Source organism: Hemitrygon akajei, chromosome 28 (assembly GCF_048418815.1).
Source record: "Hemitrygon akajei chromosome 28, sHemAka1.3, whole genome shotgun sequence".
Lineage (NCBI taxonomy): Eukaryota > Metazoa > Chordata > Chondrichthyes > Myliobatiformes > Dasyatidae > Hemitrygon > Hemitrygon akajei.
The window spans coordinates 9,333,154-9,405,242 of NC_133151.1; positions in this window are offsets into that span (position 1 = coordinate 9,333,154).

Consider the following 72,089-nt stretch of genomic DNA (forward strand, 5'->3'; position numbering starts at 1 on the left):
AGCCCCACCTGAACAACCTCTCTATAACACCTCTTACCTGAACACCCCCACTCTATAACAAGCCCCACCTGAACAACTTCACTCTATAACACTCTCCCAAATTGAACACCCCCACGCTATAACACCTCTTACCTGAACACCCCCACTCTATAACACCCTCCCCCTGAACACCCCCACTCTATAACAAGCCCCAACTGAACACCCCCACTCTATAAGAAGCCCCACCTGAACACCCCCACTCTATAACACCCTCCCCACCTGAACACCCCCACTCTATAACACCTCCCCTGAACACCCCCACTCTATAACACCTCCGCTGAACACCCCCACTCTGTAACACCTCCCCTGAACACCCCCACTCTATAACACCTCCGCTGAACACCCCCACTCTATAACACCCTGCCACCTGAACACCCCCACTCTATATCACCCTCCCCACCTGAACACCCCCACTCTATAACACACTCCCCTGAACTCCACCACTCTATAACACCCTCCCCTGAACACCACCACTCTATAACAAGCCCCACCTGAACACCCCCTCTCTATAAGAAGCCCCACCTGAACACCCCAACTCTATAACACCTCTTACCTGAACACACCCCTCTATAACACCCTCCCCCTGAACACCCCAACTCTATAACACCCTCCCCCTGAACACCCCCACTCTATAACAAGCCCCACCTGAACACCCCCACTCTATAACACCTCTTACCTGAACACCCCCACTGCATAACACCCTCCCCACCTGAACACCCCCACTCTATAACAAGCCCCACCTGAGCACCCCCACTCCATAACAAGCCCCACCTGAACACCCCCAATCTATAACACCCTCCCCTGAACACCCCCACTCTATAACAAGCCCCACCTGAACACCCCCACTCTATAACAAGCCCCACCTGAACACCCCCAATCTATAACAAGCCCCACCTGAACAACCTCTCTATAACACCCTCCCCAGAACACCCCCACTCTATAACAAGCCCCACCTGAACACCCTCACTCTATAACACCCTCTCCACCTGAACACGCCCACTCTATAACAAGCCCCACCTGAACACCCCCACTCTATAACAAGCCCCACCTGAACACAACCACTCTATAACAAGACCCACCTGAACACCCTCACTCTATAACACCCTCTCCACCTGAACAGGCCCACTCTATAACAAGCCCAACCTGAACACCCCCACTCTATAACAAGCCCCACCTGAACAACCCCACTCTATAAAGCTCTCTCCAGCTGAACACCCCCACTCTATAACAAGCCCCACCTGAACACCCCCACTCTATAAAGCTCTCTCCACCTGAACACCCTCACTCTATAACACCCTCTCCAACTGAACACCCCCACTCTATAACACCTCACCCTCAACTCCCCCACTCTAAAACGCCATCCCCACCTGAACACCCCAACTCTATTACACCCTCCCCTGAACACCCCAACTCTATAACACCCTCCCCCTGAACACCCCCACTCTATAACACCCTCCCCACCTGAACACCCACACTCTATATCACCCTCCCCACCTGAACACCCCCCACTCTATAACATACTCCCCTGAACACCACCACTCTATAACACCCTCCCCTGAACACCACCACTCTATAACACTCTCCTCTGAACACCCCCACTCTATAACAAGCCCCACCTGAACACCCCACTCTATAACACCTCCCCTGAACACCCCCACTCTATAACACCCTCCCCTGAACACCCCCACTCTATAACAAGCCCCACCTGAACACCCCCAATCTATAACAAGCCCCACCTGAACACCCCCAATCTATAACAAGCCCCACCTGAACACCCTCACTCTATAACACCCTCTCCACCTGAACACGCCCACTCTATAACAAGCCCCACCTGAACACCCCCACTCTATAAAGCTCTCTCCAGCTGAACACCCCCACTCTATAACACCTCACCCTGAACTCCCCCACTCTATAACAAGCTCCACCTGAACAACCTCTCTATAACACCCTCCCCACCTGAACACCCCCACTCTATATCTCCTCCCCACCTGAACACCCCCACTGTATAACACCTCTTACCTGAACACCCCCACTCCATAACAAGCCCCACCTGAACAACTTCACTCTATAACACTCTCCCCAATTGAACATCCCCACTCTATAACACCTCTTACCTGAACACCCCCACTCTATAACACCATTCCCACCTGAACACCCCCCACTCTATAACACCTTCCCCACCTGAACACCCCCACTCTATAACACCCTCCCCTGAACACCCCCACTCTATAACACCCTCCCCTGAACACCCCCACTCTATAACACCTCCCCTGAACACCCCCACTCTATAACACCTCACCTGAACACCCCCACTCTATAACACCTCCCCCTGTACACCCCCACACCATATCACCCTCCCCTGAACACCCCCACTCTGTAACACCTCCCCCTGTACACCCCCACTCTATAACACCCTCCCCTGCACACCCCCAATCTATAACAAGCCCCACCTGAACACCCCCACTCTATAACAAGCCCCACCTGAACACCCCCACTCTATAACACCTCTTACCTGAACACCCCCACTCAATAACACCCTCCCCTGAACACCCCCACTCTATAACACCTCCCCCTGTACACCCCCACTCTATAACACCCTCCCCTGAACACCCCCACTCTGAAACACCTCCCCCTGTACACCCCCACTCTATAACACCCTCCCCTGAACACCCCCACTCTGTAACACCTCCCCCTGTACACCCCCACTCTATAACACCCTCCCCTGAACACCCCCACTCTATAACAAGCCCCACCTGAACACCCCCACTCTATAACAAGCCCCACCTGAACACCCTCTCCACCTGAACACGCCCACCCTATAACAAGCCCCACCTGAACACCCCCACTCTATAACCCCACCTGAACACCCCCAATCTATAACAAGCCCCACCTGAACACCCCCACTCTATAACACCTCACCCTGAACACCCCCACTCTAAAACACCTCACCCTGAACACCCCCACTCTATAACAAGCCCCACCTGAACAACATCTCTATAACACCCTTCCCACCTGAACACCCCCACTCTATAACACCGTCCCCTGAACACCCCCACTCTATAACAAGCCCCACCTGAATACCCTCACTCTATAACACCCTCTCCACCTGAACTCCCCCACTCTATAACAAGCCCCACCTGAACAACCTCTCTATAACACCCTCCCCACCTGAACACCCCCACTCCATAACAAGCCCCACCTGAACACCCCCACTCTATAACACCTTCCCCACCTGAACACCCCCACTCTATAACACCCTCCCCTGAACACCCCCACTCTATAACACCCTCCCCTGAACACCCGCACTCTATAACACCATCCCCACCTGAACACCCCCACTCTATATCACCCTCCCCCTGAACACCCCCACTCTATAACACCCTCCCCTGAACACCCCCACTCTATAACACCTCTTACCTGAATACCCCCACTCTATAACACCTCTTACTTGAGCACGCCCACTCTATAACAAGCCCCACATGAACACCCCCACTCTATAACAAGCCCCACCTGAACACCCTCACTCTATAACACCCTCTCCACCTGAACACCCTCACTCTATAACACCCTCTCCACCTGAACACCCCCACTCTATAACAAGCCCCACCTGAACACCCTCACTCTATAACACCCTCTCCACCTGAAAACCCCCACTCTATTACACCTCACCCTGAACGCCCCCACTCTATAACACCTCACCCTGAACGCCCCCACTCTATAACAAGCCCCACCTGAACAACCTCTCTATAACACCCTCCCCACCTGAACACCCCCACTCTATAACACCTCTTACCTGAACACCCCCACTCCATAACAAGCCCCACCTGAACAACTGCACTCTATAACACTCTCCCCAATTGAACACCCCCACTCTATAACACCACTTACCTGAACACCCCCACTCTATAACACCCTCCCCCTGAACACCCACACTCTATAACAAGCCCCACCTGAACACCCCCACTCTATAACACCCTCCCCACCTGAACACACCCACTCTATATCACCTCTTACCTGAACACCCCCACTCCATAACAAGCCCCACATGAACAACTGCACTCTATAACACTCTCCCCAATTGAACACCCCCACTCTATAACACCTCTTACCTGAACACCCCCACTCTATAACAAGCCCCACCTGAACACCCCCCACTCTATAACTCCTCCCCACCTGAACACCCCCACTCTATAACACCTCTTACCTGAATACCCCCACTCTATAACACCCTCCCCACCTGAACACCCCACTCTATAACACCTCTTACTTGAGCACGCCCACTCTATAACAAGCCCCACCTGAACACCCTCACTCTATAACACCCTCTCCAACTGAACACCCCCACTCTATAACAAGTCCCACCTGAACACCCCCACTCTATAACAAGCCCCACCTGAACAACCTCTCTATAACACCCTCCCCACCTGAACACCCCCACTCTATAACACCCTCCCCACCTGAACACCCTCACTCTATAACACCCTCTCCACCTGAACACCCCCACTCTATAACAAGCCCCACCTGAACACCCCCACTCTATAACAAGCCCCACCTGAACAACCTCTCTATAACACCCTCCCCACCTGAACACCCCCACTCTATAACTCCTCCCCACCTGAACACTCCCACTCTATAACACCCTCCCCACCTGAACACCCCCACTCTATAACACCTCCCCTGAACACCCCCACTCTATAACACCGTCCCCACCTGAACACCCCCACTCTAACTCCTCCCCACCTGAACACTCCCACTATTTAACACCCTCCCCACCTGAACACCCCCACTCTATAACACCTCTTACCTGAATACCCCCACTCTATAACACCCTCCCCACCTGAACACCCCACTCTATAACACCTCTTACCTGAACACGCCCACTCTATAACAGGCCCCACCTGAACACCCTCACTCTATAACACCTCTTACCTGAACACCCCCACTCTATAACACCCTCCCCTGAACACCCCCACTCTATAACAAGCCCCACCTGAACACCCTCACTCTATAACACCCTCTCCACCTGAACACCCTCACTCTATAACACCCTCTCCACCTGAACACCCCCACTCTATAACAAGCCCCACCTGAACACCCTCACTCTATAACACCCTCTCCACCTGAAAACCCCCACTCTATTACACCTCACCCTGAACACCCCCACTCTATAACACCTCACCATGAACTCCACCATTCTATAACAAGCCCCACCTGAACAACCTCTCTATAACACCCTCCCCACCTGAACACCCCCACTCTATAACACCTCTTACCTGAACACCCCCACTCCATAACAAGCCCCACCTGAACAACTGCACTCTATAACACTCTCCCCAATTGAACACCCCCACTCTATAACACCTCTTACCTGAACACCCCCACTCTATAACACCCTCCCCCTGAACACCCCCACTCTATAACAAGCCCCACCTGAACACCCCCACTCTATAACACCCTCCCCACCTGAACACACCCACTCTATATCACCCTCCCCACCTGAACACCCCCACTCTATAACAAGCCCCACCTGAACACCCTCACTCTATAACACCCTCTCCACCTGAAAACCCCCACTCTATTACACCTCACCCTGAACACCCCCACTCTATAACACCTCACCCTGAACGCCCCCACCCTATAACAAGCCCCACCTGAACACCCCCACTCTATAACCCCACCTGAACACCCCCAATCTATAACAAGCCCCACCTGAACACCCCCACTCTATAACACCTCACCCTGAACACCCCCACTCTAAAACACCTCACCCTGAACACCCCCACTCTATAACAAGCCCCACCTGAACAACATCTCTATAACACCCTTCCCACCTGAACACCCCCACTCTATAACACCGTCCCCTGAACACCCCCACTCTATAACAAGCCCCACCTGAATACCCTCACTCTATAACACCCTCTCCACCTGAACTCCCCCACTCTATAACAAGCCCCACCTGAACAACCTCTCTATAACACCCTCCCCACCTGAACACCCCCACTCCATAACAAGCCCCACCTGAACACCCCCACTCTATAACACCTTCCCCACCTGAACACCCCCACTCTATAACACCCTCCCCTGAACACCCCCACTCTATAACACCCTCCCCTGAACACCCGCACTCTATAACACCATCCCCACCTGAACACCCCCACTCTATATCACCCTCCCCCTGAACACCCCCACTCTATAACACCCTCCCCTGAACACCCCCACTCTATAACACCTCTTACCTGAATACCCCCACTCTATAACACCTCTTACTTGAGCACGCCCACTCTATAACAAGCCCCACATGAACACCCCCACTCTATAACAAGCCCCACCTGAACACCCTCACTCTATAACACCCTCTCCACCTGAACACCCTCACTCTATAACACCCTCTCCACCTGAACACCCTCACTCTATAACACCCTCTCCACCTGAACACCCCCACTCTATAACAAGCCCCACCTGAACACCCTCACTCTATAACACCCTCTCCACCTGAAAACCCCCACTCTATTACACCTCACCCTGAACACCCCCACTCTATAACACCTCACCCTGAACGCCCCCACTCTATAACAAGCCCCACCTGAACAACCTCTCTATAACACCCTCCCCACCTGAACACCCCCACTCTATAACACCTCTTACCTGAACACCCCCACTCCATAACAAGCCCCACCTGAACAACTGCACTCTATAACACTCTCCCCAATTGAACACCCCCACTCTATAACACCACTTACCTGAACACCCCCACTCTATAACACCCTCCCCCTGAACACCCACACTCTATAACAAGCCCCACCTGAACACCCCCACTCTATAACACCCTCCCCACCTGAACACACCCACTCTATATCACCTCTTACCTGAACACCCCCACTCCATAACAAGCCCCACATGAACAACTGCACTCTATAACACTCTCCCCAATTGAACACCCCCACTCTATAACACCTCTTACCTGAACACCCCCACTCTATAACAAGCCCCACCTGAACACCCCCACTCTATAACTCCTCCCCACCTGAACACCCCCACTCTATAACACCTCTTACCTGAATACCCCCACTCTATAACACCCTCCCCACCTGAACACCCCACTCTATAACACCTCTTACTTGAGCACGCCCACTCTATAACAAGCCCCACCTGAACACCCTCACTCTATAACACCCTCTCCAACTGAACACCCCCACTCTATAACAAGTCCCACCTGAACACCCCCACTCTATAACAAGCCCCACCTGAACAACCTCTCTATAACACCCTCCCCACCTGAACACCCCCACTCTATAACACCCTCCCCACCTGAACACCCTCACTCTATAACACCCTCTCCACCTGAACACCCCCACTCTATAACAAGCCCCACCTGAACACCCCCACTCTATAACAAGCCCCACCTGAACAACCTCTCTATAACACCCTCCCCACCTGAACACCCCCACTCTATAACTCCTCCCCACCTGAACACTCCCACTCTATAACACCCTCCCCACCTGAACACCCCCACTCTATAACACCTCCCCTGAACACCCCCACTCTATAACACCGTCCCCACCTGAACACCCCCACTCTAACTCCTCCCCACCTGAACACTCCCACTATATAACACCCTCCCCACCTGAACACCCCCACTCTATAACACCTCTTACCTGAATACCCCCACTCTATAACACCCTCCCCACCTGAACACCCCACTCTATAACACCTCTTACCTGAACACGCCCACTCTATAACAGGCCCCACCTGAACACCCTCACTCTATAACACCTCTTACCTGAACACCCCCACTCTATAACACCCTCCCCTGAACACCCCCACTCTATAACAAGCCCCACCTGAACACCCTCACTCTATAACACCCTCTCCACCTGAACACCCTCACTCTATAACACCCTCTCCACCTGAACACCCCCACTCTATAACAAGCCCCACCTGAACACCCTCACTCTATAACACCCTCTCCACCTGAAAACCCCCACTCTATTACACCTCACCCTGAACACCCCCACTCTATAACACCTCACCATGAACTCCACCACTCTATAACAAGCCCCACCTGAACAACCTCTCTATAACACCCTCCCCACCTGAACACCCCCACTCTATAACACCTCTTACCTGAACACCCCCACTCCATAACAAGCCCCACCTGAACAACTGCACTCTATAACACTCTCCCCAATTGAACACCCCCACTCTATAACACCTCTTACCTGAACACCCCCACTCTATAACACCCTCCCCCTGAACACCCCCACTCTATAACAAGCCCCACCTGAACACCCCCACTCTATAACACCCTCCCCACCTGAACACACCCACTCTATATCACCCTCCCCACCTGAACACCCCCACTCTATAACAAGCCCCACCTGAACACCCCCACTCTATAACGCCCCACCTGAACACCCCCACTCTAAAACACCTCTTACCTGAACACCCCCACTCTATAACACCCTCCCCCTGAACAACCCACTCTATAACACCCTCTCCACCTGAACACCCCCAATCTATAACTCCTCCCCACCTGAACACTCCCACTCTATAACAAGCCCCACCTGAACACCCCCACTCTATAACACCTCCCCTGAACACCCCCACTGTATAACACCCTCCCCACCTGAACACCCCCAATCTATAACTCCTCCCCACCTGAACACTCCCACTCTATAACAAGCCCCACCTGAACACCCCCACTCTATAACAAGACCCACCTGAACACCCCCACTCTATAACACCCTCCCCACCTGAACACCCCCACTCTATAACACCTCCCCTGAACACCCCCACTCTATAACACCCTGCCACCTGAACACCCCCACTCTATATCACCCTCCCCACCTGAACACCCCCACTCTATAACACACTCCCCTGAACACCACCACTGTATAACACTCTCCTCTGAACACCCCCACTCTATAACAAGCCCCACCTGAACACCCCCTCTCCATAACACCCTCCCCTGAACACCCTCACTCTATAACACCCTCTCCACCTGAACACCCCCACTCTATAACACCCTCACCTGAACTCCCCCACTCTATAACAAGCCCCACCTGAACACCCCCACTCTATAACAAGCCCCACCTGAACACCCCCACTCCATAACAAGCCCCACCTGAACACCCCCACTCCATAACACCCTCCCCTGAACACCCCACTCTATAACAAGCCCCACCTGAACACCCCCACTCTATAACAAGCCCGACCTGAACACCCCCAATCTATAACAAGCCCCACCTGAACAACCTCTCTATAACACCCTCCCCTGAACACCCCCACTCGATAACAAGTCCCACCTGAACACCCCCACTCTATAACACCTCTTACCTGAACACCCCCACTCCATAACAAGCCCCACCTGAACAACTTCACTCTATAACACTCTCCCCAATTGAACACACCCACTCTATAACACCTCTTACCTGAACACCCCCACTCTATAACAAGCCCCACCTGAACACCCCCACTCTATAAGAAGCCCCACCTGAACACCCCCACTCTATAACACCCTCCCCACCTGAACACCCCCACTCTATAACACCTCCCCTGAACACCCCCACTCTATAACACCATCCCCACCTGAACACGCCCACTCTATAACACCATCCCCACCTGAACACCCCCACTCTATAACACCTTCCCCACCTGAACACCCCCACTCTATAACACCTCCCCTGAACACCCCCACTCTATAACACCATCCCCACCTGAACACCCCCACTCTATAACACACTCCCCTGAACACCACCACTCTATAACACCCTCCCCTGAACACCCTCACTCTATAACACACTCCCCTGAACACCACCACTCTATAACACCATCCCCACCTGAACACCCCCACTCTATAACACACTCCCCTGAACACCCCCACTCTATAACACACTCCCCTGAACACCACCACTCTATAACACCCTCCCCTGAACACCACCACTCTATAACACCATCCCCACCTGAACACCCCCACTCTATAACACTCTCCTCTGAACACCCCCACTCTATAACACTCTCCTCTGAACACCCCCACTCTATAACAAGCCCCACCTGAACACCCCCACTCTATAACAAGCCCCACCTGAACACCCCCACTCTATAACACCTCCCCTGAACACCCCCACTCTATAACACCATCCCCACCTGAACACCCCCACTCTATAACACACTCCCCTGAACACCACCACTCTATAACACCTCCCCTGAACACCACCACTCTATAACAAGCCCCACCTGAACACCCCCACTCTATAACACACTCCCCTGAACACCACCACTCTATAACACCTCCCCTGAACACCACCACTCTATAACACCTCCCCTGAACACCACCACTCTATAACACCTCCCCTGAACACCCCCACTCTATAACAAGCCCCGCCTGAACACCCCCACTCTATAACACCTCCCCTGAACACCCCCACTCTATAACAAGCCCCACCTGAACACCCCCACTCTATAACACCTCCCCTGAACACCCCCACTCTATAACACCATCCCCACCTGAACACCCCCACTCTATAACACACTCCCCTGAACACCACCACTCTATAACACCTCCCCTGAACACCACCACTCTATAACACCTCCCCTGAACACCCCCACTCTATAACACCATTCCCACCTGAACACCCCCACTCTATAACACCTTCCCCACCTGAACACCCCCAATCTATAACAAGCCCCACCTGAACACCCCCACTCTATAACAAGACCCACCTGAACAGCCCCACTCTATAACAACTCTTACCTGAACACCCCCACTCTATAACACCCTCCCCTGAACACCCCCACTCTATAACAAGCCCCACCTGAACACCCTCACTCTATAACACCCTCTCCACCTGAACACCCCCACTCTATAACAAGCCCCACATGAACACCCCCACTCTATAACAAGCCCCACCTGAACACCCCCAATCTATAACAAGCCCCACCTGAACAACATCTCTATAACACCCTCCCCACCTGAACACCCCCACTCTATAACACCCTCCCCTGAACACCCCCACTCTATAACAAGACCCACCTGAACACCCCCACTCTATAACACCTCACCCTGAACACCCCCACTCTAAAACACCTCACCCTGAACACCCCCACTCTATAACAAGCCCCACCTGAACAACATCTCTATAACACCCTTCCCACCTGAAAACCCCCACTCTATAACACCGTCCCCTGAACACCCCCACTCTATAACAAGCCCCACCTGAATACCCTCACTCTATAACACCCTCTCCACCTGAACTCCCCCACTCTATAACAAGCCCCACCTGAACAACCTCTCTATAACACCCTCCCCACCTGAACACCCCCACTCCATAACAAGCCCCACCTGAACACCCCCACTCTATAACACCTTCCCCACCTGAACACCCCCACTCTATAACACCCTCCCCTGAACACCCCCACTCTATAACACCCTCCCCTGAACACCCGCACTCTATAACACCATCCCCACCTGAACACCCCCACTCTATATCACCCTCCCCCTGAACACCCCCACTCTATAACACCCTCCCCTGAACACCCCCACTCTATAACACCTCTTACCTGAATACCCCCACTCTATAACACCTCTTACTTGAGCACGCCCACTCTATAACAAGCCCCACATGAACACCCCCACTCTATAACAAGCCCCACCTGAACACCCTCACTCTATAACACCCTCTCCACCTGAACACCCTCACTCTATAACACCCTCTCCACCTGAACACCCTCACTCTATAACACCCTCTCCACCTGAACACCCCCACTCTATAACAAGCCCCACCTGAACACCCTCACTCTATAACACCCTCTCCACCTGAAAACCCCCACTCTATTACACCTCACCCTGAACACCCCCACTCTATAACACCTCACCCTGAACGCCCCCACTCTATAACAAGCCCCACCTGAACAACCTCTCTATAACACCCTCCCCACCTGAACACCCCCACTCTATAACACCTCTTACCTGAACACCCCCACTCCATAACAAGCCCCACCTGAACAACTGCACTCTATAACACTCTCCCCAATTGAACACCCCCACTCTATAACACCACTTACCTGAACACCCCCACTCTATAACACCCTCCCCCTGAACACCCACACTCTATAACAAGCCCCACCTGAACACCCCCACTCTATAACACCCTCCCCACCTGAACACACCCACTCTATATCACATCTTACCTGAACACCCCCACTCCATAACAAGCCCCACATGAACAACTGCACTCTATAACACTCTCCCCAATTGAACACCCCCACTCTATAACACCTCTTACCTGAACACCCCCACTCTATAACAAGCCCCACCTGAACACCCCCACTCTATAACTCCTCCCCACCTGAACACCCCCACTCTATAACACCTCTTACCTGAATACCCCCACTCTATAACACCCTCCCCACCTGAACACCCCACTCTATAACACCTCTTACTTGAGCACGCCCACTCTATAACAAGCCCCACCTGAACACCCTCACTCTATAACACCCTCTCCAACTGAACACCCCCACTCTATAACAAGTCCCACCTGAACACCCCCACTCTATAACAAGCCCCACCTGAACAACCTCTCTATAACACCCTCCCCACCTGAACACCCCCACTCTATAACACCCTCCCCACCTGAACACCCTCACTCTATAACACCCTCTCCACCTGAACACCCCCACTCTATAACAAGCCCCACCTGAACACCCCCACTCTATAACAAGCCCCACCTGAACAACCTCTCTATAACACCCTCCCCACCTGAACACCCCCACTCTATAACTCCTCCCCACCTGAACACTCCCACTCTATAACACCCTCCCCACCTGAACACCCCCACTCTATAACACCTCCCCTGAACACCCCCACTCTATAACACCGTCCCCACCTGAACACCCCCACTCTAACTCCTCCCCACCTGAACACTCCCACTATATAACACCCTCCCCACCTGAACACCCCCACTCTATAACACCTCTTACCTGAATACCCCCACTCTATAACACCCTCCCCACCTGAACACCCCACTCTATAACACCTCTTACCTGAACACGCCCACTCTATAACAGGCCCCACCTGAACACCCTCACTCTATAACACCTCTTACCTGAACACCCCCACTCTATAACACCCTCCCCTGAACACCCCCACTCTATAACAAGCCCCACCTGAACACCCTCACTCTATAACACCCTCTCCACCTGAACACCCTCACTCTATAACACCCTCTCCACCTGAACACCCCCACTCTATAACAAGCCCCACCTGAACACCCTCACTCTATAACACCCTCTCCACCTGAAAACCCCCACTCTATTACACCTCACCCTGAACACCCCCACTCTATAACACCTCACCATGAACTCCACCACTCTATAACAAGCCCCACCTGAACAACCTCTCTATAACACCCTCCCCACCTGAACACCCCCACTCTATAACACCTCTTACCTGAACACCCCCACTCCATAACAAGCCCCACCTGAACAACTGCACTCTATAACACTCTCCCCAATTGAACACCCCCACTCTATAACACCTCTTACCTGAACACCCCCACTCTATAACACCTCCCCTGAACACCCCCACTCTATAACAAGCCCCACCTGAACACCCCCACTCTATAACACCTCCCCTGAACACCCCCACTCTATAACACCATCCCCACCTGAACACCCCCACTCTATAACACACTCCCCTGAACACCACCACTCTATAACACCTCCCCTGAACACCACCACTCTATAACACCTCCCCTGAACACCCCCACTCTATAACACCATTCCCACCTGAACACCCCCACTCTATAACACCTTCCCCACCTGAACACCCCCACTCTATAACACCCTCCCCTGAACACCCCCACTCTATAACACCCTCCCCTGAACACCCCCACTCTATAACACCTCACCTGAACACCCCCACTCTGTAACACCTCCCCCTGTACACCCCCACTCTATAACACCGTCCCCTGAACACCCCCAATCTATAACAAGCCCCACCTGAACACCCCCACTCTATAACAAGACCCACCTGAACAGCCCCACTCTATAACACCTCTTACCTGAACACCCCCACTCTATAACACCCTCCCCTGAACACCCCCACTCTATAACAAGCCCCACCTGAACACCCTCACTCTATAACACCCTCTCCACCTGAACACCCCCACTCTATAACAAGCCCCACATGAACACCCCCACTCTATAACAAGCCCCACCTGAACACCCCCAATCTATAACAAGCCCCACCTGAACAACATCTCTATAACACCCTCCCCACCTGAACACCCCCACTCTATAACACCCTCCCCTGAACACCCCCACTCTATAACAAGACCCACCTGAATACCCCCACTCTATAACACCTCACCCTGAACACCCCCACTCTAAAACACCTCACCCTGAACACCCCCACTCTATAACAAGCCCCACCTGAACAACATCTCTATAACACCCTTCCCACCTGAACACCCCCACTCTATAACACCGTCCCCTGAACACCCCTACTCTATAACAAGCCCCACCTGAATACCCTCACTCTATAACACCCTCTCCACCTGAACTCCCCCACTCTATAACAAGCCCCACCTGAACAACCTCTCTATAACACCCTCCCCACCTGAACACCCCCACTCCATAACAAGCCCCACCTGAACACCCCCACTCTATAACACCTTCCCCACCTGAACACCCCCACTCTATAACACCCTCCCCTGAACACCCCCACTCTATAACACCCTCCCCTGAACACCCGCACTCTATAACACCATCCCCACCTGAACACCCCCACTCTATATCACCCTCCCCCTGAACACCCCCACTCTATAACACCCTCCCCTGAACACCCCCACTCTATAACACCTCTTACCTGAATACCCCCACTCTATAACACCTCTTACTTGAGCACGCCCACTCTATAACAAGCCCCACATGAACACCCCCACTCTATAACAAGCCCCACCTGAACACCCTCACTCTATAACACCCTCTCCACCTGAACACCCTCACTCTATAACACCCTCTCCACCTGAACACCCTCACTCTATAACACCCTCTCCACCTGAACACCCCCACTCTATAACAAGCCCCACCTGAACACCCTCACTCTATAACACCCTCTCCACCTGAAAACCCCCACTCTATTACACCTCACCCTGAACACCCCCACTCTATAACACCTCACCCTGAACGCCCCCACTCTATAACAAGCCCCACCTGAACAACCTCTCTATAACACCCTCCCCACCTGAACACCCCCACTCTATAACACCTCTTACCTGAACACCCCCACTCCATAACAAGCCCCACCTGAACAACTGCACTCTATAACACTCTCCCCAATTGAACACCCCCACTCTATAACACCACTTACCTGAACACCCCCACTCTATAACACCCTCCCCCTGAACACCCACACTCTATAACAAGCCCCACCTGAACACCCCCACTCTATAACACCCTCCCCACCTGAACACACCCACTCTATATCACCTCTTACCTGAACACCCCCACTCCATAACAAGCCCCACATGAACAACTGCACTCTATAACACTCTCCCCAATTGAACACCCCCACTCTATAACACCTCTTACCTGAACACCCCCACTCTATAACAAGCCCCACCTGAACACCCCCACTCTATAACTCCTCCCCACCTGAACACCCCCACTCTATAACACCTCTTACCTGAATACCCCCACTCTATAACACCCTCCCCACCTGAACACCCCACTCTATAACACCTCTTACTTGAGCACGCCCACTCTATAACAAGCCCCACCTGAACACCCTCACTCTATAACACCCTCTCCAACTGAACACCCCCACTCTATAACAAGTCCCACCTGAACACCCCCACTCTATAACAAGCCCCACCTGAACAACCTCTCTATAACACCCTCCCCACCTGAACACCCCCACTCTATAACACCCTCCCCACCTGAACACCCTCACTCTATAACACCCTCTCCACCTGAACACCCCCACTCTATAACAAGCCCCACCTGAACACCCCCACTCTATAACAAGCCCCACCTGAACAACCTCTCTATAACACCCTCCCCACCTGAACACCCCCACTCTATAACTCCTCCCCACCTGAACACTCCCACTCTATAACACCCTCCCCACCTGAACACCCCCACTCTATAACACCTCCCCTGAACACCCCCACTCTATAACACCGTCCCCACCTGAACACCCCCACTCTAACTCCTCCCCACCTGAACACTCCCACTATATAACACCCTCCCCACCTGAACACCCCCACTCTATAACACCTCTTACCTGAATACCCCCACTCTATAACACCCTCCCCACCTGAACACCCCACTCTATAACACCTCTTACCTGAACACGCCCACTCTATAACAGGCCCCACCTGAACACCCTCACTCTATAACACCTCTTACCTGAACACCCCCACTCTATAACACCCTCCCCTGAACACCCCCACTCTATGACAAGCCCCACCTGAACACCCTCACTCTATAACACCCTCTCCACCTGAACACCCTCACTCTATAACACCCTCTCCACCTGAACACCCCCACTCTATAACAAGCCCCACCTGAACACCCTCACTCTATAACACCCTCTCCACCTGAAAACCCCCACTCTATTACACCTCACCCTGAACACCCCCACTCTATAACACCTCACCATGAACTCCACCACTCTATAACAAGCCCCACCTGAACAACCTCTCTATAACACCCTCCCCACCTGAACACCCCCACTCTATAACACCTCTTACCTTAACACCCCCACTCCATAACAAGCCCCACCTGAACAACTGCACTCTATAACACTCTCCCCAATTGAACACCCCCACTCTATAACACCTCTTACCTGAACACCCCCACTCTATAACACCCTCCCCCTGAACACCCCCACTCTATAACAAGCCCCACCTGAACACCCCCACTCTATAACACCCTCCCCACCTGAACACACCCACTCTATATCACCCTCCCCACCTGAACACCCCCACTCTATAACAAGCCCCACCTGAACACCCCCACTCTATAACGCCCCACCTGAACACCCCCACTCTAAAACACCTCTTACCTGAACACCCCCACTCTATAACACCCTCCCCCTGAACAACCCACTCTATAACACCCTCTCCACCTGAACACCCCCAATCTATAACTCCTCCCCACCTGAACACTCCCACTCTATAACAAGCCCCACCTGAACACCCCCACTCTATAACACCTCCCCTGAACACCCCCACTGTATAACACCCTCCCCACCTGAACACCCCCAATCTATAACTCCTCCCCACCTGAACACTCCCACTCTATAACAAGCCCCACCTGAACACCCCCACTCTATAACAAGACCCACCTGAACACCCCCACTCTATAACACCCTCCCCACCTGAACACCCCCACTCTATAACACCTCCCCTGAACACCCCCACTCTATAACACCCTGCCACCTGAACACCCCCACTCTATATCACCCTCCCCACCTGAACACCCCCACTCTATAACACACTCCCCTGAACACCACCACTGTATAACACTCTCCTCTGAACACCCCCACTCTATAACAAGCCCCACCTGAACACCCCCTCTCCATAACACCCTCCCCTGAACACCCTCACTCTATAACACCCTCTCCACCTGAACACCCCCACTCTATAACACCCTCACCTGAACTCCCCCACTCTATAACAAGCCCCACCTGAACACCCCCACTCTATAACAAGCCCCACCTGAACACCCCCACTCCATAACAAGCCCCACCTGAACACCCCCAATCTATAACACCCTCCCCTGAACACCCCACTCTATAACAAGCCCCACCTGAACACCCCCACTCTATAACAAGCCCGACCTGAACACCCCCAATCTATAACAAGCCCCACCTGAACAACCTCTCTATAACACCCTCCCCTGAACACCCCCACTCGATAACAAGTCCCACCTGAACACCCCCACTCTATAACACCTCTTACCTGAACACCCCCACTCCATAACAAGCCCCACCTGAACAACTTCACTCTATAACACTCTCCCCAATTGAACACACCCACTCTATAACACCTCTTACCTGAACACCCCCACTCTATAACAAGCCCCACCTGAACACCCCCACTCTATAAGAAGCCCCACCTGAACACCCCCACTCTATAACACCCTCCCCACCTGAACACCCCCACTCTATAACACCTCCCCTGAACACCCCCACTCTATAACACCATCCCCACCTGAACACCCCCACTCTATAACACACTCCCCTGAACACCACCACTCTATAACACCCTCCCCTGAACACCCTCACTCTATAACACACTCCCCTGAACACCACCACTCTATAACACCATCCCCACCTGAACACCCCCACTCTATAACACACTCCCCTGAACACCCCCACTCTATAACACACTCCCCTGAACACCACCACTCTATAACACCCTCCCCTGAACACCACCACTCTATAACACCATCCCCACCTGAACACCCCCACTCTATAACACTCTCCTCTGAACACCCCCACTCTATAACACTCTCCTCTGAACACCCCCACTCTATAACAAGCCCCACCTGAACACCCCCACTCTATAACAAGCCCCACCTGAACACCCCCACTCTATAACACCTCCCCTGAACACCCCCACTCTATAACACCATCCCCACCTGAACACCCCCACTCTATAACACACTCCCCTGAACACCACCACTCTATAACACCTCCCCTGAACACCACCACTCTATAACAAGCCCCACCTGAACACCCCCACTCTATAACACACTCCCCTGAACACCACCACTCTATAACACCTCCCCTGAACACCACCACTCTATAACACCTCCCCTGAACACCACCACTCTATAACACCTCCCCTGAACACCCCCACTCTATAACAAGCCCCGCCTGAACACCCCCACTCTATAACACCTCCCCTGAACACCCCCACTCTATAACAAGCCCCACCTGAACACCCCCACTCTATAACACCTCCCCTGAACACCCCCACTCTATAACACCATCCCCACCTGAACACCCCCACTCTATAACACACTCCCCTGAACACCACCACTCTATAACACCTCCCCTGAACACCACCACTCTATAACACCTCCCCTGAACACCCCCACTCTATAACACCATTCCCACCTGAACACCCCCACTCTATAACACCTTCCCCACCTGAACACCCCCACTCTATAACACCCTCCCCTGAACACCCCCACTCTATAACACCCTCCCCTGAACACCCCCACTCTATAACACCTCACCTGAACACCCCCACTCTGTAACACCTCCCCCTGTACAACCCCACTCTATAACACCGTCCCCTGAACACCCCCAATCTATAACAAGCCCCACCTGAACACCCCCACTCTATAACAAGACCCACCTGAACAGCCCCACTCTATAACACCTCTTACCTGAACACCCCCACTCTATAACACCCTCCCCTGAACACCCCCACTCTATAACAAGCCCCACCTGAACACCCTCACTCTATAACACCCTCTCCACCTGAACACCCCCACTCTATAACAAGCCCCACATGAACACCCCCACTCTATAACAAGCCCCACCTGAACACCCCCAATCTATAACAAGCCCCACCTGAACAACATCTCTATAACACCCTCCCCACCTGAACACCCCCACTCTATAACACCCTCCCCTGAACACCCCCACTCTATAACAAGACCCACCTGAACACCCTCTCTATAACACCCTCCCCACCTGAACACCCCCACTCTAAAACACCTCTTACCTGAACACCCCCACTCCATAACAAGCCCCACCTGAACAACTGCACTCTATAACACTCTCCCCACCTGAACACCCCCACTCTATAACACCCTCCCCTGAACACCCCCACTCTATAACAAGCCCCACCTGAACACCCTCTCTATAACACCCTCCCCACCTGAACACCCCCACTCTATAACACCTCTTACCTGAACACCCCCACTCCATAACAAGCCCCACCTGAACAACTGCACTCTATAACACTCTCCCCAATTGAACACCCCCACTCTATAACACCTCTTACCTGAACACCCCCACTCTATAACACCCTCCCCCTGAACACCCCCACTCTATAACAAGCCCCACCTGAACACCCCCACTCTATAACACCCTCCCCACCTGAACACACCCACTCTATATCACCTCTTACCTGAACACCCCCACTCCATAACAAGCCCCACATGAACAACTGCACTCTATAACACTCTCCCCAATTGAACACCCCCACTCTATAACAACTCTTACCTGAACACCCCCACTCTATAACTCCTCCCCACCTGAACACCCCCACTCTATAACACCTCTTACCTGAATACCCCCACTCTATAACACCCTCCCCACCTGAACACCCCACTCTATAACACCTCTTACTTGAGCACGCCCACTCTATAACAAGCCCCACCTGAACACCCTCACTCTATAACACCCTCTCCACCTGAACACCCCCACTCTATAACAAGTTCCACCTGAACACCCCCACTCTATAACAAGCCCCACCTGAACAACCTCTCTATAACACCCTCCCCACCTGAACACCCCCACTCTATAACACCCTCCCCACCTGAACACCCTCACTCTATAACACCCTCTCCACCTGAACACCCCCACTCTATAACAAGCCCCACCTGAACAACCTCTCTATAACACCCTCCCCACCTGAACACCCCCACTCTATAACTCCTCCCCACCTGAACACTCCCACTCTATAACACCCTCCCCACCTGAACACCCCCACTCTATAACACCTCCCCTGAACACCCCCACTGTATAACACCGTCCCCACCTGAACACCCCCACTCTAACTCCTCCCCACCTGAACACTCCCACTATATAACACCCTCCCCACCTGAACACCCCCACTCTATAACACCTCTTACCTGAATACCCCCACTGTATAACACCCTCCCCACCTGAACACCCCACTCTATAACACCTCTTACCTGAACACGCCCACTCTATAACAAGCCCCACCTGAACACCCTCACTCTATAACACCACTTACCTGAACACCCCCACTCTATAACACCCTCCCCTGAACACCCCCACTCTATAACAAGCCCCACCTGAACACCCTCACTCTATAACACCCTCTCCACCTGAACACCCTCACTCTATAACACCCTCTCCACCTGAACACCCCCACTCTATAACAAGCCCCACCTGAACACCCTCACTCTATAACACCCTCTCCACCTGAAAACCCCCACTCTATTACACCTCACCCTGAACACCCCCACTCTATAACACCTCACCATGAACTCCACCACTCTATAACAAGCCCCACCTGAACAACCTCTCTATAACACCCTCCCCACCTGAACACCCCCACTCTATAACACCTCTTACCTGAACACCCCCACTCCATAACAAGCCCCACCTGAACAACTGCACTCTATAACACTCTCCCCAATTGAACACCCCCACTCTATAACACCTCTTACCTGAACACCCCCACTCTATAACACCCTCCCCCTGAACACCCCCACTCTATAACAAGCCCCACCTGAACACCCCCACTCTATAACACCCTCCCCACCTGAACACACCCACTCTATATCACCCTCCCCACCTGAACACCCCCACTCTATAACAAGCCCCACCTGAACACCCCCACTCTATAACGCCCCACCTGAACACCCCCACTCTATAACACCTCCCCTGAACACCCCCACTGTATAACACCCTCCCCACCTGAACACCCCCAATCTATAACTCCTCCCCACCTGAACACTCCCACTCTATAACAAGCCCCACCTGAACACCCCCACTCTATAACAAGCCCCACCTGAACACCCCCACTCTATAACACCCTCCCCACCTGAACACCCCCACTCTATAACACCTCCCCTGAACACCCCCACTCTATAACACCCTGCCACCTGAACACCCCCACTCGATATCACCCTCCCCACCTGAACACCCCCACCCGATATCACCCTCCCCTGAACACCACCACTGTATAACACTCTCCTCTGAACACCCCCACTCTATAACAAGCCCCACCTGAACACCCCCTCTCCATAACACCCTCCCCTGAACACCACCACTCTATAACACTCTCCTCTGAACACCCCCACTCTATAACAAGCCCCACCTGAACACCCCCACTCTATAACAAGCCCCACCTGAACGCCCCCACTCTATAACAAGCCCCACCTGAACAACCTCTCTATAACACCCTCCCCACCTGAACACCCCCACTCTATAACACCTCTTACCTGAACACCCCCACTCCATAACAAGCCCCACCTGAACAACTGCACTCTATAACACTCTCCCCAATTGAACACCCCCACTCTATAACACCACTTACCTGAACACCCCCACTCTATAACACCCTCCCCCTGAACACCCACACTCTATAACAAGCCCCACCTGAACACCCCCACTCTATAACACCCTCCCCACCTGAACACACCCACTCTATATCACCTCTTACCTGAACACCCCCACTCCATAACAAGCCCCACATGAACACCCCCACTCTATAACTCCTCCCCACCTGAACACCCCCACTCTATAACACCTCTTACCTGAATACCCCCACTCTATAACACCCTCCCCACCTGAACACCCCACTCTATAACACCTCTTACTTGAGCACGCCCACTCTATAACAAGCCCCACCTGAACACCCTCACTCTATAACACCCTCTCCAACTGAACACCCCCACTCTATAACAAGTCCCACCTGAACACCCCCACTCTATAACAAGCCCCACCTGAACAACCTCTCTATAACACCCTCCCCACCTGAACACCCCCACTCTATAACACCCTCCCCACCTGAACACCCTCACTCTATAACACCCTCTCCACCTGAACACCCCCACTCTATAACAAGCCCCACCTGAACACCCCCACTCTATAACAAGCCCCACCTGAACAACCTCTCTATAACACCCTCCCCACCTGAACACCCCCACTCTATAACTCCTCCCCACCTGAACACTCCCACTCTATAACACCCTCCCCACCTGAACACCCCCACTCTATAACACCTCCCCTGAACACCCCCACTCTATAACACCGTCCCCACCTGAACACCCCCACTCTAACTCCTCCCCACCTGAACACTCCCACTATATAACACCCTCCCCACCTGAACACCCCCACTCTATAACACCTCTTACCTGAATACCCCCACTCTATAACACCCTCCCCACCTGAACACCCCACTCTATAACACCTCTTACCTGAACACGCCCACTCTATAACAGGCCCCACCTGAACACCCTCACTCTATAACACCTCTTACCTGAACACCCCCACTCTATAACACCCTCCCCTGAACACCCCCACTCTATAACAAGCCCCACCTGAACACCCTCACTCTATAACACCCTCTCCACCTGAACACCCTCACTCTATAACACCCTCTCCACCTGAACACCCCCACTCTATAACAAGCCCCACCTGAACACCCTCACTCTATAACACCCTCTCCACCTGAAAACCCCCACTCTATTACACCTCACCCTGAACACCCCCACTCTATAACACCTCACCATGAACTCCACCACTCTATAACAAGCCCCACCTGAACAACCTCTCTATAACACCCTCCCCACCTGAACACCCCCACTCTATAACACCTCTTACCTGAACACCCCCACTCCATAACAAGCCCCACCTGAACACCCCCACTCTATAACAAGCCCCACCTGAACACCCCCACTCTATAACACCCTCCCCACCTGAACACACCCACTCTATATCACCCTCCCCACCTGAACACCCCCACTCTATAACAAGCCCCACCTGAACACCCCCACTCTATAACGCCCCACCTGAACACCCCCACTCTAAAACACCTCTTACCTGAACACCCCCACTCTATAACACCCTCCCCCTGAACAACCCACTCTATAACACCCTCTCCACCTGAACACCCCCAATCTATAACTCCTCCCCACCTGAACACTCCCACTCTATAACAAGCCCCACCTGAACACCCCCACTCTATAACACCTCCCCTGAACACCCCCACTGTATAACACCCTCCCCACCTGAACACCCCCAATCTATAACTCCTCCCCACCTGAACACTCCCACTCTATAACAAGCCCCACCTGAACACCCCCACTCTATAACAAGACCCACCTGAACACCCCCACTCTATAACACCCTCCCCACCTGAACACCCCCACTCTATAACACCTCCCCTGAACACCCCCACTCTATAACACCCTGCCACCTGAACACCCCCACTCTATATCACCCTCCCCACCTGAACACCCCCACTCTATAACACACTCCCCTGAACACCACCACTGTATAACACTCTCCTCTGAACACCCCCACTCTATAACAAGCCCCACCTGAACACCCCCTCTCCATAACACCCTCCCCTGAACACCCTCACTCTATAACACCCTCTCCACCTGAACACCCCCACTCTATAACACCCTCACCTGAACTCCCCCACTCTATAACAAGCCCCACCTGAACACCCCCACTCTATAACAAGCCCCACCTGAACACCCCAACTCTATAACAGCTCTTACCTGAACACCCCCCTCTATAACACCCTCCCCCTGAACACCCTCACTCTATAACAAGCCCCACCTGAACAGCCCCACTCTATAACACCTCTTACCTGAACACCCCCACTCTATAACACCTCCCCTGAACACCCCCACTGTATAACACCCTCCACACCTGAACACCCCATCTCTATAACAAGCCCCACCTGAACACCCCCACTCCATAACAAGCCCCACCTGAACACCCCCAATCTATAACACCCTCCCCAGAACACCCCACTCTATAACAAGCCCCACCTGAACACCCCCACTCTATAACAAGCCCGACCTGAACACCCCCAATCTATAACAAGCCCCACCTGAACAACCTCTCTATAACACCCTCCCCTGAACACCCCCACTCGATAACAAGTCCCACCTGAACACCCCCACTCTATAACACCTCTTACCTGAACACCCCCACTCCATAACAAGCCCCACCTGAACAACTTCACTCTATAACACTCTCCCCAATTGAACACACCCACTCTATAACACCTCTTACCTGAACACCCCCACTCTATAACAAGCCCCACCTGAACACCCCCACTCTATAAGAAGCCCCACCTGAACACCCCCACTCTATAACACCCTCCCCACCTGAACACCCCCACTCTATAACACCTCCCCTGAACACCCCCACTCTATAACACCATCCCCACCTGAACACGCCCACTCTATAACACCATCCCCACCTGAACACCCCCACTCTATAACACCTTCCCCACCTGAACACCCCCACTCTATAACACCTCCCCTGAACACCCCCACTCTATAACACCATCCCCACCTGAACACCCCCACTCTATAACACACTCCCCTGAACACCACCACTCTATAACACCCTCCCCTGAACACCCTCACTCTATAACACACTCCCCTGAACACCACCACTCTATAACACCATCCCCACCTGAACACCCCCACTCTATAACACACTCCCCTGAACACCCCCACTCTATAACACACTCCCCTGAACACCACCACTCTATAACACCCTCCCCTGAACACCACCACTCTATAACACCATCCCCACCTGAACACCCCCACTCTATAACACTCTCCTCTGAACACCCCCACTCTATAACACTCTCCTCTGAACACCCCCACTCTATAACAAGCCCCACCTGAACACCCCCACTCTATAACAAGCCCCACCTGAACACCCCCACTCTATAACACCTCCCCTGAACACCCCCACTCTATAACACCATCCCCACCTGAACACCCCCACTCTATAACACACTCCCCTGAACACCACCACTCTATAACACCTCCCCTGAACACCACCACTCTATAACAAGCCCCACCTGAACACCCCCACTCTATAACACACTCCCCTGAACACCACCACTCTATAACACCTCCCCTGAACACCACCACTCTATAACACCTCCCCTGAACACCACCACTCTATAACACCTCCCCTGAACACCCCCACTCTATAACAAGCCCCGCCTGAACACCCCCACTCTATAACACCTCCCCTGAACACCCCCACTCTATAACAAGCCCCACCTGAACACCCCCACTCTATAACACCTCCCCTGAACACCCCCACTCTATAACACCATCCCCACCTGAACACCCCCACTCTATAACACACTCCCCTGAACACCACCACTCTATAACACCTCCCCTGAACACCACCACTCTATAACACCTCCCCTGAACACCCCCACTCTATAACACCATTCCCACCTGAACACCCCGACTCTATAACACCTTCCCCACCTGAACACCCCCACTCTATAACACCCTCCCCTGAACACCCCCACTCTATAACACCCTCCCCTGAACACCCCCACTCTATAACACCTCACCTGAACACCCCCACTCTGTAACACCTCCCCCTGTACACCCCCACTCTATAACACCGTCCCCTGAACACCCCCAATCTATAACAAGCCCCACCTGAACACCCCCACTCTATAACAAGACCCACCTGAACAGCCCCACTCTATAACACCTCTTACCTGAACACCCCCACTCTATAACACCCTCCCCTGAACACCCCCACTCTATAACAAGCCCCACCTGAACACCCTCACTCTATAACACCCTCTCCACCTGAACACCCCCACTCTATAACAAGCCCCACATGAACACCCCCACTCTATAACAAGCCCCACCTGAACACCCCCAATCTATAACAAGCCCCACCTGAACAACATCTCTATAACACCCTCCCCACCTGAACACCCCCACTCTATAACACCCTCCCCTGAACACCCCCACTCTATAACAAGACCCACCTGAACACCCTCTCTATAACACCCTCCCCACCTGAACACCCCCACTCTAAAACACCTCTTACCTGAACACCCCCACTCCATAACAAGCCCCACCTGAACAACTGCACTCTATAACACTCTCCCCACCTGAACACCCCCACTCTATAACACCCTCCCCTGAACACCCCCACTCTATAACAAGCCCCACCTGAACAACTGCACTCTATAACACTCTCCCCAATTGAACACCCCCACTCTATAACACCTCTTACCTGAACACCCCCACTCTATAACACCCTCCCCCTGAACACCCCCACTCTATAACAAGCCCCACCTGAACACCCCCACTCTATAACACCCTCCCCACCTGAACACACCCACTCTATATCACCTCTTACCTGAACACCCCCACTCCATAACAAGCCCCACATGAACAACTGCACTCTATAACACTCTCCCCAATTGAACACCCCCACTCTATAACACCTCTTACCTGAACACCCCCACTCTATAACACCCTCCCCCTGAACACCCCCACTCTATAACAAGCCCCACCTGAACACCCCCACTCTATAACTCCTCCCCACCTGAACACCCCCACTCTATAACACCTCTTACCTGAATACCCCCACTCTATAACACCCTCCCCACCTGAACACCCCACTCTATAACACCTCTTACTTGAGCACGCCCACTCTATAACAAGCCCCACCTGAACACCCTCACTCTATAACACCCTCTCCACCTGAACACCCCCACTCTATAACAAGTTCCACCTGAACACCCCCACTCTATAACAAGCCCCACCTGAACAACCTCTCTATAACACCCTCCCCACCTGAACACCCCCACTCTATAACACCCTCCCCACCTGAACACCCTCACTCTATAACACCCTCTCCACCTGAACACCCCCACTCTATAACAAGCCCCACCTGAACAACCTCTCTATAACACCCTCCCCACCTGAACACCCCCACTCTATAACTCCTCCCCACCTGAACACTCCCACTCTATAACACCCTCCCCACCTGAACACCCCCACTCTATAACACCTCCCCTGAACACCCCCACTGTATAACACCGTCCCCACCTGAACACCCCCACTCTAACTCCTCCCCACCTGAACACTCCCACTATATAACACCCTCCCCACCTGAACACCCCCACTCTATAACACCTCTTACCTGAATACCCCCACTGTATAACACCCTCCCCACCTGAACACCCCACTCTATAACACCTCTTACCTGAACACGCCCACTCTATAACAAGCCCCACCTGAACACCCTCACTCTATAACACCACTTACCTGAACACCCCCACTCTATAACACCCTCCCCTGAACACCCCCACTCTATAACAAGCCCCACCTGAACACCCTCACTCTATAACACCCTCTCCACCTGAACACCCTCACTCTATAACACCCTCTCCACCTGAACACCCCCACTCTATAACAAGTCCCACCTGAACACCCTCACTCTATAACACCCTCTCCACCTGAAAACCCCCACTCTATTACACCTCACCCTGAACACCCCCACTCTATAACACCTCACCATGAACTCCACCACTCTATAACAAGCCCCACCTGAACAACCTCTCTATAACACCCTCCCCACCTGAACACCCCCACTCTATAACACCTCTTACCTGAACAACCCCACTCCATAACAAGCCCCACCTGAACAACTGCACTCTATAACACTCTCCCCAATTGAACACCCCCACTCTATAACACCTCTTACCTGAACACCCCCACTCTATAACACCCTCCCCCTGAACACCCCCACTCTATAACAAGCCCCACCTGAACACCCCCACTCTATAACACCCTCCCCACCTGAACACACCCACTCTATATCACCCTCCCCACCTGAACACCCCCACTCTATAACAAGCCCCACCTGAACACCCCCACTCTATAACGCCCCACCTGAACACCCCCACTCTATAACACCTCCCCTGAACACCCCCACTGTATAACACCCTCCCCACCTGAACACCCCCAATCTATAACTCCTCCCCACCTGAACACTCCCACTCTATAACAAGCCCCACCTGAACACCCCCACTCTATAACACCCTCCCCACCTGAACACCCCCACTCTATAACACCTCCCCTGAACACCCCCACTCTATAACACCCTGCCACCTGAACACCCCCACTCGATATCACCCTCCCCACCTGAACACCCCCACCCGATATCACCCTCCCCTGAACACCACCACTGTATAACACTCTCCTCTGAACACCCCCACTCTATAACAAGCCCCACCTGAACACCCCCTCTCCATAACACCCTCCCCTGAACACCACCACTCTATAACACTCTCCTCTGAACACCCCCACTCTATAACAAGCCCCACCTGAACACCCCCACTCTATAACAAGCCCCACCTGAACACCGCAACTCTATAACAGCTCTTACCTGAACACCCCCCTCTATAACACCCTCCCCCTGAACACCCCCACTCTATAACAAGCCCCACCTGAACAGCCCCACTCTATAACACCTCTTACCTGAACACCCCCACTCTATAACACCTCCCCTGAACACCACCACTGTATAACACCCTCCACACCTGAACACCCCCACTCTATAACAAGCCCCACCTGAACACCCCCACTCCATAACAAGCCCCACCTGAACACCCCCAATCTATAACACCCTCCCCTGAACACCCCCACTCTATAACAAGCCCCACCTGAACACCCCCACTCTATAACAAGCCCCACCTGAACACCCCCAATCTATAACAAGCCCCACCTGAACAACCTCTCTATAACACCCTCCCCTGAACACCCCCACTCGATAACAAGCCCCACCTGAACACCCCCAATCTATAACAAGCCCCACCTGAACAACTTCACTCTATAACACTCTCCCCAATTGAACACACCCACTCTATAACACCTCTTACCTGAACAACCCAACTCTATAACACCTCTTACTTGAACACCCCCAATCTATAACAAGCCCCACCTGGAAAACCTCTCTATAACACCCTCCCCTGAACACCCCCACTCGATAACAAGCCCCACCTGAACACCCCCAATCTATAACAAGCCCCACCTGAACAACTTCACTCTATAACACTCTCCCCAATTGAACACACCCACTCTATAACACCTCTTACCTGAACACCCCCACTCTATAACACCTCTTACCTGAACACCCCCACTCTATAACAAGCCCCACCTGAACACCCCCACTCTATAACAAGCCCCACCTGAACACCCCCACTCTATAAGAAGCCCCACCTGAACACCCCCACTCTATAACACCCTCCCCACCTGAACACCCCCACTCTATAACACACTCCCCTGAACACCACCACTCTATAACACCCTCCCCCTGAACACCACCACTCTATAACACCCTCCCCTGAACACCACCACACTATAACACACTCCCCTGAACTCCACCACTCTATAACACCCTCCCCTGAACACCACCACTCTATAACACTCTCCTCTGAACACCGCCACTCTATAACAAGCCCCGCCTGGACACCCTCACTCTATAACACCCTGTCCACCTGAACACCCCCACTCTATAACACACTCCCCTGAACTCCACCACTCTATAACACTCTCCTCTGAACACCCCCACTCTATAACAAGCCCCGCCTGGACACCCTCACTCTATAACACCCTGTCCACCTGAACACCCCCACTCTATAACACCATTCCCACCTGAACACCCCCACTCTATAACACCTTCCCCACCTGAACACCCCCACTCTATAACACCCTCCCCTGAACACCCCCACTCTATAACACCCTCCCCTGAACACCCCCACTCTATAACACCCTCCCCTGAACACCCCCACTCTGTAACACCTCCCCCTGTACACCCCCACACTATATCACCATCCCCTGAACACCCCCACTCTGTAACACCTCCCCCTGAACACCCCCACTCTATAACACCGTCCCCTGAACACCCCCAATCTATAACAAGCCCCACCTGAACACCCCCACTCTATAACAAGACCCACCTGAACAGCCCCACTCTATAACACCTCTTACCTGAACACCCCCACTCTATAACACCCTCCCCTGAACACCCCCACTCTATAACAAGCCCCACCTGAACACCCTCACTCTATAACACCCTCTCCACCTGAACACCCCCACTCTATAACAAGCCCCACATGAACACCCCCACTCTATAACAAGCCCCACCTGAACACCCCCAATCTATAACAAGCCCCACCTGAACAACATCTCTATAACACCCTCCCCACCTGAACACCCCCACTCTATAACACCCTCCCCTGAACACCCCCACTCTATAACAAGACCCACCTGAACACCCTCACTCTATAACACCCTCTCCACCTGAACACCCCCACTCTATAACAAGCCCCACCTGAACACCCTCTCTATAACACCCTCCCCACCTGAACACCCCCACTCTATAACACCTCTTACCTGAACACCCCCACTCCATAACAAGCCCCACCTGAACAACTGCACTCTATAACACTCTCCCCAATTGAACACCCCCACTCTATAACACCTCTTACCTGAACACCCCCACTCTATAACACCCTCCCCCTGAACACCCCCACTCTATAACAAGCCCCACCTGAACACCCCCACTCTATAACACCCTCCCCACCTGAACACACCCACTCTATATCACCTCTTACCTGAACACCCCCACTCCATAACAAGCCCCACATGAACAACTGCACTCTATAACACTCTCCCCAATTGAACACCCCCACTCTATAACACCTCTTACCTGAACACCCCCACTCTATAACACCCTCCCCCTGAACACCCCCACTCTATAACAAGCCCCACCTGAACACCCCCACTCTATAACTCCTCCCCACCTGAACACCCCCACTCTATAACACCTCTTACCTGAATACCCCCACTCTATAACACCCTCCCCACCTGAACACCCCACTCTATAACACCTCTTACTTGAGCACGCCCACTCTATAACAAGCCCCACCTGAACACCCTCACTCTATAACACCCTCTCCACCTGAACACCCCCACTCTATAACGTCCCACCTGAACACCCCCACTCTATAACAAGCCCCACCTGAACAACCTCTCTATAACACCCTCCCCACCTGAACACCCCCACTCTATAACACCCTCCCCACCTGAACACCCTCACTCTATAACACCCTCTCCACCTGAACACCCCCACTCTATAACAAGCCCCACCTGAACACCCCCACTCTATAACAAGCCCCACCTGAACAACCTCTCTATAACACCCTCCCCACCTGAACACCCCCACTCTATAACTCCTCCCCACCTGAACACTCCCACTCTATAACACCCTCCCCACCTGAACACCCCCACTCTATAACACCTCCCCTGAACACCCCCACTGTATAACACCGTCCCCACCTGAACACCCCCACTCTAACTCCTCCCCACCTGAACACTCCCACTATATAACACCCTCCCCACCTGAACACCCCCACTCTATAACACCTCTTACCTGAATACCCCCACTCTATAACACCCTCCCCACCTGAACACCCCACTCTATAACACCTCTTACCTGAACACGCCCACTCTATAACAAGCCCCACCTGAACACCCTCACTCTATAACACCTCTTACCTGAACACCCCCACTCTATAACACCCTCCCCTGAACACCCCCACTCTATAACAAGCCCCACCTGAACACCCTCACTCTATAACACCCTCTCCACCTGAACACCCTCACTCTATAACACCCTCTCCACCTGAACACCCCCACTCTATAACAAGCCCCACCTGAACACCCTCACTCTATAACACCCTCTCCACCTGAAAACCCCCACTCTATTACACCTCACCCTGAACACCCCCACTCTATAACACCTAACCATGAACTCCACCACTCTATAACAAGCCCGACCTGAACAACCTCTCTATAACACCCTCCCCACCTGAACACCCCCACTCTATAACACCTCTTACCTGAACACCCCCACTCCATAACAAGCCCCACCTGAACAACTGCACTCTATAACACTCTCCCCAATTGAACACCCCCACTCTATAACACCTCTTACCTGAACACCCCCACTCTATAACACCCTCCCCCTGAACACCCCCACTCTATAACAAGCCCCACCTGAACACCCCCACTCTATAACACCCTCCCCACCTGAACACACCCACTCTATATCACCCTCCCCACCTGAACACCCCCACTCTATAACAAGCCCCACCTGAACACCCCCACTCTATAACGCCCCACCTGAACACCCCCACTCTAAAACACCTCTTACCTGAACACCCCCACTCTATAACACCTCCCCTGAACACCCCCACTGTATAACACCCTAACCACCTGAACACCCCCAATCTATAACTCCTCCCCACCTGAACACTCCCACTCTATAACAAGCCCCACCTGAACACCCCCACTCTATAACAAGCCCCACCTGAACACCCCCACTCTATAACACCTCCCCTGAACACCCCCACTCTATAACACCCTGCCACCTGAACACCCCCACTCTATATCACCCTCCCCACCTGAACACCCCCACTCTATAACACACTCCCCTGAACACCACCACTGTATAACACTCTCCTCTGAACACCCCCACTCTATAAAAGCCCCACCTGAACACCCCCTCTCCATAACACCCTCCCCTGAACACCCCCACTCTATAACAAGCCCCACCTGAACACCCTCACTCTATAACACCCTCTCCACCTGAACACCCCCACTCTATAACAAGCCCCACATGAACACCCCCACTCTATAACAAGCCCCACCTGAACACCCCCAATCTATAACAAGCCCCACCTGAACAACATCTCTATAACACCCTCCCCACCTGAACACCCCCACTCTATAACACCCTCCCCTGAACACCCCCACTCTATAACAAGACCCACCTAAACACCCTCACTCTATAACACCCTCTCCACCTGAACACCCCCACTCTATAACAAGCCCCACCTGAACACCCTCTCTATAACACCCTCCCCACCTGAACACCCCCACTCTATAACACCTCTTACCTGAACACCCCACTCCATAACAAGCCCCACCTGAACAACTGCACTCTATAACACTCTCCCCAATTGAACACCCCCACTCTATAACACCTCTTACCTGAACACCCCCACTCTATAACACCCTCCCCCTGAACACCCCCACTCTATAACAAGCCCCACCTGAACACCCCCACTCTATAACTCCTCCCCACCTGAACACCCCCACTCTATAACACCTCTTACCTGAATACCCCCACTCTATAACACCCTCCCCACCTGAACAACCCACTCTATAACACCTCTTACTTGAGCACGCCCACTCTATAACAAGCCCCACCTGAACACCCTCACTCTATAACACCCTCTCCACCTGAACACCCCCACTCTATAACAAGTCCCACCTGAACACCCCCACTCTATAACAAGCCCCACCTGAACAACCTCTCTATAACACCCTCCCCACCTGAACACCCCCACTCTATAACACCCTCCCCACCTGAACACCCTCACTCTATAACACCCTCTACACCTGAACACCCCCACTCTATAACAAGCCCCACCTGAACACCCCCACTCTATAACTCCTCCCCACCTGAACACTCCCACTCTATAACACCCTCCCCACCTGAACACCCCCACTCTATAACACCTCCCCTGAACACCCCCACTCTATAACACCGTCCCCACCTGAACACCCCCACTCTATAACACCGTCCCCACCTGAACACCCCCACTCTAACTCCTCCCCACCTGAACACTCCCACTATATAACACCCTCCCCACCTGAACACCCCCACTCTATAACACCTCTTACCTGAACACCCCCACTCTATAACACCCTCCCCACCTGAACACCCTCACTATATAACACCCTCTCCACCTGAACACCCTCACTCTATAACACCCTCCCCACCTGAACACCCCCACTCTAACTCCTCCCCACCTGAACACTCCCACTATATAACACCCTCCCCACCTGAATACCCCCACTCTATAACACCCTCCCCACCTGAACACCCCACTCTATAACACCTCTTACCTGAACACGCCCACTCTATAACAAGCCCCACCTGAACACCCTCACTCTATAACACCCTCTCCACCTGAACACCCCCACTCTATAACAAGCCCCACCTGAACACCCTCACTCTATAACACCCTCTCCACATGAAAACCCCCACTCTATTACACCTCACCCTGAACACCCCCACTCTATAACAAGACCCACCTGAACAACCTCTCTATAACACCCTCCCCTGAACACCCCCACTCTATAACAAGACCCACCTGAACACCCTCACTCTATAACACCCTCTCCACCTGAACACCCCCACTCTATAACAAGCCCCACCTGAACACCCCCACTCTATAACACCTCCCCTGAACACCCCCACTCTATAACACCCTGCCACCTGAACACCCCCACTCTATATCACCCTCCCCACCTGAACACCCCCACTCTATAACACACTCCCCTGAACACCACCACTGTATAACACTCTCCTCTGAACACCCCCACTCTATAAAAGCCCCACCTGAACACCCCCTCTCCATAACACCCTCCCCTGAACACCCCCACTCTATAACAAGCCCCACCTGAACACCCTCACTCTATAACACCCTCTCCACCTGAACACCCCCACTCTATAACAAGCCCCACATGAACACCCCCACTCTATAACAAGCCCCACCTGAACACCCCCAATCTATAACAAGCCCCACCTGAACAACATCTCTATAACACCCTCCCCACCTGAACACCCCCACTCTATAACACCCTCCCCTGAACACCCCCACTCTATAACAAGACCCACCTAAACACCCTCACTCTATAACACCCTCTCCACCTGAACACCCCCACTCTATAACAAGCCCCACCTGAACACCCTCTCTATAACACCCTCCCCACCTGAACACCCCCACTCTATAACACCTCTTACCTGAACACCCCCACTCCATAACAAGCCCCACCTGAACAACTGCACTCTATAACACTCTCCCCAATTGAACACCCCCACTCTATAACACCTCTTACCTGAACACCCCCACTCTATAACACCCTCCCCCTGAACACCCCCACTCTATAACAAGCCCCACCTGAACACCCCCACTCTATAACTCCTCCCCACCTGAACACCCCCACTCTATAACACCTCTTACCTGAATACCCCCACTCTATAACACCCTCCCCACCTGAACACCCCACTCTATAACACCTCTTACTTGAGCACGCCCACTCTATAACAAGCCCCACCTGAACACCCTCACTCTATAAAACCCTCTCCACCTGAACACCCCCACTCTATAACAAGTCCCACCTGAACACCCCCACTCTATAACAAGCCCCACCTGAACAACCTCTCTATAACACCCTCCCCACCTGAACACCCCCACTCTATAACACCCTCCCCACGTGAACACCCTCACTCTATAACACCCTCTACACCTGAACACCCCCACTCTATAACAAGCCCCACCTGAACACCCCCACTCTATAACAAGCCCCACCTGAACAACCTCTCTATAACACCCTCCCCACCTGAACACCCCCACTCTATAACTCCTCCCCACCTGAACACTCCCACTCTATAACACCCTCCCCACCTGAACACCCCCACTCTATAACACCTCCCCTGAACACCCCCACTCTATAACACCGTCCCCACCTGAACACCCCCACTCTAACTCCTCCCCACCTGAACACTCCCACTATATAACACCCTCCCCACCTGAACACCCCCACTCTATAACACCTCTTACCTGAACACCCCCACTCTATAACACCCTCCCCACCTGAACACCCTCACTCTATAACACCCTCTCCACCTGAACACCCTCACTCTATAACACCCTCCCCACCTGAACACCCCCACTCTAACTCCTCCCCACCTGAACACTCCCACTATATAACACCCTCCCCACCTGAATACCCCCACTCTATAACACCCTCCCCACCTGAACACCCCACTCTATAACACCTCTTACCTGAACACGCCCACTCTATAACAAGCCCCACCTGAACACCCTCACTCTATAACACCTCTTACCTGAACACCCCCACTCTATAACAAGCCCCACCTGAACACCCTCACTCTATAACACCCTCTCCACCTGAACACCCTCACTCTATAACACCCTCTCCACCTGAACACCCCCACTCTATAACAAGCCCCACCTGAACACCCTCACTCTATAACACCCTCTCCACATGAAAACCCCCACTCTATTACACCTCACCCTGAACACCCCCACTCTATAACACCTCACCATGAACTCCACCACTCTATAACAAGACCCACCTGAACAACCTCTCTATAACACCCTCCCCTGAACACCCCCACTCTATAACAAGACCCACCTGAACACCCTCACTCTATAACACCCTCTCCACCTGAACACCCCCACTCTATAACAAGCCCCACCTGAACACCCTCTCTATAACACCCTCCCCACCTGAACACCCCCACTCTATAACACCTCTTACCTGAACAGCCACACTCCATAACAAGCCCCACCTGAACAACTGCACTGTATAACACTCTCCCCAATTGAACACCCCCACTCTATAACACCTCTTACCTGAACACCCCCACTCTATAACACCCTCCCCCTGAACACCCCCACTCTATAACAAGCCCCACCTGAACACCCCCACTCTATAACACCCTCCCCTGAACACCCCCACTCTATAACACCGTCCCCACCTGAACACCCCCACTCTAACTCCTCCCCACCTGAACACTCCCACTATATAACACCCTCCCCACCTGAACACCCCCACTCTATAACACCTCTTACCTGAATACGCCCACTCTATAACACCCTCCCCACCTGAACAACCCACTCTATAACACCTCTTACCTGAACACCCCCAGTCAATAACATCCTCCCCTGAACACCCCCACTCTATAACACCCTCCCCTGAACACCCCCACTCTATAACGCCTCCCCTGAACACCCCCACTCTATAACACCCTCCCCACCTGAACACCCCCACTCTATAACTCCTCCCCACCTGAACACTCCAAATCTATAACACCCTCCCCACCTGAAAACACCCACTCTATAACACCTCTTACCTGAACACCCCCACTCAATAACACCCTCCCCAACTGAACACCCCCACTCTATAACAGCTCACCTGAACACCCCCACTCTATAACTCCTCCCCACCTGAACACCCCGACTCTATAACTCCTCCCCACCTGAACACTCCCACTCTATAACACCCTCCCCACCTGAACACCCCCACTCTATAACACCTCACCTGAACACCCCCACTCTGTAACACATCCCCCTGTACACCCCCACACTATATCACCCTCCCCTGAACACCCCCACTCTATAACACCCTCCCCACCTGAACACCCCCACTCTATAACTCCTCCCCACCTGAACACGCCCACTCTATAACAAGCCCCACCTGAACACCCCCACTCTTTAACAAGCCCCACCTGAACACCCTCACTCTATAACACCCTCTCCACCTGAAAACCCCCACTCTATAACACCTCACCCTGAACAACCCCACTCTATAACAAGCCCCACCTGAACAACCTCTCTATAACACCCTCCCCACCTGAACACCCCCACTCCATAACAAGCCCCACCTGAACACTCCCACTCTATAACACCCTCCCCACCTGAACACCCCCACTCTATAACACCTCCCCTGAACACCCCCACTCTATAACACCCTCCCCACCTGAACACCCCCACTCTATAACTCCTCCCCACCTGAACACTCCCACTCTATAACACCCTCCCCACCTGAACACCCCCACTCTATAACATCTCTTACATGAACACGCCCACTCTATAACAAGCCCCACCTGAACACCCTCTCTCTATAACACCCTCTCCACCTGAACACCCCCACTCTATAACAAGCCCCACCTGAACACCCCCTCTCTATAACAAGCCCCACCTGAACAACCTCTCTATAACACCCTCCCCACCTGAACACCCCCACTCTATAACACCTCCCCTGAACACCCCCACTCTATAACACCCTCCCCACCTGAAAACTCCCACTCTATAACACCCTCCCCACCTGAACACCCCACTCTATAACACCTCTTACCTGAACACGCCCACTCTATAACAAGCCCCACCTGAACACACTCACTCTATAACACCCTCTCCACCTGAACACCCCCACTCTATAACAAGCCCCACCTGAACAACCTCTCTATAACACCCTCCCCACCTGAACACCCCCACTCTATAACACCCTCCCCTGAACACACCCACTCTATAACACCTCTTACCTGAACACCCCCACTCCATAACAAGCCCCACCTGAACAACTTCACTCTATAACACTCTCCCCAATTGAACACCCCAACTCTATTACACCCTCCCCTGAACACCCCCACTCTATAACACCTCCCCTGAACACCCCCACTCTATATCACCCTCCCCACCTGAACACCCCCACTCTATATCACCCTCCCCTGAACACCACCACTCTATAACACTCTCCTCTGAACACCCCCACTCTATAACAAGCCCCATCTGAACACCCCAAGTCTATAACACCTCTTACCTGAACACCCCCCTCTATAACACCCTCCCACTGAACACCCCCACTCTATAACACCCTCCCCCTGAACACCCCCACTCTATAAGAAGCCCCACCTGAACACCCCAATCTATAACACCCTCCCCTGAACACCCCCACTCTATAACACCCTCCCCACCTGAACACCCCCAATCTATAACACCTCCCCTGAACACCCCCAGTCTATAACACCTCCCCTGAACACCCCCACTCTATAACACCCCCCCCACCTGAACACCACCACTCTATAACTCCTCCCCACCTGAACACTCCCACTCTATAACACCTCTTACCTGAATACCCCCACTCTATAACACCCTCCCCACGTTAACACCCCACTCTATAACACCTCTTACCTGAACACGCCCACTCTATAACAAGCCCCACCTGAACACCCCCACTCTATAACACCCTCCCCTGAACACCCGCACTCTATAACACCATCCCCACCTGAACACCCTCACTCTATATCACCCTCCCCCTGAACACCCCCACTCTATAACACCTCCCCTGAACACCCCTACTCTATAACACCTCACCTGAACACCCCCACTCCATAACTAGCCCCACCTGAACAACTTCACTCTATAACACTCTCCCCAATTGAACACCCCCACTCCATAACACCTCTTACCTGAACACCCCCACTCTATAACACCATTCCCACCTGAATACCCCCACTCTATAACACCTTCCCCTGAACACCCCCACTCTATAACACCTTCCCTGAACACCCCCACTCTATAACACCTCACCTGAACACCCCCACTCTATAACACCTCCACCTGTACACCCCCACACTATATCACCCTCCCCTGAACACCCCCACTCTGTAACACCTCCCCCTGTACACCCCCACTCTATAACACCCTCCGCTGAACACCCCCAATCTATAACAAGCCCCACCTGAACACCCCCACTCTATAACAAGCCCCACCTGAACACCCCCACTCTATAACACCTCTTACCTGAACACCCCCACTCAATAACACCCTCCACTGAACACCCCCACTCTATAACACCCTCCCCTGAACACCCCCACTCTATAACACCTCCCCTGAACACCCCAACTCTATAACACCTCAGCTGAACACCCCCACTCTGTAACACCTCCCCTGTAAACCCCCACACTATAACACCCTCCCCTGAACACCCCCACTCTATAACACCCTCCCCACCTGAACACCCCCACTCTTTAACTCCTCCCCACCTGAACACCCCCACTCTATAACTCCTCCCCACCTGAACACTCCCACTCTATAACACCCTCCCCACCTGAACACCCCCACTCTATAACAAGCCCCACCTGAACACCCCAACTCTATAACACCTCTTACCTGAACACCCCCCTCTATAACACCCTCCCCCTGAACACCCCCACTCTATAACACCCTCCCCCTGAACAACCCCACTCTATAACAAGCCCCACCTGAACACCCCCACTCTATAACACCTCTTACCTGAACACCCCCACTCTATAACACCTCCCCTGAACACCCCCACTCTATAACACCCTCCCCTGAACACCCCCACTCTATAACAAGCCCCACCTGAACACCCCCAATCTATAACAAGCTCCACCTGAACAACCTCTCTATAACACCCTCCCCTGAACACCCCCACTCTATAACAAGCCCTACCTGAACACCCTCACTCTATAACACCTCACCCTGAACTCCCCCACTCTATAACAAGCCCCACCTGAACAACCTCTCTATAACACCCTCCCCACCTGAACACCCCCACTGTATAACACCTCTTACCTGAACACCCCCACTCCATAACAAGCCCCACCTGAACAACTTCACTCTATAACACTCTCCCCACCTGAACACCCCCACTCTATAACAAGCCCCACCTGAACACCCCCACTCTATAACACCTCTTACCTGAACACCCCCACTCAATAACACCCTCCACTGAACACCCCCACTCTATAACACCCTCCCCTGAACACCCCCACTCTATAACACCTCCCCTGAACACCCCGACTCTATAACACCTCAGCTGAACACCCCCACTCTGTAACACCTCCCCTGTACACCCCCACACTATAACACCCTCCCCTGAACACCCCCACTCTATAACACCCTCCCCACCTGAACACCCCCACTCTATAACTCCTCCCCACCTGAACACTCCCACTCTATAACACCCTCCCCACCTGAACACCCCCACTCTATAACTCCTCCCCACCTGAACACCCCCACTCTATAACTCCTCCCCACCTGAACACTCCCACTCTATAACACCCTCCCCACCTGAACACCCCCACTCTATAACAAGCCCCACCTGAACACCCCAACTCTATCACACCTCTTACCTGAACACCCCCACTCTATAACACCTCCCCTGAACACCCCCACTCTATAACACCCTCCCCTGAACACCCCCACTCTATAACAAGCCCCACCTGAACACCCCCAATCTATAACAAGCTCCACCTGAACAACCTCTCTATAACAGCCTCCCCTGAACACCCCCACTCTATAACAAGCCCTACCTGAACACCCTCACTCTATAACACCCTCTCCACCTGAACACCCCCACTCTATAACAAGCCCCACCTGAACACCCCCACTCTATAACAAGCCCCACCTGAACACCCCCACTCTATAACAAGACCCACCTGAACACCCCCACTCTATAACAAGCCCCACCTGAACACCCCCACTCTATAACACCCTCTCCACCTGAACGGCCCACTCTATAACAAGCCCCACCTGAACACCCCCACTCTATAACAAGCCCCACCTGAACAACCCCACTCTATAACACCCTCTCCACCTGAACACGCCCACTCTATAACACCCACTCCACCTGAACACGCCCACTCTATAACAAGCCCCACCTGAACACCCCCACTCTATAACAAGCCCCACCTGAACACCCTCACTCTATAACACCCTCTCCACCTGAACACCCCCACTCTATAACAAGCCCCACCTGAACAATCTCTCTATAACACCCTCCCCACCTGAACACCCCCACTGTATAACACCTCTTACCTGAACACCCCCACTCTATAACACCCTCCCCTGAACACCCCCTCTCTATAACACACGCCCCACCTGAACACCCCCACTCTATATCTCCTCCCCACCTGAACACCCCCACTCTATAACACCCTCTCCACCTGAAAACCCCCACTCTGTAACACCTCACCCTGAACACCCCCACTCTGTAACAAGCCCCACCTGAACAACCTCTCTATAACACCCTCCCCACCTGAACACCCCCACTGTATAACACCTCTTACCTGAACACCCCCACTCCATAACAAGTCCCACCTGAACAACTTCACTCGATAACACTCTCCCCAATTGAACACCCCCACTCTATAACACCTCTTACCTGAACACCCCCACTCTATAACACCATTCCCACCTGAACACCCCCACTTTATAACACCTTCCCCACCTGAACACCCCCACTCTATAACACCCTCCCCTGAACACCACCACTCTATAACACCTCCCCTGAACACCCCCACTCTATAACACCTCCCCCTGTACACCCCCACACTATATCACCCTCCCCTGAACACCCCCACTCTGTAACACCTCCCCCTGTACACCCCCACTCTATAACACCCTCCGCTGAACACCCCCAATCTATAACGAGCCCCACCTGAACACCCCCACTCTATAACAAGCCCCACCTGAACACCCCCACTCTATAACACCTCTTACCTGAACACCCCCACTCAATAACATTTTCCCCTGAACACCCCCACTCTATAACACCCTCCCCTGAACACCCCCACTCTATAACACCTCCCCTGAACACCCCTACTCTATAACACCTCACCTGAACACCCCCACTCTGTAACAAGCCCCACCTGAACAACCTCTCTATAACACCCTCCCCACCTGAACACCCCCACTCTATAACACCTCCCCTGAACACCCCCACTCTATAACACCGTCCCCACCTGAACACCCCCACTCTAACTCCTCCCCACCTGAACACTCCCACTATATAACACCCTCCCCACCTGAACACCCCCACTCTATAACACCTCTTACCTGAATACACCCACTCTATAACACCCTCCCCACCTGAACAACCCACTCTATAACACCTCTTACCTGAACACCCCCACTCTATAACACCTCCCCTGAACACCCCTACTCTATAACACCTCACCTGAACACCCCCACTCTGTAACAAGCCCCACCTGAACAACCTCTCTATAACACCCTCCCCACCTGAACACCCCACTCTATAACACCTCCCCTGAACACCCCCACTCTATAACACCGTCCCCACCTGAACACCCCCACTCTAACTCCTCCCCACCTGAACACTCCCACTATATAACACCCTCCCCACCTGAACACCCCCACTCTATAACACCTCTTACCTGAATACGCCCACTCTATAACACACTCCCCACCTGAACAACCCACTCTATAACACCTCTTACCTGAACACCCCCACTCTATAACACCCTCCCCCTGAACACCCCCACTCTATAACACCCTCCCCCTGAACACCCCCAATCTATAACACCCTCCCGTGAACACCCCCACTCTATAACAAGCCCCACCTGAACACCCCCACTCTATATCAAGCCCCACCTGAACACCCCCACTCTGTAACAAGCCCCACCTGAACAACCTCTCTATAACACCCTCCCCACCTGAACCCCCACACTCTATAACACCTCCCCTGAACACCCCCACTCTATAACACCGTCCCCACCTGAACACCCCCACTCTAACTCCTCCCCACCTGAACACTCCCACTATATAACACCCTCCCCACCTGAACACCCCCACTCTATAACACCTCTTACCTGAATACGCCCACTCTATAACACCCTCCCCACCTGAACAACCCACTCTATAACACCTCTTACCTGAACACCCCCACTCTATAACACCTCCCCTGAACACCCCTACTCTATAACACCTCACCTGAACACCCCCACTCTGTAACAAGCCCCACCTGAACAACCTCTCTATAACACCCTCCCCACCTGAACACCCCCACTCTATAACACCTCCCCTGAACACCCCCACTCTATAACACCCTCCCCCTGAACAACCCCACTCTATAACAAGCCCCACCTGAACACCCCCACTCTATAACACCTCTTACCTGAACACCCCCACTGCATAACACCCTCCCCACCTGAACACCCCACTCTATAACACCTCTTACCTGAACACGCCCACTCTATAACAAGCCCCACCTGAACACCCTCACTCTATAACACCACTTACCTGAACACCCCCACTCTATAACACCCTCCCCTGAACACCCCCACTCTATAACAAGCCCCACCTGAACACCCTCACTCTATAACACCCTCTCCACCTGAACACCCTCACTCTATAACACCCTCTCCACCTGAACACCCCCACTCTATAACAAGCCCCACCTGAACACCCTCACTCTATAACACCCTCTCCACCTGAAAACCCCCACTCTATTACACCTCACCCTGAACACCCCCACTCTATAACACCTCACCATGAACTCCACCACTCTATAACAAGCCCCACCTGAACAACCTCTCTATAACACCCTCCCCACCTGAACACCCCCACTCTATAACACCTCTTACCTGAACACCCCCACTCCATAACAAGCCCCACCTGAACAACTGCACTCTATAACACTCTCCCCAATTGAACACCCCCACTCTATAACACCTCTTACCTGAACACCCCCACTCTATAACACCCTCCCCCTGAACACCCCCACTCTATAACAAGCCCCACCTGAACACCCCCACTCTATAACACCCTCCCCACCTGAACACACCCACTCTATATCACCCTCCCCACCTGAACACCCCCACTCTATAACAAGCCCCACCTGAACACCCCCACTCTATAACGCCCCACCTGAACACCCCCACTCTATAACACCTCCCCTGAACACCCCCACTGTATAACACCCTCCCCACCTGAACACCCCCAATCTATAACTCCTCCCCACCTGAACACTCCCACTCTATAACAAGCCCCACCTGAACACCCCCACTCTATAACAAGCCCCACCTGAACACCCCCACTCTATAACACCCTCCCCACCTGAACACCCCCACTCTATAACACCTCCCCTGAACACCCCCACTCTATAACACCCTGCCACCTGAACACCCCCACTCGATATCACCCTCCCCACCTGAACACCCCCACCCGATATCACCCTCCCCTGAACACCACCACTGTATAACACTCTCCTCTGAACACCCCCACTCTATAACAAGCCCCACCTGAACACCCCCTCTCCATAACACCCTCCCCTGAACACCACCACTCTATAACACTCTCCTCTGAACACCCCCACTCTATAACAAGCCCCACCTGAACACCCCCACTCTATAACAAGCCCCACCTGAACACCGCAACTCTATAACAGCTCTTACCTGAACACCCCCCTCTATAACACCCTCCCCCTGAACACCCCCACTCTATAACAAGCCCCACCTGAACAGCCCCACTCTATAACACCTCTTACCTGAACACCCCCACTCTATAACACCTCCCCTGAACACCACCACTGTATAACACCCTCCACACCTGAACACCCCCACTCTATAACAAGCCCCACCTGAACACCCCCACTCCATAACAAGCCCCACCTGAACACCCCCAATCTATAACACCCTCCCCTGAACACCCCCACTCTATAACAAGCCCCACCTGAACACCCCCACTCTATAACAAGCCCCACCTGAACACCCCCAATCTATAACAAGCCCCACCTGAACAACCTCTCTATAACACCCTCCCCTGAACACCCCCACTCGATAACAAGCCCCACCTGAACACCCCCAATCTATAACAAGCCCCACCTGAACAACTTCACTCTATAACACTCTCCCCAATTGAACACACCCACTCTATAACACCTCTTACCTGAACAACCCAACTCTATAACACCTCTTACCTGAACACCCCCAATCTATAACAAGCCCCACCTGGAAAACCTCTCTATAACACCCTCCCCTGAACACCCCCACTCGATAACAAGCCCCACCTGAACACCCCCAATCTATAACAAGCCCCACCTGAACAACTTCACTCTATAACACTCTCCCCAATTGAACACACCCACTCTATAACACCTCTTACCTGAACACCCCCACTCTATAACACCTCTTACCTGAACACCCCCACTCCATAACAAGCCCCACCTGAACAACTTCACTCTATAACACTCTCCCCAATTGAACACACCCACTCTATAACACCTCTTACCTGAACACCCCCACTCTATAACAAGCCCCACCTGAACACCCCCACTCTATAAGAAGCCCCACCTGAACACCCCCACTCTATAACACCCTCCCCACCTGAACACCCCCACTCTATAACACCTCCCCTGAACACCCCCACTCTATAACACCCTGCCACCTGAACACCCCCACTCTATAACACACTCCCCTGAACACCACCACTCTATAACACCCTCCCCCTGAACACCACCACTCTATAACACCCTCCCCTGAACACCACCACACTATAACACACTCCCCTGAACTCCACCACTCTATAACACCCTCCCCTGAACACCACCACTCTATAACACTCTCCTCTGAACACCCCCACTCTATAACAAGCCCCACCTGGACACCCTCACTCTATAACACCCTGTCCACCTGAACACCCCCACTCTATAACACACTCCCCTGAACTCCACCACTCTATAACACCCTCCCCTGAACACCACCACTCTATAACACTCTCCTCTGAACACCCCCACTCTATAACAAGCCCCGCCTGGACACCCTCACTCTATAACACCCTGTCCACCTGAACACCCCCACTCTATAACACCATTCCCACCTGAACACCCCCACTCTATAACACCTTCCCCACCTGAACACCCCCACTCTATAACACCCTCCCCTGAACACCCCCACTCTATAACACCCTCCCCTGAACACCCCCACTCTATAACACCCTCCCCTGAACACCCCCACTCTGTAACACCTCCCCCTGTACACCCCCACAGTATATCACCATTCCCTGAACACCCCCACTCTGTAACACCTCCCCCTGAACACCCCCACTCTATAACACCGTCCCCTGAACACCCCCAATCTATAACAAGCCCCACCTGAACACCCCCACTCTATAACAAGACCCACCTGAACAGCCCCACTCTATAACACCTCTTACCTGAACACCCCCACTCTATAACACCCTCCCCTGAACACCCCCACTCTATAACAAGCCCCACCTGAACACCCTCACTCTATAACACCCTCTCCACCTGAACACCCCCACTCTATAACAAGCCCCACATGAACACCCCCACTCTATAACAAGCCCCACCTGAACACCCCCAATCTATAACAAGCCCCACCTGAACAACATCTCTATAACACCCTCCCCACCTGAACACCCCCACTCTATAACACCCTCCCCTGAACACCCCCACTCTATAACAAGACCCACCTGAACACCCTCACTCTATAACACCCTCTCCACCTGAACACCCCCACTCTATAACAAGCCCCACCTGAACACCCTCTCTATAACACCCTCCCCACCTGAACACCCCCACTCTATAACACCTCTTACCTGAACACCCCCACTCCACAACAAGCCCCACCTGAACAACTGCACTCTATAACACTCTCCCCAATTGAACACCCCCACTCTATAACACCTCTTACCTGAACACCCCCACTCTATAACACCCTCCCCCTGAACACCCCCACTCTATAACAAGCCCCACCTGAACACCCCCACTCTATAACACCCTCCCCACCTGAACACCCCCACTCTATAACACCTCTTACCTGAATACCCCCACTCTATAACACCCTCCCCACCTGAACACCCCACTCTATAACACCTCTTACTTGAGCACGCCCACTCTATAACAAGTCCCACCTGAACACCCCCACTCTATAACAAGCCCCACCTGAACAACCTCTCTATAACACCCTCCCCACCTGAACACCCCCACTCTATAACACCCTCTCCACCTGAACACCCCCACTCTATAACAAGCCCCACCTGAACACCCCCACTCTATAACAAGCCCCACCTGAACAACCTCTCTATAACACCCTCCCCACCTGAACACCCCCACTCTATAACTCCTCCCCACCTGAACACTCCCACTCTATAACACCCTCCCCACCTGAACACCCCCACTCTATAACACCTCCCCTGAACACCCCCACTGTATAACACCGTCCCCACCTGAACACCCCCACTCTAACTCCTCCCCACCTGAACACTCCGACTATATAACACCCTCCCCACCTGAACACCCCCACTCTATAACACCTCTTACCTGAATACCCCCACTCTATAACACCCTCCCCACCTGAACACCCCACTCTATAACACCTCTTACCTGAACACGCCCACTCTATAACAAGCCCCACCTGAACACCCTCACTCTATAACACCTCTTACCTGAACACCCCCACTCTATAACACCCTCCCCTGAACACCCCCACTCTATAACAAGCCCCACCTGAACACCCTCACTCTATAACACCCTCTCCACCTGAACACCCTCACTCTATAACACCCTCTCCACCTGAACACCCCCACTCTATAACAAGCCCCACCTGAACACCCTCACTCTATAACACCCTCTCCACCTGAAAACCCCCACTCTATTACACCTCACCCTGAACACCCCCACTCTATAACACCTAACCATGAACTCCACCACTCTATAACAAGCCCCACCTGAACAACCTCTCTATAACACCCTCCCCACCTGAACACCCCCACTCTATAACACCTCTTACCTGAACACCCCCACTCCATAACAAGCCCCACCTGAACAACTGCACTCTATAACACTCTCCCCAATTGAACACCCCCACTCTATAACACCTCTTACCTGAACACCCCCACTCTATAACACCCTCCCCCTGAACACCCCCACTCTATAACAAGCCCCACCTGAACACCCCCACTCTATAACACCCTCCCCCTGAACACCCCCACTCTATAACAAGCCCCACCTGAACACCCCCACTCTATAACACCCTCCCCACCTGAACACACCCACTCTATATCACCCTCCCCACCTGAACACCCCCACTCTATAACAAGCCCCACCTGAACACCCCCACTCTATAATGCCCCACCTGAACACCCCCACTCTAAAACACCTCTTACCTGAACACCCCCACTCTATAACACCTCCCCTGAACACCCCCACTGTATAACACCCTCCCCACCTGAACACCCCCAATCTATAACTCCTCCCCACCTGAACACTCCCACTCTATAACAAGCCCCACCTGAACACCCCCACTCTATAACAAGCCCCACCTGAACACCCCCACTCTATAACACCTCCCCTGAACACCCCCACTCTATAACACCCTGCCACCTGAACACCCCCACTCTATATCACCCTCCCCACCTGAACACCCCCACTCTATAACACACTCCCCTGAACACCACCACTGTATAACACTCTCCTCTGAACACCCCCACTCTATAAAAGCCCCAACTGAACACCCCCTCTCCATAACACCCTCCCCTGAACACCCCCACTCTATAACAAGCCCCACCTGAACACCCTCACTCTATAACACCCTCTCCACCTGAACACCCCCACTCTATAACAAGCCCCACATGAACACCCCCACTCTATAACAAGCCCCACCTGAACACCCCCAATCTATAACAAGCCCCACCTGAACAACATCTCTATAACACCCTCCCCACCTGAACACCCCCACTCTATAACACCCTCCCCTGAACACCCCCACTCTATAACAAGACCCACCTGAACACCCTCACTCTATAACACCCTCTCCACCTGAACACCCCCACTCTATAACAAGCCCCACCTGAACACCCTCTCTATAACACCCTCCCCACCTGAACACCCCCACTCTATAACACCTCTTACCTGAACACCCCCACTCCATAACAAGCCCCACCTGAACAACTGCACTCTATAACACTCTCCCCAATTGAACACCCCCACTCTATAACACCTCTTACCTGAACACCCCCACTCTATAACACCCTCCCCCTGAACACCCCCACTCTATAACAAGCCCCACCTGAACACCCCCACTCTATAACTCCTCCCCACCTGAACACCCCCACTCTATAACAACTCTTACCTGAATACCCCCACTCTATAACACCCTCCCCACCTGAACACCCCACTCTATAACACCTCTTACTTGAGCACGCCCACTCTATAACAAGCCCCACCTGAACACCCTCACTCTATAACACCCTCTCCACCTGAACACCCCCACTCTATAACAAGTCCCACCTGAACACCCCCACTCTATAACAAGCCCCACCTGAACAACCTCTCTATAACACCCTCCCCACCTGAACACCCCCACTCTATAACACCCTCCCCACCTGAACACCCTCACTCTATAACACCCTCTACACCTGAACACCCCCACTCTATAACAAGCCCCACCTGAACACCCCCACTCTATAACAAGCCCCACCTGAACAACCTCTCTATAACACCCTCCCCACCTGAACACCCCCACTCTATAACTCCTCCCCACCTGAACACTCCCACTCTATAACACCCTCCCCACCTGAACACCCCCACTCTATAACACCTCCCCTGAACACCCCCACTCTATAACACCGTCCCCACCTGAACACCCCCACTCTAACTCCTCCCCACCTGAACACTCCCACTATATAACACCCTCCCCACCTGAACACCCCCACTCTATAACACCTCTTACCTGAACACCCCCACTCTATAACACCCTCCCCACCTGAACACCCTCACTCTATAAATCCCTCTCCACCTGAACACCCTCACTCTATAACACCCTCCCCACCTGAACACCCCCACTCTAACTCCTCCCCACCTGAACACTCCCACTATATAACACCCTCCCCACCTGAATACCCCCACTCTATAACACCCTCCCCACCTGAACACCCCACTCTATAACACCTCTTACCTGAACACGCCCACTCTATAACAAGCCCCACCTGAACACCCTCACTCTATAACACCTCTTACCTGAACACCCCCACTCTATAACACCCTCCCCTGAACACCCCCACTCTATAACAAGCCCCACCTGAACACCCTCACTCTATAACACCCTCTCCACCTGAACACCCCCACTCTATAACAAGCCCCACCTGAACACCCTCACTCTATAACACCCTCTCCACATGAAAACCCCCACTCTATTACACCTCACCCTGAACACCCCCACTCTATAACACCTCACCATGAACTCCACCACTCTATAACAAGACCCACCTGAACAACCTCTCTATAACACCCTCCCCTGAACACCCCCACTCTATAACAAGACCCACCTGAACACCCTCACTCTATAACACCCTCTCCACCTGAACACCCCCACTCTATAACAAGCCCCACCTGAACACCCTCTCTATAACACCCTCCCCACCTGAACACCCCCACTCTATAACACCTCTTACCTGAACAGCCACACTCCATAACAAGCCCCACCTGAACAACTGCACTGTATAACACTCTCCCCAATTGAACACCCCCACTCTATAACACCTCTTACCTGAACACCCCCACTCTATAACACCCTCCCCCTGAACACCCCCACTCTATAACAAGCCCAACCTGAACACCCCCACTCTATAACACCCTCCCCACCTGAACACACCCACTCTATAACTCCTCCCCACCTGAACAATCCCACTCAATAACACCCTCCACACCTGAACACCCCCACTCTATAACACCTCCCCTGAACACCCCCACTCTATAACACCGTCCCCACCTGAACACCCCCACTCTAACTCCTCCCCACCTGAACACTCCCACTATATAACACCCTCCCCACCTGAACACCCCCACTCTATAACACCTCTTACCTGAATACGCCCACTCTATAACACCCTCCCCACCTGAACAACCCACTCTATAACACCTCTTACCTGAACACCCCCAGTCAATAATATCCTCCCCTGAACACCCCCACTCTATAACACCCTCCCCTGAACACCCCCACTCTATAACGCCTCCCCTGAACACCCCCACTCTATAACACCCTCCCCACCTGAACACCCCCACTCTATAACTCCTCCCCACCTGAACACTCCAAATCTATAACACCCTCCCCACCTGAAAACACCCACTCTATAACACCTCTTACCTGAACACCCCCACTCAATAACACCCTCCCCAACTGAACACCCCCACTCTATAACAGCTCACCTGAACACCCCCACTCTATAACTCCTCCCCACCTGAACACCCCGACTCTATAACTCCTCCCCACCTGAACACTCCCACTCTATAACACCCTCCCCACCTGAACACCCCCACTCTATAACACCTCACCTGAACACCCCCACTCTGTAACACATCCCCCTGTACACCCCCACACTATATCACCCTCCCCTGAACACCCCCACTCTATAACACCCTCCCCACCTGAACACCCCCACTCTATAACTCCTCCCCACCTGAACACGCCCACTCTATAACAAGCCCCACCTGAACACCCCCACTCTTTAACAAGCCCCACCTGAACACCCTCACTCTATAACACCCTCTCCACCTGAAAACCCCCACTCTATAACACCTCACCCTGAACAACCCCACTCTATAACAAGCCCCACCTGAACAACCTCTCTATAACACCCTCCCCACCTGAACACCCCCACTCCATAACAAGCTCCACCTGAACACTCCCACTCTATAACACACTCCCCACCTGAACACCCCCACTCTATAACACCTCCCCTGAACACCCCCACTCTATAACACCCTCCCCACCTGAACACCCCCACTCTATAACTCCTCCCCACCTGAACACTCCCACTCTATAACACCCTCCCCACCTGAACACCCCCACTCTATAACATCTCTTACATGAACACGCCCACTCTATAACAAGCCCCACCTGAACACCCTCTCTCTATAACACCCTCTCCACCTGAACACCCCCACTCTATAACAAGCCCCACCTGAACACCCCCACTCTATAACAAGCCCCACCTGAACAACCTCTCTATAACACCCTCCCCACCTGAACACCCCCACTCTATAACACCTCCCCTGAACACCCCCACTCTATAACACCCTCCCCACCTGAACACTCCCACTCTATAACACCCTCCCCACCTGAACACCCCACTCTATAACACCTCTTACCTGAACACGCCCACTCTATAACAAGCCCCACCTGAACACACTCACTCTATAACACCCTCTCCACCTGAACACCCCCACTCTATAACAAGCCCCACCTGAACAACCTCTCTATAACACCCTCCCCACCTGAACACCCCCACTCTATAACACCCTCCCCTGAACACACCCACTCTATAACACCTCTTACCTGAACACCCCCACTCCATAACAAGCCCCACCTGAACAACTTCACTCTATAACACTCTCCCCAATTGAACACCCCAACTCTATTACACCCCCCCTGAACACCCCCACTCTATAACACCTCCCCTGAACACCCCCACTCTATATCACCCTCCCCACCTGAACACCCCCACTCTATAACACACTCCCCTGAACACCACCACTCTATAACACTCTCCTCTGAACACCCCCACTCTATAACAAGCCCCACCTGAACACCCCAAGTCTATAACACCTCTTACCTGAACACCCCCCTCTATAACACCCTCCCACTGAACACCCCCACTCTATAACACCCTCCCCCTGAACACCCCCACTCTATAAGAAGCCCCACCTGAACACCCCAATCTATAACACCCTCCCCTGAACACCCCCACTCTATAACACCCTCCCCACCTGAACACCCCCAATCTATAACACCTCCCCTGAACACCCCCAGTCTATAACACCTCCCCTGAACACCCCCACTCTATAACACCCCCCCACCTGAACACCACCACTCTATAACTCCTCCCCACCTGAACACTCCCACTCTATAACACCTCTTACCTGAATACCCCCACTCTATAACACCCTCCCCACGTGAACACCCCACTCTATAACACCTCTTACCTGAACACGCCCACTCTATAACAAGCCCCACCTGAACACCCCCACTCTATAACACCCTCCCCTGAACACCCGCACTCTATAACACCATCCCCACCTGAACACCCTCACTCTATATCACCCTCCCCCTGAACACCCCCAATCTATAACACCTCCCCTGAACACCCCCACTCTATAACACCCTCCCCATCTGAACGGCCACACTCTATAACACCTTCCCCATCTGAAAACCTCCACTCTATAACACCCTCCCCTGAACACCCCCACTCTATAACACCCTCCCCATCTGAACGCCCACACTCTATAACACCCTCCCCATCTGAACGCCCACACTCTATAACACTCTCCCCTGAATGCCCCCACTCTATAACACCCTCTCCACCTGAACACCCCCACTCTATAACACCCTCCCCACCTGAACACCCCCACTCTATAACACCATCCCCACCTGAACACCCCCACTCTATAACACCCTCTCCACCTGAACACCCCCACTCTATAACACCCTCTCCACCTGAACACATCCGCTCTATAACAAGCCCCACCTGAACACCCCCACTCTATATCACCCTCTCCACCTGAACACCCCCACTCTATAACAAGCCCCACCTGAACACCCTCACTCTATAACACATTCTCCACCTGAACACGCCCACTCTATAACACCCTCTCCACCTGAACACCCTCACTCTATAACAACCTCTCCACCTGAACACACCCACTCTATAACACCCTCCCCAACTGAACACCCCCACTCTATAACACCATCCCCACCTGAAGACCCCCACTCTATAACACCCTCCCCACCTGAACACCCACACTCTATAACACCCTCTCCACCTGAACACCCCCACTCTATAACAAGCCCCACCTGAACACCCCCACTCTATAACACCCTCTCCACCTGAACACGCCCACTCTATAACAAGCCCCACCTGAACACCCCCACCCTATAACACTCTCCCCACCTGAAAACCCCACTCTATAACACCTCTTACCTGAACACCCCCACTCAATAACACCCTCTCCACCTGAACACCCCCTCTCTATAACAAGCCCCACCTGAACACCTCCACTCTATAACACCCTCTCAACCTGAACACCCCCACTCTATAACACCTTCTCCACCTGAACACCCCCACTCTATTACACCCTCCCCTGAACAAACCCACTCTATAACACCCTCCCCTGAACACCCCCATTCTATAACACCGTCCCCACCTGAACAACCCCACTCTATAACACCATCCCCTAAACACCCCACTCTATAACACTCTCACGCTGAACACCCCCACACTATAACAAGCCCCACCTGAACACCCCCACTATATAACACCCTCCCCACCTGAACACCCCCACTCTATAACACCCTCCCCACCTGAACACCCCCACTCAATATCACCCTCCCCACCTGAACACCCCCACTCTATAACACACTCCCCACCTGAACACCCCCACTCTATAACACCCTCCCCTGAACACCCCCACTCTATAACACCCTCCCCTGAACACCCCCACTCTGTAACACCCTCCCCTGAACACCCCCACTCTATAACACCCTCCCCTGAACACCCCCACTCTATAACACCTCCCCTGAACACCACCACTCTATAACACCCTCCCCTGAACACCACCACTCCATAACACCCTCCCCTGAACACCCCCACTCTATAACAAGCCCCACCTGAGCACCCCCACTCTATAACACCCTCCCCCTGAACACCCCCACTCTATAATAAGCCCCACCTGAACACCCCCAGTCTATAACACCTCTTGCCTGAACACCCCCACTCTATAACACCCTCCCCACCTGAGCACCCCCACTCTATAACACACTCCCCTGAACACCACCACTCTATAACACTCTCCTCTGAACACCCCCACTCTATAACACTCTCCTCTGAACACCCCCACTCTATAACACCCTCCCCACCTGAACACCCCCACTCTATAACACCCTCTCCACCTGAACACCCTCACTCTATAACACCCTCTCCACCTGAACACACCCACTCTATAACACCCTCCCCAACTGAACACCCCCACTCTATAACACCATCCCCACCTGAAGACCCCCACTCTATAACACCCTCCCCACCTGAACACCCCCACTCTATAACACCCTCTCCAACTGAACACCCCCACTCTATAACAAGCCCCACCTGAACACCCCCACTCTATAACACCCTCTCCACCTGAACACGCCCACTCTATAACAAGCCCCACCTGAACACCCCCACCCTATAACACTCTCCCCACCTGAACACCCCCACTCTATAACACCTCTTACCTGAACACCCCCACTCAATAACACCCTCTCCACCTGAACACCCCCTCTCTATAACAAGCCCCACCTGAATACCCCCACTCTATAACACCCTCCCATGAACACCTCCACTCTATAACACCCTCTCCACCTGAACACCCCCACTCTATAACACCCACTCCACCTGAACACCCCCACTCTATAACACCCTCCCATGAACACCTCCACTCTATAACACCCTCTCAACCTGAACACCCCCACTCTATAACTCCTCCCCACCTGAACACCCCCACTCTATTACACCCTCCCCTGAACACCCCCATTCTATAACACCGTCCCCACCTGAACACCCCCACTCTATAACACCATCCCCTAAACACCCCACTCTATAACACTCTCACGCTGAACACCCCCACACTATAACAAGCCCCACCTGAACACCCCCACTATATAACACCCTCCCCACCTGAACACCCCCACTCTATAACACCCTCCCCACCTGAACACCCCCACTCAATATCACCCTCCCCACCTGAACACCCCCACTCTATAACACCCTCCCCACCTGAACACCCCCACTCTATAACACCCTCCCCTGAACACCCCCACTCTATAACACCCTCCCCTGAACACCCCCACTCTGTAACACCCTCCCCTGAACACCCCCACTCTATAACACCCTCTCCACCTGAACACCCCCTCTCTATAACAAGCCCCACCTGAACACCCCCACTCTATAACACCCTCCCATGAACACCTCCACTCTATAACACCCTCTCCACCTGAACACCCCCACTCTATAACACCCACTCCACCTGAACACCCCCACTCTATAACACCCTCCCATGAACACCTCCACTCTATAACACCCTCTCAACCTGAACACCCCCACTCTATAACACCTTCTCCACCTGAACACCCCCACTCTATTACACCCTCCCCTGAACAAACCCACTCTATAACACCCTCCCCTGAACACCCCCATTCTATAACACCGTCCCCACCTGAACACCCCCACTCTATAACACCATCCCCTAAACACCCCACTCTATAACACTCTCACGCTGAACACCCCCACACTATAACAAGCCCCACCTGAACACCCCCACTATATAACACCCTCCCCACCTGAACACCCCCACTCTATAACACCCTCCCCACCTGAACACCCCCACTCAATATCACCCTCCCCACCTGAACACCCCCACTCTATAACACCCTCCCCACCTGAACACCCCCACTCTATAACACCCTCCCCTGAACACCCCCACTCTATAACACCCTCCCCTGAACACCCCCACTCTGTAACACCCTCCCCTGAACACCCCCACTCTATAACACCCTCCCCTGAACACCCCCACTCTATAACACCTCCCCTGAACACCACCACTCTATAACACCCTCCCCTGAACACCACCACTCCATAACACCCTCCCCTGAACACCCCCACTCTATAACAAGCCCCACCTGAGCACCCCCACTCTATAACACCCTCCCCCTGAACACCCCCACTCTATAATAAGCCCCACCTGAACACCCCCAGTCTATAACACCTCTTACCTGAACACCCCCACTCTATAACACCCTCCCCACCTAAGCACCCCCACTCTATAACACACTCCCCTGAACACCACCACTCTATAACACCCTCCCCTGAACAGCACCACTCTATAACACTCTCCTCTGAACACCCCCACTCTATAACACTCTCCTCTGAACACCCCCACTCTATAACACCCTCCCCACCTGAGCACCCCCACTCTATAACACACTCCCCTGAACACCACCACTCTATAACACCCTCCCCACCTGAGCACCCCCACTCTATAACACACTCCCCTGAACACCACCACTCTATAACACCCTCCCCTGAACACCACCACTCTATAACACTCTCCTCTGAACACCCCCACTCTATAACACCCTCCCCACCTGAGCACCCCCACTCTATAACACACTCCCCACCTGAACACCCCCACTCTATAACAAGCCCCACCTGAACACCCCAACTCTATAACACCTCTTACCTGAACACCCCCCTCTATAACACCCTCCCCCTGAACACCCCCACTCTATAACACCCTCCCCCTGAACACCCCCACTCTATAACAAGCCCCACCTGAACACCCCCACTCTATAACACCTCTTACCTGAACACCACCACTCTATAACACCTCCCCTGAACACCCCCACTCTATAACACCTCCCCTGAACACCCCCACTCTATAACAAGCCCCACCTGAACACCCCCAATCTATAACAAGCTCCACCTGAACAACCTCTCTATAACACCCTCCCCTGAACACCCCCACTCTATAACAAGCCCTACCTGAACACCCTCACTCTATAACACCCTCTCCACCTGAACACCCCCACTCTATAACACCTCTTACCTGAACACCCCACTCTATAACACCTCTTACTTGAGCACGCCCACTCTATAACAAGCCCCACCTGAACACCCTCACTCTATAACACCCTCTCCACCTGAACACACCCACTCTATAACACCCTCCCCACCTGAACACACTCACTCTATAACACCCTCTCCACCTGAACACCCCCACTCTATAACAAGCCCCACCTGAACACCCCCACTCTATAACAAGCCCCACCTGAACAACCTCTCTATAACACCCTCCCCACCTGAACACCCCCACTCTATAACTCCTCCCCACCTGAACACTCCCACTCTATAACACCCTCCCCACCTGAACACCCCCACTCTATAACACCTCCCCTGAACACCCCCACTCTATAACACCGTCCCCACCTGAACACCCCCACTCTAACTCCTCCCCACCTGAACACCCCACTCTATAACACCTCTTACCTGAACACGCCCACTCTATAACAAGCCCCACCTGAACACACTCACTCTATAACACCCTCTCCACCTGAACACCCCCACTCTATAACAAGCCCCACCTGAACAACCTCTCTATAACACCCTCCCCACCTGAACACCCCCACTCTATAACACCCTCCCCTGAACACACCCACTCTATAACACCTCTTACCTGAACACCCCCACTCCATAACAAGCCCCACCTGAACAACTTCACTCTATAACACTCTCCCCAATTGAACACCCCAACTCTATTACACCCCCCCTGAACACCCCCACTCTATAACACCTCCCCTGAACACCCCCACTCTATATCACCCTCCCCACCTGAACACCCCCACTCTATAACACACTCCCCTGAACACCACCACTCTATAACACTCTCCTCTGAACACCCCCACTCTATAACAAACCCCACCTGAACACCCCAAGTCTATAACAACTCTTACCTGAACATCCCCCTCTATAACACCCTCCCACTGAACACCCCCACTCTATAACACCCTCCCCCTGAACACCCCCACTCTATAAGAAGCCCCACCTGAACACCCCAATCTATAACACCCTCCCCTGAACACCCCCACTCTATAACACCCTCCCCACCTGAACACCCCCAATCTATAACACCTCCCCTGAACACCCCCAGTCTATAACACCTCCCCTGAACACCCCCACTCTATAACACCCCCCCCACCTGAACACCACCACTCTATAACTCCTCCCCACCTGAACACTCCCACTCTATAACACCTCTTACCTGAATACACCCACTCTATAACACCCTCCCCACGTGAACACCCCACTCTATAACACCTCTTACCTGAACACGCCCACTCTATAACAAGCCCCACCTGAACACCCCCACTCTATAACACCCTCCCCTGAACACCCGCACTCTATAACACCATCCCCACCTGAACACCCTCACTCTATATCACCCTCCCCCTGAACACCCCCAATCTATAACACCTCCCCTGAACACCCCCACTCTATAACACCCTCCCCATCTGAACGGCCACACTCTATAACACCTTCCCCATCTGAAAACCTCCACTCTATAACACCCTCCCCTGAACACCCCCACTCTATAACACCCTCCCCATCTGAACGCCCACACTCTATAACACCCTCCCCATCTGAACGCCCACACTCTATAACACTCTCCCCTGAATGCCCCCACTCTATAACACCCTCTCCACCTGAACACCCCCACTCTATAACACCCTCCCCACCTGAACACCCCCACTCTATAACACCATCCCCACCTGAACACCCCCACTCTATAACACCCTCTCCACCTGAACACCCCCACTCTATAACACCCTCTCCACCTGAACACATCCGCTCTATAACAAGCCCCACCTGAACACCCCCACTCTATATCACCCTCTCCACCTGAACACCCCCACTCTATAACAAGCCCCACCTGAACACCCTCACTCTATAACACATTCTCCACCTGAACACGCCCACTCTATAACACCCTCTCCACCTGAACACCCTCACTCTATAACACCCTCTCCACCTGAACACACCCACTCTATAACACCCTCCCCAACTGAACACCCCCACTCTATAACACCATCCCCACCTGAAGACCCCCACTCTATAACACCCTCCCCACCTGAACACCCACACTCTATAACACCCTCTCCACCTGAACACCCCCACTCTATAACAAGCCCCACCTGAACACCCCCACTCTATAACACCCTCTCCACCTGAACACGCCCACTCTATAACAAGCCCCACCTGAACACCCCCACCCTATAACACTCTCCCCACCTGAAAACCCCACTCTATAACACCTCTTACCTGAACACCCCCACTCAATAACACCCTCTCCACCTGAACACCCCCTCTCTATAACAAGCCCCACCTGAACACCTCCACTCTATAACACCCTCTCAACCTGAACACCCCCACTCTATAACACCTTCTCCACCTGAACACCCCCACTCTATTACACCCTCCCCTGAACAAACCCACTCTATAACACCCTCCCCTGAACACCCCCATTCTATAACACCGTCCCCACCTGAACACCCCCACTCTATAACACCATCCCCTAAACACCCCACTCTATAACACTCTCACGCTGAACACCCCCACACTATAACAAGCCCCACCTGAACACCCCCACTATATAACACCCTCCCCACCTGAACACCCCCACTCTATAACACCCTCCCCACCTGAACACCCCCACTCAATATCACCCTCCCCACCTGAACACCCCCACTCTATAACACCCTCCCCACCTGAACACCCCCACTCTATAACACCCTCCCCTGAACACCCCCACTCTATAACACCCTCCCCTGAACACCCCCACTCTGTAACACCCTCCCCTGAACACCCCCACTCTATAACACCCTCCCCTGAACACCCCCACTCTATAACACCTCCCCTGAACACCACCACTCTATAACACCCTCCCCTGAACACCACCACTCCATAACACCCTCCCCTGAACACCCCCACTCTATAACAAGCCCCACCTGAGCACCCCCACTCTATAACACCCTCCCCCTGAACACCCCCACTCTATAATAAGCCCCACCTGAACACCCCCAGTCTATAACACCTCTTACCTGAACACCCCCACTCTATAACACCCTCCCCACCTGAGCACCCCCACTCTATAACACACTCCCCTGAACACCACCACTCTATAACACCCTCCCCTGAACACCACCACTCTATAACACTCTCCTCTGAACACCCCCACTCTATAACACTCTCCTCTGAACACCCCCACTCTATAACACCCTCCCCACCTGAACACCCCCACTCTATAACACCCTCTCCACCTGAACACCCTCACTCTATAACACCCTCTCCACCTGAACACACCCACTCTATAACACCCTCCCCAACTGAACACCCCCACTCTATAACACCATCCCCACCTGAAGACCCCCACTCTATAACACCCTCCCCACCTGAACACCCCCACTCTATAACACCCTCTCCAACTGAACACCCCCACTCTATAACAAGCCCCACCTGAACACCCCCACTCTATAACACCCTCTCCACCTGAACACGCCCACTCTATAACAAGCCCCACCTGAACACCCCCACCCTATAACACTCTCCCCACCTGAACACCCCCACTCTATAACACCTCTTACCTGAACACCCCCACTCAATAACACCCTCTCCACCTGAACACCCCCTCTCTATAACAAGCCCCACCTGAACACCCCCACTCTATAACACCCTCCCATGAACACCTCCACTCTATAACACCCTCTCCACCTGAACACCCCCACTCTATAACACCCACTCCACCTGAACACCCCCACTCTATAACACCCTCCCATGAACACCTCCACTCTATAACACCCTCTCAACCTGAACACCCCCACTCTATAACTCCTCCCCACCTGAACACCCCCACTCTATTACACCCTCCCCTGAACAAACCCACTCTATAACACCCTCCCCTGAACACCCCCATTCTATAACACCGTCCCCACCTGAACACCCCCACTCTATAACACCATCCCCTAAACACCCCACTCTATAACACTCTCACGCTGAACACCCCCACACTATAACAAGCCCCACCTGAACACCCCCACTATATAACACCCTCCCCACCTGAACACCCCCACTCTATAACACCCTCCCCACCTGAACACCCCCACTCAATATCACCCTCCCCACCTGAACACCCCCACTCTATAACACCCTCCCCACCTGAACACCCCCACTCTATAACACCCTCCCCTGAACACCCCCACTCTATAACACCCTCCCCTGAACACCCCCACTCTGTAACACCCTCCCCTGAACACCCCCACTCTATAACACCCTCCCCTGAACACCCCCACTCTATAACACCTCCCCTGAACACCCCCACTCTATAACACCCTCCCCACCTGAACACCCCCACTCTATAACACCCTCCCCTGAACACCCCCACTCAATATCACCCTCCCCACCTGAACACCCCCACTCTATAACACCCTCCCCACCTGAACACCCCCACTCTATAACACCCTCCCCTGAACACCCCCACTCTATAACACCCTCCCCTGAACACCCCCACTCTGTAACACCCTCCCCTGAACACCCCCACTCTATAACACCCTCCCCTGAACACCCCCACTCTATAACACCTCCCCTGAACACCACCACTCTATAACACCCTCCCCTGAACACCACCACTCCATAACACCCTCCCCTGAACACCCCCACTCTATAACAAGCCCCACCTGAGCACCCCCACTCTATAACACCCTCCCCCTGAACACCCCCACTCTATAATAAGCCCCACCTGAACACCCCCAGTCTATAACACCTCTTACCTGAACACCCCCACTCTATAACACCCTCCCCACCTGAGCACCCCCAATCTATAACACCTCCCCTGAACACCCCCAGTCTATAACACCTCCCCTGAACACCCCCACTCTATAACACCCCCCCCACCTGAACACCACCACTCTATAACTCCTCCCCACCTGAACACTCCCACTCTATAACACCTCTTACCTGAATACCCCCACTCTATAACACCCTCCCCACGTGAACACCCCACTCTATAACACCTCTTACCTGAACACGCCCACTCTATAACAAGCCCCACCTGAACACCCCCACTCTGTAACACCCTCCCCTGAACAACACCACTCTATAACACCCTCCCCTGAACACCACCACTCTATAACACTCTCCTCTGAACACCCCCACTCTATAACACTCTCCTCTGAACACCCCCACTCTATAACACTCTCCCCACCTGAACACCCCCACTCTATAACACCCTCTCCACCTGAACACCCCCACTCTATAACACCCTCTCCACCTGAACACATCCACTCTATAACAAGCCCCACCTGAACACCCCCACTCTATATCACCCTCTCCACCTGAACACCCCCACTCTATAACAAGCCCCACCTGAACACCCTCACTCTATAACACCCTCTCCACCTGAACACGCCCACTCTATAACACCCTCTCCACCTGAACACCCTCACTCTATAACACCCTCTCCACCTGAACACACCCACTCTATAACACCCTCCCCAACTGAACACCCCCACTCTATAACACCCTCCCCACCTGAACACCCCCACTCTATAACACCCTCTCCACCTGAACACCCCCACTCTATAACAAGCCCCACCTGAACACCCCCACTCTATAACACCCTCTCCACCTGAACACGCCCACTCTATAACAAGCCCCACCTGAACACCCCCACCCTATAACACTCTCCCCACCTGAACACCCCCACTCTATAACACCTCTTACCTGAACACCCCCACTCAATAACACCCTCTCCACCTGAACACCCCCTCTCTATAACAAGCCCCACCTGAACACCCCCACTCTATAACACCCTCCCATGAACACCTCCACTCTATAACACCCTCTCCACCTGAACACCCCCACTCTATAACACCCACTCCACCTGAACACCCCCACTCTATAACACCCTCCCATGAACACCTCCACTCTATAACACCCTCTCAACCTGAACACCCCCACTCTATAACACCTTCTCCACCTGAACACCCCCACTCTATTACACCCTCCCCTGAACAAACCCACTCTATAACACCCTCCCCTGAACACCCCCATTCTATAACACCGTCCCCACCTGAACACCCCCACTCTATAACACCATCCCCTAAACACCCCACTCTATAACACTCTCACGCTGAACACCCCCACACTATAACAAGCCCCACCTGAACACCCCCACTATATAACACCCTCCCCACCTGAACACCCCCACTCTATAACACCCTCCCCACCTGAACACCCCCACTCAATATCACCCTCCCCACCTGAACACCCCCACTCTATAACACCCTCCCCACCTGAACACCCCCACTCTATAACACCCTCCCCTGAACACCCCCACTCTATAACACCCTCCCCTGAACACCCCCACTCTGTAACACCCTCCCCTGAACACCCCCACTCTATAACACCCTCCCCTGAACACCCCCACTCTATAACACCTCCCCTGAACACCACCACTCTATAACACCCTCCCCTGAACACCACCACTCCATAACACCCTCCCCTGAACACCCCCACTCTATAACAAGCCCCACCTGAGCACCCCCACTCTATAACACCCTCCCCCTGAACACCCCCACTCTATAATAAGCCCCACCTGAACACCCCCAGTCTATAACACCTCTTACCTGAACACCCCCACTCTATAACACCCTCCCCACCTAAGCACCCCCACTCTATAACACACTCCCCTGAACACCACCACTCTATAACACCCTCCCCTGAACAGCACCACTCTATAACACTCTCCTCTGAACACCCCCACTCTATAACACTCTCCTCTGAACACCCCCACTCTATAACACTCTCCTCTGAACACCCCCACTCTATAACACCCTCCCCACCTGAGCACCCCCACTCTATAACACACTCCCCTGAACACCACCACTCTATAACACCCTCCCCACCTGAGCACCCCCACTCTATAACACACTCCCCTGAACACCACCACTCTATAACACCCTCCCCTGAACACCACCACTCTATAACACTCTCCTCTGAACACCCCCACTCTATAACACCCTCCCCACCTGAGCACCCCCACTCTATAACACACTCCCCACCTGAACACCCCCACTCTATAACAAGCCCCACCTGAACACCCCAACTCTATAACACCTCTTACCTGAACACCCCCCTCTATAACACCCTCCCCCTGAACACCCCCACTCTATAACACCCTCCCCCTGAACACCCCCACTCTATAACAAGCCCCACCTGAACACCCCCACTCTATAACACCTCTTACCTGAACACCACCACTCTATAACACCTCCCCTGAACACCCCCACTCTATAACACCTCCCCTGAACACCCCCACTCTATAACAAGCCCCACCTGAACACCCCCAATCTATAACAAGCTCCACCTGAACAACCTCTCTATAACACCCTCCCCTGAACACCCCCACTCTATAACAAGCCCTACCTGAACACCCTCACTCTATAACACCCTCTCCACCTGAACACCCCCACTCTATAACACCTCTTACCTGAATACCCCCACTCTATAACACCCTCCCCACCTGAACACCCCACTCTATAACACCTCTTACTTGAGCACGCCCACTCTATAACAAGCCCCACCTGAACACCCTCACTCTATAACACCCTCTCCACCTGAACACACCCACTCTATAACACCCTCCCCACCTGAACACCCTCACTCTATAACACCCTCTCCACCTGAACACCCCCACTCTATAACAAGCCCCACCTGAACACCCCCACTCTATAACAAGCCCCACCTGAACAACCTCTCTATAACACCCTCCCCACCTGAACACCCCCACTCTATAACTCCTCCCCACCTGAACACTCCCACTCTATAACACCCTCCCCACCTGAACACCCCCACTCTATAACACCTCCCCTGAACACCCCCACTCTATAACACCGTCCCCACCTGAACACCCCCACTCTAACTCCTCCCCACCTGAACACTCCCACTATATAACACCCTCCCCACCTGAACACCCCCACTCTATAACACCTCTTACCTGAACACCCCCACTCTATAACACCCTCCCCACCTGAACACCCTCACTCTATAACACCCTCTCCACCTGAACACCTTCACTCTATAACACCCTCCCCACCTGAACACCCCCACTCTAACTCCTCCCCACCTGAACACTCCCACTATATAACACCCTCCCCACCTGAATACCCCCACTCTATAACACCCTCCCCACCTGAACACCCCACTCTATAACACCTCTTACCTGAACACGCCCACTCTATAACAAGCCCCACCTGAACACCCTCACTCTATAACACCTCTTACCTGAACACCCCCACTCTATAACACCCTCCCCTGAACACCCCCACTCTATAACAAGCCCCACCTGAACACCCTCACTCTATAACACCCTCTCCACCTGAACACCCTCACTCTATAACACCCTCTCCACCTGAACACCCCCACTCTATAACAAGCCCCACCTGAACACCCTCACTCTATAACACCCTCTCCACATGAAAACCCCCACTCTATTACACCTCACCCTGAACACCCCCACTCTATAACACCTCACCATGAACTCCACCACTCTATAACAAGACCCACCTGAACAACATCTCTATAACACCCTCCCCTGAACACCCCCACTCTATAACACCCTCTCCACCTGAACACCCCCACTCTATAACAAGCCCCACCTGAACACCCTCTCTATAACACCCTCCCCACCTGAACACCCCCACTCTATAACACCTCTTACCTGAACACCCCCACTCCATAACAAGCCCCACCTGAACAACTGCACTGTATAACACTCTCCCCAATTGAACACCCCCACTCTATAACACCTCTTACCTGAACACCCCCACTCTATAACACCCTCCCCCTGAACACCCCCACTCTATAACAAGCCCCACCTGAACACCCCCACTCTATAACACCCTCCCCACCTGAACACACCCACTCTATAACTCCTCCCCACCTGAACATTCCCACTCTATAACACCCTCCCCACCTGAACACCCCCACTCTATAACACCTCCCCTGAACACCCCCACTCTATAACACCGTCCCCACCTGAACACCCCCACTCTAACTCCTCCCCACCTGAACACTCCCACTCTATAACACCTCTTACCTGAATACGCCCACTCTATAACACCCTCCCCACCTGAACAACCCACTCTATAACACCTCTTACCTGAACACCCCCACTCTATAACACCCTCCCCACCTGAACACCCCCACTCAATATCACCCTCCCCACCTGAACACCCCCACTCTATAACACCCTCCCCACCTGAACACCCCCACTCTATAACACCCTCCCCTGAACACCCCCACTCTATAACACCCTCCCCTGAACACCCCCACTCTGTAACACCCTCCCCTGAACACCCCCACTCTATAACACCCTCCCCTGAACACCCCCACTCTATAACACCTCCCCTGAACACCACCACTCTATAACACCCTCCCCTGAACACCACCACTCCATAACACCCTCCCCTGAACACCCCCACTCTATAACAAGCCCCACCTGAGCACCCCCACTCTATAACACCCTCCCCCTGAACACCCCCACTCTATAATAAGCCCCACCTGAACACCCCCAGTCTATAACACCTCTTACCTGAACACCCCCACTCTATAACACCCTCCCCACCTAAGCACCCCCACTCTATAACACCCTCCCCTGAACAGCACCACTCTATAACACTCTCCTCTGAACACCCCCACTCTATAACACCCTCCCCACCTGAGCACCCCCACTCTATAACACACTCCCCTGAACACCCCCACTCTATAACACTCTCCTCTGAACACCCCCACTCTATAACACCCTCCCCACCTGAGCACCCCCACTCTATAACACACTCCCCTGAACACCACCACTCTATAACACCCTCCCCACCTGAGCACCCCCACTCTATAACACACTCCCCTGAACACCACCACTCTATAACACCCTCCCCTGAACACCACCACTCTATAACACTCTCCTCTGAACACCCCCACTCTATAACACCCTCCCCACCTGAGCACCCCCACTCTATAACACACTCCCCACCTGAACACCCCCACTCTATAACAAGCCCCACCTGAACACCCCAACTCTATAACACCTCTTACCTGAACACCCCCCTCTATAACACCCTCCCCCTGAACACCCCCACTCTATAACACCCTCCCCCTGAACACCCCCACTCTATAACAAGCCCCACCTGAACACCCCCACTCTATAACACCTCTTACCTGAACACCACCACTCTATAACACCTCCCCTGAACACCCCCACTCTATAACACCTCCCCTGAACACCCCCACTCTATAACAAGCCCCACCTGAACACCCCCAATCTATAACAAGCTCCACCTGAACAACCTCTCTATAACACCCTCCCCTGAACACCCCCACTCTATAACAAGCCCTACCTGAACACCCTCACTCTATAACACCCTCTCCACCTGAACACCCCCACTCTATAACACCTCTTACCTGAATACCCCCACTCTATAACACCCTCCCCACCTGAACACCCCACTCTATAACACCTCTTACTTGAGCACGCCCACTCTATAACAAGCCCCACCTGAACACCCTCACTCTATAACACCCTCTCCACCTGAACACACCCACTCTATAACAAGCCCCACCTGAACACCCCCACTCTATAACAAGCCCCACCTGAACAACCTCTCTATAACACCCTCCCCACCTGAACACCCCCACTCTATAACTCCTCCCCACCTGAACACTCCCACTCTATAACACCCTCCCCACCTGAACACCCCCACTCTATAACACCTCCCCTGAACACCCCCACTCTATAACACCGTCCCCACCTGAACACCCCCACTCTAACTCCTCCCCACCTGAACACTCCCACTATATAACACCCTCCCCACCTGAACACCCCCACTCTATAACACCTCTTACCTGAACACCCCCACTCTATAACACCCTCCCCACCTGAACACCCTCACTCTATAACACCCTCTCCACCTGAACACCCTCACTCTATAACACCCTCCCCACCTGAACACCCCCACTCTAACTCCTCCCCACCTGAACACTCCCACTATATAACACCCTCCCCACCTGAATACCCCCACTCTATAACACCCTCCCCACCTGAACACCCCACTCTATAACACCTCTTACCTGAACACGCCCACTCTATAACAAGCCCCACCTGAACACCCTCACTCTATAACACCTCTTACCTGAACACCCCCACTCTATAACACCCTCCCCTGAACACCCCCACTCTATAACAAGCCCCACCTGAACACCCTCACTCTATAACACCCTCTCCACCTGAACACCCTCACTCTATAACACCCTCTCCACCTGAACACCCCCACTCTATAACAAGCCCCACCTGAACACCCTCACTCTATAACACCCTCTCCACATGAAAACCCCCACTCTATTACACCTCACCCTGAACACCCCCACTCTATAACACCTCACCATGAACTCCACCACTCTATAACAAGACCCACCTGAACAACATCTCTATAACACCCTCCCCTGAACACCCCCACTCTATAACACCCTCTCCACCTGAACACCCCCACTCTATAACAAGCCCCACCTGAACACCCTCTCTATAACACCCTCCCCACCTGAACACCCCCACTCTATAACACCTCTTACCTGAACACCCCCACTCCATAACAAGCCCCACCTGAACAACTGCACTGTATAACACTCTCCCCAATTGAACACCCCCACTCTATAACACCTCTTACCTGAACACCCCCACTCTATAACACCCTCCCCCTGAACACCCCCACTCTATAACAAGCCCCACCTGAACACCCCCACTCTATAACACCCTCCCCACCTGAACACACCCACTCTATAACTCCTCCCCACCTGAACATTCCCACTCTATAACACCCTCCCCACCTGAACACCCCCACTCTATAACACCTCCCCTGAACACCCCCACTCTATAACACCGTCCCCACCTGAACACCCCCACTCTAACTCCTCCCCACCTGAACACTCCCACTCTATAACACCTCTTACCTGAATACGCCCACTCTATAACACCCTCCCCACCTGAACAACCCACTCTATAACACCTCTTACCTGAACACCCCCACTCTATAACACCTCCCCTGAACACCCCTACTCTATAACACCTCACCTGAACACCCCCACTCCATAACTAGCCCCACCTGAACAACTTCACTCTATAACACTCTCCCCAATTGAACACCCCCACTCCATAACACCTCTTACCTGAACACCCCCACTCTATAACACCATTCCCACCTGAATACCCCCACTCTATAACACCTTCCCCTGAACACCCCCACTCTATAACACCTTCCCTGAACACCCCCACTCTATAACACCTCACCTGAACACCCCCACTCTATAACACCTCCACCTGTACACCCCCACACTATATCACCCTCCCCTGAACACCCCCACTCTGTAACACCTCCCCCTGTACACCCCCACTCTATAACACCCTCCGCTGAACACCCCCAATCTATAACAAGCCCCACCTGAACACCCCCACTCTATAACAAGCCCCACCTGAACACCCCCACTCTATAACACCTCTTACCTGAACACCCCCACTCAATAACACCCTCCACTGAACACCCCCACTCTATAACACCCTCCCCTGAACACCCCCACTCTATAACACCTCCCCTGAACACCCCAACTCTATAACACCTCAGCTGAACACCCCCACTCTGTAAAACCTCCCCTGTACACCCCCACACTATAACACCCTCCCCTGAACACCCCCACTCTATAACACCCTCCCCACCTGAACACCCCCACTCTTTAACTCCTCCCCACCTGAACACCCCCACTCTATAACTCCTCCCCACCTGAACACTCCCACTCTATAACACCCTCCCCACCTGAACACCCCCACTCTATAACAAGCCCCACCTGAACACCCCAACTCTATAACACCTCTTACCTGAACACCCCCCTCTATAACACCCTCCCCCTGAACACCCCCACTCTATAACACCCTCCCCCTGAACAACCCCACTCTATAACAAGCCCCACCTGAACACCCCCACTCTATAACACCTCTTACCTGAACACCCCCACTCTATAACACCTCCCCTGAACACCCCCACTCTATAACACCCTCCCCTGAACACCCCCACTCTATAACAAGCCCCACCTGAACACCCC